Raw genomic sequence first — 72,089 nt, forward strand, 5'->3', positions numbered from 1 at the left:
TGGTCTATCCAGACGCTCTTGCACAGGGCGCCAATTCCTCCATAAAATTGGGAAGGCTGATTCAGAGTACTGTATACTTTGCGCAACTGTGGAGGACACTGAGCACGTTCTCCTGCACTGTTCCAGATACTCACCTCAACAGGCTACTATGAAATTTGCTCTCGACCGACTGGACAACCGCAACTTTGACCTCTTAAAAGTGCTGGGTCCTTGGCGATCTGACAATAGGGACGCTGCCTTGTCAGCGCTTGTGACATTTATTCAGAGGTGTGCGTTGAAGTCAGTCTATTAGGACCGTGTGATTCATTGTGCGTTACGTTAACCCGCGATTTGGCCTTTGGCCGATAGTTCTCGCGAAAGCAGGGGGTTTCTCTTTTCTATTTTCCCCCATTCTTTTGGTGGTGGTGGTGGGGGGGGGGGGGAGTCTTTTTATGGGAGTAGCCGAATTTGTCGTGTGACGAATTCAATCTCTCCCTATTACTTTTTTTCATCAACATCAACATCAACGGTTCAAATAGCCCACGCAAAGGCACCATGCACACGGCAGAATCTTCACCTTTCCCCTAGCCTCATGACTGCTGGATTCTCGTTCTCGTGGCAAATAATGAAGAGCGTGCGTTCCAAACTCTCCATCGAGTGCATATGTCGATTAATTGGTTAATGGATCCCTCCCTCGTTGTCTTAACTGTCGGAACTTTCTCGTGAGTTTATGCATCGCAAAGAATCAAACGCGAGCGCAAGGAGCTTTTCATCGAACACTTACCTCGAGTCGAGTGTCATAGGAAAATTGATTAAACACCATAAACCAACAATTGGACCTAGTCCTCATTGACTTTGAATGTCCAAAAGAGTCACAGTTTGGTGACAAAGACTGTCTACGTGAGTGTTTACGATTACCTTTCCAGTGAGCATTGCGTGTGACACTCTTAAAAGAGCTAACGATTTATTTCCCACCTATAACAACAGACAGGCATCATCATTACATTTTAAGTTGTTCGAGAAGGTCCTTCAAGCTCCCGCATAATATTAATAATGAGAATATTGTTTGCCATATTTCATTGATGCACCAAAGGTGGAGGATCCACCCATACCGAGCATCCGGTTGGGTTCAGCGCAGTTGTCCCCAGCAGTGTATAGTGCGGAGACGTTGTTCACTGCAATTGAACAGAACAATTGATTAAGGGACGCAAATTACGAGAAGCAAAGTGACTAGAAAACAAAACAACAAAACAAAAACAAAAACTGCTATCGCTGTATAACAGACACCCAACTGTAGAAACCCAAGTGTAAGAATACTCCAAGTATTCTAGATCTCAGCCCCACGCAAGAGCTCGTTCTCAGTCTGTGATAGTGATGTCTGTGAGAAGTCACATGACCTGTGGTGTGAGACCTGTGAGAAGTCACATGTGAGAAGACCTGTGAGACATGTGTAAGACCTGTAACACATGTGACCTGTGAGAAGTCACGCGACACTGTGGTGTCGCTCGTCATCACAGTTGTCACGCGACGTAAAGTCATGAATTGTTATTATCGTAATAACTAAAACTTTTCCACTACTTTCCGGGCTGGAGAAAACCTCGAGTGTGAAGGAAGGTGTGTGAATGTCATGAAATACGCATTGAATCAACTCCACAGTCATCTTTTCCCGTCTATAAACGACTAACAGATGCCGTAAAAAGCGGTGGCTCAAGTGCACTTTACTCCAATTACGTCATCCAGGGGAAATTCTACATTTTGTTGTGCGAGAAAAAAAAAAATGACACAGTGAAATGCCTTCATACCTGCTTTTACGAGAACAATTGAGTGTAGAAATTACCCGCCTAACGTCTCTCAGTGCATGCATATCGTTGCGCTTTCTTGTATTCTAGAGTTCGAGTTACTTCAGCACGTAAATCTCCATTATAGGTCTCCTGTAAGACTTGTTTTTTTTTCTATTATTATAGGTGCTGAAATATAAATGAGGAGTTGACAAGATATGGTTTCCAGCTTACCGCTATTATAGTAGTCCGTAACGGTGACCGGAGCAGGTTGCAAATTGCCGACCACAGCGATCCGGTACTGGCGGAAGCGGAAACAGCTGCCTATCGGAATCACCTATTCAAAGAATCGAAACTCAATAACATGTACACAAATATTTCACAAGGTCTATAGATCCAGCAGCTAAGCTCTGACTCGCTCCAATCAGCTAAATCGTTCCACAGCACGTGACCGTCGCACATCCAATGTGATTTCTCCTGCTGCCTAAACAGCGGCGCATGTTTCAGTTAAATCTCACGGAGGCTGCACAAAGTACCTAAGATTGTTTCGAATGTATTTTTATGGGGCCGACATTATTGCACACGCTATAGCTTGCATGATCGCGCCCGCGGAGATTAAAATAGTAACGTCACAAATTTGTCGTTTCCGGTGTGTAGTTTTCCATGTTCTCTAGTTGCTAGAACCCTGCCGCGTAGACAGAACTGGTAACCCAATGATAGTGAACTTGTTATCACCCTATGTGCTACACGTATTTTTTTTTATCGCATAGTCGTAGTTTATTGGTACCATAGTTTTATAATCTTCGCCAGCGCAGTGCGATATTCACTCCGCAGAAAAATGTATATGTCCCGACAAAAGTTAACGCGCAAACAGTGTACTCAAGTTAGATTTAGCTAGTAGCGAAAGCGGGGAAAAAAAAAACAAATCTGACCCGACAACACTGTCGTCTCCATGACTCGAGCGATCCTGGGTGTTGGTAGCACAGGTGCGATAGTAAACAAAAAAATATTTACGACGCGCGCATGGGTCTTGTATGTACTAATAGTTTATTCATAATTCTAGTATAGGAAACGCTATCTGATGCCCCACTACTACACATATACGAAATCATCTACCACCTGAGTACGTTTCCGTATCCCGCTCCACTGCGCGTGTATAACAGTAGGCCCGTTTGTCCGTGCATCCTTGTATCCGTGCCGTGTGTCCGTGCATGGTAATGCGGAGTTCGTACACATTTTGGATTAAACAGGAAGCGACGTTTACATCTCGAAGCTGTAGACCAAGATTAACACGTGTGAACAGATGAGTGCGGTCTATCCCCTGTTGCTGGCCCCGCGAAAAAAAAAAAAAAGGTTTCGTATTGGCGAGACCGACCGGCCAGCATAATTCCAAAACACTACCCTGTACAACGCATCGCGCTGTGACTAGCTTTAGCAGGCGATAGCTGATCGTCTGGCAACCTGCGTTACCATGGCAACACCGAGACGCTACTACATTTCCACCGGTTTCAAATATCGATGGAGGAGATTGTGTTGTCTTCTGTTTTTCGTCCGTGTCTCGCGTTTCACTGTTGTAATTATGTATACCAGCTCGCCCTTGCCCTTGTCCTTCTGCCATCGATGGAGGAAAAAAATGCAGATATCTTTTCCAGTTGATGTCTCGTCAGCGATACTTTTTGAGTCTGTTTTGTTTTTCTTCTTGTTTTGTTTTTTATTCATTCCGTACAATTACATCAATAACATCAGCAACATAAAGCGGAGCACCCAGTTGGAAAAATTTCATTATATTTGTAATTTCATGGCTCGACTTCCTGTTGAACGATATATTGAACTGTAAGCATTGACAATGTGTCAGTGTGTCTATTCCTTTCCAAACGAAGGAGTTTCGCATAATGTTCTTCGGAGGAATGACCATGGAAGATATCGGCTGAGACATTGTATCAAGAGAGGTAGTGGTGGTGTCGTGAAAATGGCGCACAATGGTCCACAGCTTCTGGCTTAGAGCTTCGGAACTGTTATGGTACCTTTCGTCAGCGGGAAAAATCGGCTTCCGGCTTTCGGTGTTTATAATTTTTGAGACCTCTCGAAACACGGTAAAAATGAACGCCAAACCAAATTACAGTAGTACAAGATTGAATTGACTTACAACATAAAAAAAGTAACAAGATAACTTCTCTTTGTCACTTATTCCTGTCTCGTAATACCTCGGAAAATATAAACATACGGAAAAAAAACGAAAAAAAAAGAAACCTTAGCTGATTGCAGTTTTTTCTTGTTCCAATTAAGTACAAAATAGATTGGATGCTATCTGTAGGCTACTGAACATATTCGCTGACCGAATTCCAGCTTGCGATGCTTACAAATATGTGATGCGCAGTGTGGGAGCAGAGAGGCGTCGTAGACATAATTATACCTGCGACATACCCAGCAACTATAGTTGCTAGAGCAATACTGAAACATTCTTGGCGCTTTTCACGGAGAGACTAGAGATATTTATATGGTACACCAACCTCAACTGGAAATTAAGTCGTCTGCCACATATGTGCCCTTTGTGTGATATGAAATTATTTTCATAACTAAAGAAAACATCTCCTTTGCGTTCTGATCCCATGCGTGTACCTCCCATTAACGCTGGGGGTTTGCCTGAATGATATCACAGTCTGATGTGCATTTCACGCTTATAACATAGAGAAAAGTATTCACGATTCCCGAAATGTTGCTATCACCTCACTTCGATGCAAATCATCACACTACAAGCATCACGAGTATTGGCAGATCTGCGAGCGTCCCAAACGCATGACAACTTTCTCTCACAGTTCAATTCAATTCAAGTATCGATGAACATGAAAAGACTACCTTCGTCGAGGGCCTATGCATGGCTTGTATCCTACCTTAAGAGCACCAAGCCATTCAAATTGGCAGACCACTCCCTCCCCATACCAAGAAGAAGTATCCTTCTTTTCATCGTGAATCACAGGTCCTGACTGAACACACTCAGTCTATTTGGAAAGTATCACATAGCCAACGTCTGCAATTTAACACAGCTTAGAGAAAGTTCCGCCACAGAAGTGAAAAGGTACGCTGAAGAAAGAGCCCTGCATTCTTTTCTCCGACGATATTTGAAACCACACGGAAGGCTGTGGCGTCTCGGCGTCGCCACGGCAACATAGGTTGCCAGAGCATCACCTATCATACGCTAAGAGAAGAGAAAGCGCGATCTGTTGTACTGGGTAGTGGCCATGATAGCGTGAGTGTTAGCGAACCAGCTGTGCACCAACGCAACGATGCCATGTTTTTTGCAAAAAACCCATTACGACCACTCATTGAAGCTAACAAACAAGCAACAAACGGCTAATCACTACGTGTACGTTTAGCTCTGGGTGAGAAATTGACCTTAAGTGAAATTTCCTGTTCGTTTGTGTTTATAACGTGCCCTTCGTCAAAATCTGTGATAACTGTGAGTTTCGAACTGATGTGTGTCATTAAACCTGATATGATTTATTTTTCTCTGTTCTCGTCTGGTATTGTTGCCCTGGGTGATTATGGTTCGATCAGGAAAAGGGGAAAGGAACAGAACGCAAACGTAGTACGCGAATGCAAACGCGCCATGGCTAATTATGCACTGCTTATTATTCATACTGCTGACGCCATATCTGACGTTATTTATTTACAATCGTAGTAGTCCGCGCAAAGGATGGATGGCGCTGACGGTCTCTATCGTGGCGTCATCCTGAAAACGCAGGGCCCTATGGGAGTTTCGCTACCTGTCTATATATACCTTGGTGTACTTTTAAATGCGACAGCATTTGTGAGCGAACCCACTGCGTTTTCTTGAGGCAGGGTATCTCGCAGCGTAAGGGTACATTTATGCTGCAGCATCGCTGCTCGCTGCTCGCTGCAGCTTCAAGCACATCGCTGCTCGCATAACCGCTAGGGTGCGTTTACCCTGCAGATTGCTCAAGATGCTGCTCGCTTTCGCTATATCAGTCGCCTAGCAGCGTTCACTGTGGAAGGATGGAAACGAGGAAAAGTGGGAAGGAGGAAACCGACTTCATCACAACCAATCGCAGGTCGGATTTCAAGACGCCAGTCATCAATGATACCAGGAAGACAAACATGTTTACATTCCTAGGTGCAACGAGCAGAGCGGCAAGCAGCGGCGAGGATAAGCGAGCAGCCAGGCTGCAGGGTAAATGCACCAACAGAAAGCTCTGTGTTTGACCTGTCATCGCCAGAAGTCAGGTAGTCCCCGGGCATGTTCAAATATGTTTGGCAGCATTGTTGTGGCGATGATCATGGCGTGCATCTTTGGCAAGCAGCGATGCTGCAGCATGAACGCGCCCACAGAGATACATGTGTTTGTTTCGTCATCGCCAAACAGCGATGTGCCATGTGCCAGCAGCGATGCTGCAGCATAAATGTACCCTAAGACCTGCGCGCATTGGCTGCTTGGAGATCACGTGTGTGGTGATAACGCCGAAATGTTCCCAGGCGATAACAAAGGTGGGCTCGAAACGTGGGAAAACTCGCAGGGACGTGGCGCCAACAGCGCGAAGCAGAGAGACAAAGAAGAGACAAGACGCAGTTGCAGGAGTGGCACATTCACAACAGCAGCATTGCACAGAGCAGACAGAGGACAGTGCACAGCTCAAGCACGGCAGAATTGCATGTATGCAAATAAACATATTTGCTGTTTGTTAACTTGTACGCTGCTGTATTCCTGGGGCAGCAGCTGTGGTCAGACAGGTCGGAGTGTGATTTTGGTGTGGAAATTTCCATACATGTTCAAGCGCGGATACAAACCGCCATGAGAGAGGGCGCGCTTTCAGATGTCACACTGTCACGAGCCTCGGGGCAAACACAGCCACAGGTGTAACTCATTTTCTGTCCCGTTGTGTCTCCCCGGATTGAGTTCGCCTTGGACGGCCCTGAAATTGTAAGCTTAACTTGTAGTGCCAGTAAGCTGCCCCTTTGGATATACCGCTCGTCGGAACGCAGGCCCTTTGTGATCGCAGACAAACCGGCGTCATAGGCTCCGGACTATGTTTGTTCGGCGTCTCAAACCCGACAACCTGTTAGTTGGTTCCGGGCCATCTCAATGACAAGCCGCACACCTCATATGTGGCGTATCGGGCGCCTCGGGGTTGCGCATCAGTATTGGGCTGATGAAGTGTCTTTTATAACCCGTGCGCGTCTGAGTCCAATTTAATCTTCACCCCGTGTGAACTCCGGATCCATCGTTTGCGTTGTGTGGACAATCTCCGACACGGTCATCTCTTCACCACGACGAGGGACACCCTGCCACCACCATCTCAAGATTGAACACTCCGTTAATCGGAAGTTCGACGTCTATTTGTTTATGTTTCTCACCGCCACATTGTTTGAGTTTTCATAATTTTTTATCTTTATAATCAAGTGTCATAGTGTCATTTATACTACAGCGGAGGACGCACCGCTTTCCGTGGCGTATTGGGCGCTTCGTGATTCCGTCAGGTGAAGTGTGTCCGTCATGTGTGTTGTGTGCCTCCATGGACCTCACTCTGGTTTGCAATTCGTCAACGGTGCTCCGAGTACTGACTCGGATTCTACGGATCCCGGATCTTCGCAGCTCCATCCGACGAGGGACCCCACGGTTGAACTTCTGGACAATGGGACTCCCCAATCGAAAGTTTCATTTGTTTTCACCGCAAGTTCTATTTCATTCCACAGTTTATCCAAGCCCAGTCCGTTGTAATATTTTATATTCCCGCATAGCTCGTCGAGTGTTTTATAAATTATGTTACCGAAACAAGTGTGTGATTGGATTGCTCAATGATCGGGTGACCAGCCGGTCCCTTCCCAGCGTAATTCGAACGTCATGTACCTCTTGATCTCACGGGGTCTAGACCTCATTCCTGCACGTGTGTGCCATCTATTGGCGTCCGCGAGAGGACCCTGATGATCATGATCAAGAAGCAGTTTATTTGGAATTGTTCCAATCCGGTGGCACTGTTTTAAAGGAAAATAAGCTGAAATCCTTAGAAGACATCGCTGAAGCGGCTGACGATTTTATGGAAGCACATGGGATTCGGAACCTCGGACACAAACACGGGGAGACTCAGAAAACGGGAAGGCCGGGCGCCGAGCTAACGAAGGGCGGAGACCACAACGCAGGGAAATTAACGCCTGGGGACCAGAAGGACAAACCCGGTGTAAGCAAATTGCTGCAACTTGAAAAGGCTCCGCCTAGGTGTTACCTCTGCAGTAGGACGGACCACATTGCAAACCATTGCAGAAGTGCGTGGCCCGAAAGGAGCGACAGCCTCATATGCCATAACTGCGGGAGTATCGGTCATAAAGCCGAGATGTGCAAAAACAAAGCAGACACCCCAGGATATAAGACGAGTAAGGCACAAAGCTCATGCTTCGTAGCCAGAGCACCGAAAAGTTTGCAAAGGGACGTAGGCGAAGGCTGTGTAGAACTAAAGCTTGGTGATAAGGTTCCGGTGGTAAACGCCGTATTGTCAAACAGAGTGAAGGTCCTCGTCAAGCATTTGCCGGTCGTGGAAGGCAAGATTGAAACCAAGATAGTTTCCGTGTTGAGGGATACCGGAAGTAACACGGTGGTCATTCGGAAGGACCTAGTACGCGATAACCAGCTCACCGGCGAGTTCGGGCTCGTATATCTGGTGGATGGCACCACGAGGAGATTGCCGAAGGCGGTCGTGAGCCTAAGCACGCCCTATTTTGCTGGCGAAGTGACAGCCAAGGTAATGGACGCTCCACTTTAAGACGTCATACTCGGCAATGCTCCGGGAATGAGGGCGGCAGATGACGAGGACGAAGAATGAGAGGGTATCGTTGAAGTGGACCGAAGTGATTCGGCATCGGTTGAGGAAGACATAGGCAAGCAAACCAGCACGACTAACCCGGAAGATTCCCAAGCACGAGTCCATGAGGAGCAGATCCACGTTGAAGAACGAGCCGCGGCTACTGATGACCCGGGAGTTACCGAGGAGGCTACAGTTGGAGTAGTCAAAGCAAGGCGGCGAGAGGCCCCTTCCAAACTTGGGAGTACCCCAAATTGACGGTGGACCAACAGACGTGGCATCCCTGCGGGAAGCACAGGAAGAGGACGCCGCGTTGGAGCCCTGTCGTCTAAAATTGGGGCAGCTGCAGCCATGCCACAACACACAGAACGAATTTGAGCTTGTAAGGGAAGACGGGAAGATGCTGCGAATGGGCATCATTGAGCCATCGGAATCGACATATAACGCCCCCATTGTCATAGTGAAGAAGGCCGACAAGACCAACCGTCTTTGTATCGATTTCCGCCGCGTTAACGACGCGCTGGTGCGGAGACCATTCCAAATGCCGACGAAATCTTCACATCTCTCGCCAAAGAGCGTTTGTTTTCCAAGCTCGACCTGTGGAAGGGACATTGGCAGGTGCCCATGGACGAAGCATCACGGCTGAAAACAGCATTCTCAACACCGACCAGGGCCGGTGCTAGGGGTGTGCGGGGCCTGAGGCAAAGGCACATCGCGGGGCATGTTTCACACGATTAAGTGCATACTTGACATTTAAAAAAAAGGTTGAAGACTTCGTGCGCTGGGCCTATGCAAGCGCGGGGCTTAAGGCGGTCGCCTTACTCGTCGCCCTCCCCCTATCGCCGGCCCTGACACCGACAGGCCATTATCAATTCCACTACATGCCCTTCGGACTCAAAATCGCTCCTGCTGTTTTCACACAACTACGTAATGCAACGAGTCCTCGCGGGGTACGGGACGTCGTCCACTACCATGATGACGTGTTGGTGGCGTCTGAAACATGGTACCAACACATCAAATCACTTGAAGCGTTTTCAACCGCCTACGCGAAGCAGGCCTGACAGCTCGCCCAACGAAATGCGAGCTAGGCTTCAGCAGAATCTCCTTCCTGGGACACGAAATCGGCAACGGAACTAAGGTCCCAATAGTGAAGACCTTGAACAGGATTCAACAAGCAGCGCAGCCAACGACCAAGAAACAAATCCGTTCGGTTCTCCGGTTGTCAGGATATTACCGCGAATTTATTCCGGGGTATGCTGCGATGGCGAAGTCGCTAACCGACGCAACGAAGAAGGGGGCGCAAAATTATGTGACCCGGAAGGAAGCTTTGGAGCATATGTTTTCTCAGCCCTCAAGGACGCGCTCTCCAACCCTCCTGTCTTCCGTTTGCCCGACCTGCAACGGCCGTTTACCCTTCGGACCGACGTGTCCGACACGAGCTTGGGCGCTATGCTCTTGCAGGAGCACACCCAGTCTCCTTCGCAAGCAGCAAGTTAACACCTGCCGAGGCTGCATACGCCACGATAGAAAAGGAAGGGTTAGCCCTTGTGTGGGGAATGAATAAGTTTAGGCGCTACCTAACGGGCGTCCATTTGAAGGTTCAAACGGACCACCGGTAACCTCCAGTATCCCAACAAATGCAAACACGTGATTCAGAGAGTGCTGAGATGGAGCCTAAAACTCCAGGTGTATGATTTCATGGTGGAGTACATTCGGGGCAGCGACAATGTGGGGAAGGACTACCTCAGTCGCGTCTGACCATGACTATGTATCCACAATAGTGCTTGAGTTCCAGTTTCTTCATTGTAGCATGGTGTGACTTATTGTTACTTTTGATTAACTATTGCCCTGATTTTTGTTGTTTGTTGTCTCATGTGATTTGTATGCGCTGCTATCTACGTTACTGAAATATGAAATGTCACCTTGTTGCTCACGCATTTATATTGTATTTTGAATTTGTCTACGCTGTGACGCTTGTCGTTACATTTCTCAGACAACATTTAGATTCTAACAGCCATAAGCTTGCAGTCCTGTTTCGTTGTATTGTACGTTTCTCTGTGCATTTCTATGTCTATGTGGACAACCATGCGGTATCTGGAATGTGTACGATGTTTCCCACTACCTAACGGGAGTTGTTGTAAATTGGTTTATGTTGAGTTATACCGTCGCTTTACATATTATAACTGTATAGGCGTAACCGCCGTGGAGCTCCGCACGCAATGCCATAGGACTCGCGACTGTTCATTAACGTGTATCGTACCGGAAACACGTCTGAAGTGGAGGCAGATTCTTACGAGACTCGGGTCAAACACATCCCCAGGTGCAATTGTAAGCTTAACTTGTAGTGCCGATAAGCTGCCCCCTTGGATACACCGCTCGTCGGAACGCAGGTCCTTTGTGATCGCAGACAAGCCGGTATCATAGGCTCAGGACTATGTTTGTTCGGGATCTGAAACCCGACAACCTGTTATTTGGTATCGGGCCGGTTACAGCGGAGGACGCACCGCTTTCCGTGGTGTATTGGGCGCTTCGTGATCGCGTCAGGTGAAGTGTGTCTGTCATATGTGTTGTGTGCCTCCATTGACCCCACTCTGATTTGCAATTCGTCAACGGTGCCCCGAGTACTGACTCGGACTCTTTGATCTACGCTTCGATGCTCCATCCGACGAGGAACCCCACGGTTGAACTTCTGGACAATGGGACTCCCCAATCGCAAGTTTCATTTGTTTTGACTGCAAGTTGTATTTCATTCCACGGTTTATGCAAGCCCAGTCTGTTGTAATATTTTATGTTCCCACATAGCCGGTCGAGTTTTATAAATGATGCTATCGAAACAAGTGTGTGACTGGATTGCTCAGTGATCTGGTGACCGGCCGGTCCCGTCCTAGCATTATTCGAACGTCGGGTACCTCTTGCTCTCACGTAGTCTAGACCTCACTCCTGCACGTGTGTGACACACACCGTGGACGTCCAGACGCCACGCACACCGGCGCAAGCAGTTGTCGGCGAAGGAACTTCTCCAGTTCAAGTGTCAGTCTGTGCGCAGCGGCATCTGTGTACGACTTCCGACCAGCGTAAAGCGCATTTGCGCAAAATGCGACAAGCTATGCGGGCGACGCGGGACGGATGCAAGATGCAGGCTGAAGCTAGCTATGCAAGCCACCAGCACATGCGAACCAGAACTCCAGGAGATTGTGCTTACCAGCAAATAAGTTAACGGTCCTCCCCTTCCTCTCCCCCACACTGCCCTCCCCCCAGAGCAACGTGCCGCTAGCCTCGGCAGGCAGACCGCTTCACTGCCAAACGTTACCCCCCTCCCTTTTTAGCGGGCGAGAGTGTCTCACGAAAACGACAAACAGCACCAACTTTATCTGCAATGCAAGGGGGCTGCGTGGTAGACAAAAACAAACAAACAAAAATCTACCTACATGTCTCGAGATTTACGAAAAGATGGTGCGGCGGGTCAATGAGAAGGACAAACATGGAGGCCGTTAACATGCAGAAGCCCAATGCGCATGCAACCGACATAGCGACTGACCCGGTACTGGCGAACTGCGACGTCCTCGCCCTCTCGAAGACCTGGACCAACCTACCACGACATTGGAAGGCTTGTAGCGTGTTTCCCTTCCCAAAGAGAGGACAACCGAAGTGTCGGTGCCGCCACCTACTCGACAAATGACGAAACTATCTTAGCAACCAAGATAGTAACGCTCAAAGTAGACGACGCCCTAGCTGCTGCAGATGAAGTTGGTGACGTATGTGTCGTAGAGACGGGGGAATGATCTTTGAGGGAGGTGCGGTCAGCCTGCTTGTGGCTGGCGGCTCGGTGCAGCCAGGCAGGAGTAGAGGGAAATGTGTTGGTGGTGGTACAGGAGAGGGGGGGGGTGCAGTCCCTCGTGATCTGGGAATAGGGTAGTCGCGAAATACCTACCGCAGCAAACACACGAGTATCCCTCAGTAGCCTTCATTGGGATGCTCTCTGTGCCACGGTAACAGCCAATATGGTTGACGAAGTTACCCCACCTATTTGTCTTGAAGTGGACTGTGCATGGACGCCCCCCGCCCTCATTGTGCTGGTATACACTACGCCGGGAACTCCTAAAGCCAAGATCAAGAAGTTCCTTCTAGCCAAACTCTTGAATTACTTTGCAGGCAACACGTTCGCAGAAAACTTGAAGGAACACAGCATGCCCATGTTTCTCATGGGAGACTTCAATACGGATACTGAGAAGCCTCAGAACAACTCGTTCGCGGACTTTATGAAGGAAAGCTTCGACTAGTCAGTGACGACAAATTACCACAACCCGTACTGAAAGTGTTATAGATTGTGTCTTCGTCAGGAGCATAGACAATCTAGTGGTGGCCAAGCACGTCAGCTACTTCATTCCTCACAGGCCTCTACTCGTCGCACACACAGGCCAATCGTCGGAGAATGCCCTCGATGAGCTCTTAAATGCTGCCGCATCTCAATGTCGATCTGCACAGCGAGTTCTGCCGTAATTTTTTATGACGGCCTAGTGGCAGGCGGAAGCTGGCGCGTTCATTCGTTCAGAGTTTTGGACAGTTCTCTGGAAGCGACATGCCGCTGTGGTTCCAGTTGCACCTTCACTTGAATGAAAACTACCGCACTGTGTCGTTACCAACGCCGCACATGTTCACCCCTCTGAACGAGTGAACGAGCCTGCTTTCGGCCTCCGCTAGGGTGTCGCACCGAAGAAACAGCACAACGCTCGCGCGTTCCCTAAAGTTTTGTCGGACCTGTGAAAGAGCACTTTAGAAAGCTTACCTCTAGCAGTATCAGTAGTGAATTGGCACCAACTGCGTACGCTTGGACGGCTCCACTACAGAGAAGCTGCGAAGAAAAGCCGGTTGAAATCTCATAAATTGGACCCGTGTCATATTCAAAGAATGATAATTATACATACGCCCTGCAGGGAAGCAACGTCAACAGCATATCCAGACAGGAGTGTGATATCAATGACGACCGTCTTGGCGTAGTAATACTTCGTATTCCTAAAGGACAGCGAGGGCTTAGTGATCCCGCACAGGGCACTCATAATGCGCCAAAACAGCAAACTCTTCCAGAAAGCGCGAAATCGAATGCCCACATTCGACCTTGACAATGTTGGAATGTGGCATTATCTCATGAACAGGGCCCGAAATTTTACTCATTTGCCTATAAATGCCTATAAACGCCTAAATGCGACGTTTTCCGGAACGTCTGTCTTTTTGTCGATTATTGAACGATTATTGAAGACGATTTTACAAAGATGCCTGCGCCTCCAAGCACGCGGCGCAAAGCAGCATGGGAACTTTGAGCGACACTGCTCCGTCGTCTGCTTCGGATATGGTTTACCCCGGCTGACGCCGCTGCTGCGCACACCGAGAATGTTGTTGTTGTTCTTCTACCTCCGCCTCTGGCTGTCTCGTAAAGGCGCTGTAACTTCCCATGAGCCCTTGCATGCCACAGGTGGCGCTTGCTTTTCTAAAACAAGTCTATTGTAGCCTTCTTTAGCATTTTTAGAAGCCATAACAGCGTTTTAAGATGCCGCATTAGTTCATCGAATATGCCTCGAAGTGGCTTTTACAGCTCAGTGGCGTTACCGCTTGAGGCAAGTTGACTCTCCCCAATGCATTCACGTGCTGTAGAAGATCTTTATTTTTTTTATTGCGTGTTAGCGCCGCGAAGCAACTGTGGCTATGTGCGGCGTACAGATGTGGACGTACTCTCCGAATCCCTTAACGAGCTGAACTCTCGCCCCCTCTCTCTCACACACAAAATTGCTTGGTCCCTGGCCACATCCAGCCCACCAACGCTCTGCCCTCAAAGCTCTGTTCACCTTTCTGGACACCATAGGACTTCGATTCTTAGTGTGAAGGGGCTCATTATTTCATTCCCCGTATCACCACAAGCAATGGGGTAGAGTATCGTCACTGGCGATGAAACTCCCCATTCATCATCTTACAACTTGTTTTTAAAGTTGTTGTTTTTGAGGTGAAAGTGCGAGTGCGCCTTTCAGGATCGTTTGCTGTACTTTGCTTTTCGTTTCTGCGTGTTTGCGCCTTTCGTTCTTTTTTTTTTTCTTTTTGTCGCGTCTGGTTTCCTTCAATACCTTGGTTTACTAGAAGTTGTTCGTGCACCTTTGATCAAGAGATTTGCCCTTTCTTGTCCTTTGAACAACATCGAGGGCGGAGCACTAAAAGTATTATTCAATGTACCTTGTTTCTAGGCCCCCTTCAGCATTCATGCTGTTCTGTAGCCTTTAAATGAGCACGTTTTCCTGCATAGAACACTCTGAAACACTTACAAAGCCAAAGAGCGTACCAGATAAACGTGCGTTTATCTTTTGCATTTTATTGGCCTAAATGGCTGCCTATTTCCATCGTTTTTAGTGCCTAAATTTGCGGGTCCTTCTCATCAGTATACACTCTAACGAAAAAATGAAATAAAAGAAGGCGTGTACTGTGAAGTTTGCTATGTGGTTTAACTTAACAATATCTTTGAATCAATTCATAAAGTTTGTTTAGCAATTTGCGTCCAGCTTACCAGACACAGATGGCAACATCTGCCGCAGAACAATCGCTTGGTGAAACTGTCGTTGCGTTCACTTGAAAGGTGTTCGATGATGGCAAGCTGTTCACGTTGAGGCTGTACTTGAGCTGAGGGAAATTATTTAGTTTTCTTCGGTTTCCTAGACCTTGAGTGTAGCAGTAACCATAAAAAGTAAAAAAAAAAAAAGAACATCCATGCATAGGGAACAGGAATATTAAACAGAGAATAGCCCTAAACATGATCAATTAAATTCGCTTTTTATTGCTCGAGGCAGTTTCTCCTTCACATAAACATAAATCTCCATATGCCAGGGGCCTCCGTACGTAAATGTATGGACTACGCTCTTTACTTTTTCTTTAGTAACGCGAACTTATAATCTAGTACCCCTGCCACACGGGCGTTTCGATGGTCATCGAAAGCGATGACCATCCGACATTCCGATGTTTATTGATGCTTGACCGCTGCTACACGGGCGATTCGATGTGCGCGTGGAGAAACTGACACGTCACACGTCAGATGGCACCACGCGTGGTAAGCGAGTTCAGCGCGTAAGTTTTTGTAGGATAAAACATGTCCACATAGAAGCACTGAGTGCAAAAGATTATTTTGGATCTTAAGCACCGTTTTTAATATTCATTTGTCTAGATTTTGCTTCTTTTCGTTGGTGTCATGGAAGGAGACGGCGGGTGTTTTGGGCATGCGTGACGTTGCGGGCGCAGTGGTGAAGAGTAGACAAGTAAATATACAGGGTGTGCGAGAAAACGTGTCACTGAATTTTAATAAAAAAAAACTATGCCACATAGAATCATGCGTTCAATGGCATTTGTTCTTACTAGGTTTTTGGCACCTCCTGATGTGCATGTCATGTAACCAAAGCTTCATTATGTAAATTTTGGGAACTGAACTCGGAAATTTGCCAAGTAAAGGTCACTGTTTCACCCCACCAATGTGAAGAGCGTGTCGAATTTACTCAAACTATTGACAATTGACAGGAATATTAAGGAGCTAGCGTGTCGGAAAAAATTGCCGAAAACCATGCTCTACGGAGCTCCCAGAGGATAGCGCGCGACGAATTTTTCAGCGAAATCATTGCAGTCCGACGAAAGGAGGTTGAAAACACAGCCTACACCAGCATGGTAGAAAGACATAACACAGACATAGCTTATCGCGTCAGGCTTCGGCTGGGACCATACCTTCCCTCTCCGAATTTCAGGAACTGTGACTTTTTCTGCTATCACTCTGTGGGCTGGGTTTCCAACCTCCTTTCGTCGAACTGACAGCGATTGCGCTCAAGAAGTCCTCGCGCGTTATGCTCAAGTGCCCGGAGAAGCATGACGTTCGGCTATTTTTCCCGATAGGATAGGTCCTGAATATCACTGTCAATTATCATGAATTTGAGTAAATTCTGCACAAATTTCTGCATGTTGGTGGGTTACGAAAGTAACCTTTACTTGGCAAATTTTAGAGTTCACTTCGCAAACATTTACAAAATTAAACCCACGTTACATGACATGCAGAGCAGGAGGTGGCAAAAACCTAGTAAGAACAAATGCCGTTGACCGCATGATTCTAGGTGGCGTAATTTTTTTAATTAGAGTTCAATGACACGTTTTCTGGGCAACCCTGTATGCTTCTCATTCCCTTGACCGCTCAGATTACACATACTTCTGTACTTTATTAATTGTGTTTACTAACTTTGTCGCTTTATTGCAAATTTTTCCTTACCGCTTGCTTGCTCGCTAGGTACGAGAGTGCCACCTGCAGTTTTCCATGATCATCGACAGCTGCAATCATGTATCTGGAGTCACCACCGAGTTGTTGACCATCCAGTTTAATGGCAATCAAAAGTGACCGCGCAGCAGCGTCCGGTTATCGATTATCATCGCTTTCAACTGCCATCGAAACGTACGTGTTGCAGGGGTATAAATCAGTAATGTGGATTTGACGACATAAATCGGATTCAAACCAAATCCTCGTTTTACCGATAACAGTAAATCCAATCCAAATCAAGTCCGGATTTCAATTTGCGTCGGCAAAACGAATCATTTTGAATCCCGTTTTCTATTTTCCATGTTAAATCATACCTCATGTTAAATCTGGATTTAACAAATCCGCCTCCAGATCCGGAAAGTTGGCTCCCTGAAATACTTCAACTGAAAAACCTAGGAGTGGCTTCGTCGTGTAAAAATCGCTCGGGATCCGCTACTCTTCTAAATATCTCGGTGTAGCAGGCGTCTCACATCAAGACTAACGAACGATGAATAATTGTATATTTGACCAACAGAGAGAGGTGGAGGACACAATGTCATGCACACCTATACAAAGGTGTAACATAACATGAAATTATACCTGGAAAATGGAATGACCTGAGTGGAACCTGTCGAATAATAATTTATTGTTTTGACCGCGCTTCGGAGTACAGCTGTCTTTACGTCTCGTCTCATTACATGAATACTCGTATGCGGGGCGTTTGTTTTTGTGCGTTTTTTTTTTCTTGTTGTAAGCGATGTTTTTAGAATTGTGCTTTTTTACCAAGATCTATGAGAGTGCAGCACACATGCTGTTTCTGCAAGTGGGTTATACAGTCCTATGAAGTAATTGTCAGAAGTGAGTATGACCGCTTGACTCGAATTAAGTGTCTTAAAAAGGTGGATTTTTATGCTTTTCCCTAGGGTCACCGAATACGAGTGGAAACAGGTTAATACTACTGGGAAAATATTGTCATGCCCTCGCTGTTGCTGCAAACAGCTTTTAAGTCGGAACGAGACGCAGTCGCGGCTGAAATATCAATATGTATTCGCAACAGCTATTCGCGCATCGTCGCCGTCCGTTCGTAACCTGAGAGCTTTGTTAGTTACACAACAGGTTCTAAGTTACACTTACAGTTACATGACTGGAAAGCAGTTAAGGTACTGAAACTAAAATGTAACTCAGTCACAGTTACGGGCACCCATCCAATATAATTGAGAGAGTTTTTGATTTGCTACATGTTATCTGCATTTAGAGTGGAACAACGTTTCCCACAAAATAATTTGAAGGGACGGCCGCATCTGTTTCAGTCGATTTTTAAAATATAGTGTGATTTCATTCCTCGTGGACCACTGACCACAGTACCGAAAATCCCAGGCGAAAGAGTGACGTGGTTTCACTGTTATTCGACGGAACACACGACAAGAGGACACGCCGGATGTTGAGGGTATGCCGGAATTCCCTCTCTGGAAAAACGAGAAAACGTCACTCCCTAAGAACCAATGACGGTGCGACCTTGAGGAAAGGAATGCCGCGACCGGGCGGGCGTCTCATAGAGTAACGGGGCGTCTGGACGGCACCTTTCGTCCTGTGATCGCCGCACTCTCACTGTCCGCTTCGGGCGCATTCACACATGCCAACTTTCTGTATGACACTCAGAATCTTGCCTTGGCTTGGCTTTACATAAGCTGATGCGTCATCAATTTCTTTACAGGGATTTTGCACGAGCGTTAGTGCCAGATGACAGGTGTGGCACATATTACAAGCTCTGACGCTAAGAAATGTCGCGTTTCCATACTGCTAAGCACATATTAAGTGCAATCTCGAGCGAAAATATCGCAACCAGGCGCAGTTAAAGTTAGCAGGCTGCGGCTTGACAAAGTAAGCGAGCGGCAGGGAGGGTCCATGAAGGACCCAAACCGCCTTGAGGGAGGACAGGTCTTGGCGCCAACTTCAGTCAACAAGTCAAGATGCGGCTTGCTTATTTCGCCAAAAGATCATCATTATCTTAAAAAAAATGCTTATTGGTATGTTTGTGTGTGTGGGAGGGGTGGAATAACATAAAATTATTTCTCCGCTACGCATGCAGGATTTGAACCCGTGTTAGGTAGTACGGCACGAACGAAATCACATCACGCAATCGGTAGTCACGTGGCAATACCCCTCTCGTTCATTGGCTAGAGCACCACCAACTTTCTGAAGTTTTCGGTCGGCGATTGATTCGGAGCAACTTGAGTTGGTCGCGGTCGTTGTTGTTGGCCGAATCGGACCAACTCCAAAGTTGGTCACAGTTAGTGGAGAAAGTTGGCCCGTGTGAAGGCAGTCTATATGGCAGGGCATTCCTTTTGAGAACGAGCTAAGCTCGCACCATGTGGAGCACGGCGGTGCAGGACTTCTTCGTCCTTTGTAGCGTGTAACTACAGGTTCAATCCAAATCCCTCTAAAAAAACGTGATTCAACCCAAATCCTACCCATTAATTGGCCGCCAATTAAATCCCAATCAAATCCACACGCGTCTAGTGTGGATCTAAATCAAATCTAGCAGTCGTAGAATCATATCCACAACACTGATCTAAACGCGCATTCAGAATATGATGTTAATTAATGGATGACAATGATGACATGATGACAATTCAACACAACGTGGGCGTAGCTGGCATTTTTTGAGGATGTATCAGGATAACATTTGTTTTGAATGGTATAGCCTGATCCTGTGGAAGCACGCAACACGTGATGCACCACAAAAAACCACACGAAAATTTCTTGAGGTGTATTCATAACACGCCTTATTTTCATGCCAACTATCATGGCGACGCTCGTAGAGTTCGACGCAACACGATACAGGCATTGCGAGAAGCTTCAAAGCGCATGCGCCAACACCGGCAAAGAGAAAGATGTAGGGGACGGATAGCTTGACACGTGGGTTCTTCGTCGCCATCCACACGAAACGACCTTTCTTTATGCGCCCAACGGCGCGAATGCAAAGCTCCCGCTTCATTCGGTGATACTTTTACGGTGGGAAACGGAAGAACCATACACCGACATTTATGCCTTTCATGTTTCGGCAGTTGACACATTATACGCATTGCGAGAAAAAACTTCGCCAACTCGCATCACACCCTACAGCTTACTTTTATGTCAACAAACATGGCGTCAACAGAAGTGGCTGGGCATGCGCGTACGCGTACCCAGAAATGGTCCATTAATAATTCGGGGCTTTACGTCGCGACTCGCGAGATAGCTGTGAGCGCGAGCGATGCCGTAGTGGTCGGGTCTGTGGATTAATTTTGTTCCCCTGAGGGTTCTTTGTCGTGCGCCGAAATCTCGACACACAGCGCACCTTATTTAGCGTCCCTCGCGGAAGACGGCGTGTCCTTATACCCTTTCACCAAGTTGCCACTGTCCTCGGCTGGGTTTCAACCCTGGATCTTGGGATCAGCTGACGGGCACGCTACTGACTGAGCCAGCAAGGCCGGCGAGAGTATGGTGTGTGAGATGTGTCTTTAGATAAAATCAGTGCAAACCTTACAAATCGCGCCGCAGAAATAAGTCCGTGACGTTCATGCGAGTGAGTCTGCGGACATGATAAATGACCTCTCAACAGCAGGAAAGTCATCACGCAGATTCGAGCAAAACAAGCAACATCGAGTACAATCGACTACAAAGGTACGCTCACAAAGTTAACAGCACAGCCAATCCCTCCTGGACGAATCGTGGTTAGAAACCCAGTGGCAGTTGAGTTTTCGAGGACTCGGTGCTACATGGGAATAAAAAGAAAAATATACCATGTAAGAAACATTTGGCGGATCCTCGGCGCCATTTGGCTTTTATCACTTACCTGGTACTCGAACTTGTTTTCGTCAGTTATGATGAAGTCAACCGAACGAGGGGTGCTATAGCCGTTTGTAGTGGATAGGGTGAGCATCATCGAGACGTGAGGTCTGTACGTGGTCTCAAGGACATAGTGGTACAGTGCATGGATGCCAACAGCATACGCCTACAACGGTTCACTATATCCGTCATTCAAAAAATAAAAACGTAACCGGCTATAAAGTCTCTACAAGCTACAAGACAGAGTGTTGCAGCACGACACACTAACGGTGAGCAATATAGAGACATGTCTCTAGGGGTCCATCGGCTATTCTTCACTTTGAACCGTCTTTCCATGCTTCAGCACGTCTGAAGGGATTTTTCAAATAACTACGAGGTTATACACATTGTTTAGGGCTACCATGAACTATGCCTGGCTACCAGTAGACCGCTTATTGATGAGTGGTTATAGAGCTTGTGAGCAAATAATGACAGCAAATTGTGACAGAAAACAGACGCAGCTCTCGGCGCGACGAAGCTCCGACCCTGAAGAGGGCACCAATTAGAGTTGCCAGATGGCAAAGGCTACATGTAGCCAATCTCGCGTAGGCAAATTGTAGCCAACTAAGCAAGGCTCTCTGTAGCCGAAAAGTGAGCCAACACTTCATAATACGTGTTCTTACCTACTACTTACCAACATCTAAAGCTCACAAAAACAACACTGGTCAGTACCGCATACTGATCAAGCACCTGCCAGTACTGAACTTCAGCAATGATTTACCTAACCATTGATAGGATCGACTCAATTGTAATCGGATCATTGTAATCAAAATAGAGGTATATTGTTCCCGACAGGAAATATACAGGGTTTCTCAGTTAAATCCCCCGGCTAAATAATTCGCGAACCGATGCACCAGTCGAAGAACTTTCTTTTTTACAAGTATCTGTCCGATACAGCTTACAACCTGGGCACCGTCTGAATGAGTGGGAGGCGCTCATTATTTAAATAAAAATTCAAATGAGTTTCGTAAAAAAACGTAACTTCTAAAGCAGGGCGCCGTCGGCATTAAGATGAGTACTGCCCCTTTTGGGACCTTCAGTGGACACCTTTTAGAGAAAAATCTGCCACCAAAGCTGGTCATTTGTTGCAGTAATTAATTGGTTTCGGTTTACATATTTTTGTCGCGGCTGGTCACGGTGAAGCGCAAAAGGACGCTCTTCCACTCCCATGTCCACCAATGAATTACGTCCTTACACCAATGAATTACACCAATGAATTACGTCCTTTTGCACTTCGCCGCGACCAGCCGCGACAAAAATATGTAATCCGAAACCAATTAATTACTGCAACAAATGACCCGCTTTGGTGGCAGATTTTTCTCCAAAAGGTGTTCACTGAAGGTCCCCAAAGGGATAATACCCATTTTAATGGCGACGGCGCCCTGCTTTAGAAGTTACGTTTTTTCACGAAACTCATTTTAATTTAAATAATGAGCGCCTCCCACTCATTCACACGGTGCGCAGGTTGTAGGCGGTATCCGACAGATACTTGTAAAAAAGAAAGTTCTTCGACTGGTGCACCGGTTCGCAAATTATTTAGCCCGGGGATTTAAGTGAGACACCCTGTATATGTGTGAGGTGTTTAGTTTCACTGTAATGCACAAACCATGCCACATGCGGAAAGAGATTACCCACGTTATATTGCTGAAACACTGAGGGACGAGACACTTTTAGTTGGTTCTTATCGTCTTCAAAGCACTGCATGCCAGCCCCTTCTCGGTACGGTATGTCACCATAGTTGAGCAAAAGACAAACCCCCGCTTGAAAAAACAAAAAAAAAATCATTTTCTTTCTGTTTCGCAGTATTTCTCAGTATTCCGAATAGCAAACTTCGATATTACAGCGCCAGCTGAAACCGAAAGTAGCGAAAGTTGACTACTTATAGCCAAATCTGGCAACCGTTGGCACAACTTGAAGAGCGGGTCGTGCAGGTCTATTCCTCGTGAGCGTGTAGCTTCGAGACATATCCCCGAATTCCACTTTTCGTGACTGCCTTTGTCACTATGTGTGCGTGTGCACCGCCTGCAGTGCCAATATGGATTGCATCCAACCGAGTGATACTACGGTGCCCCGCAAAAGGACAAGGCCAGCTACGAGGAGCTCACCAACCTCTCCCAATGGTGTGAAGGCAGACATGATTTCCCTCTATTGCGTGGTAGCCACCTGTGCAGTTGTAAACAAGACTGCTTGTCAGCCGCTGAACATGACTGTGATAAAGGCTAACATACGTAAGAGTCTGCAGGCTGACGTGCGTTCCCGGGTAAGGTAAGGTGTGATAGCAAAACAGGCTCAACAGAGACGCATATTTTAAGAACAGTTAGGTTTCTTATTTTTTCCCATGGCTAATGTTGGGCTCCGGTTTGTAATCTTCAACATGCTACACTTGCCCTTTGCCAACACGTTACACATTTGTCGCCCAATCGATGCATGCTAAAAATCAACGGTACACATCTTAACGATATTCAATGGAACCGTATCGGCGCTGCTGCATGTAAGAGAAGCAACCGTCCGCTGGGGACTGATAGGATGCACTCTCATACCTCTGTGTAAGGCGTTACTCCACCGACGTTCAACTGTTCAATCAAGTACTCCGACACTGGTGCTGCGGGTGTCATGTCCTGGCCAATCTGGAACATGGCATGTAGGACGTATCCAGCAGTTTCCACTTGTTCGTTGTATGTACTGGCAGACCAGTAGGTGTAGTAATCTGACAGAGCGGAAATATTACGAAGCTGTATCCGATAACTGTTTCCGATTATAAAGAAATAAAACGTAATGGAATCAAACTTACAATAATGGTCAGCATTAGCAAGGAGTGTGCCGATGAGTTCAGAGGCCTTGGCTTCTTCTCCTATTCTTGCAGACAGGAAGGCGTACATTGCCAACGAGTGATTGTTGAGCGTGGGTTGTGCTTCCACACATTGCGCGACGCTCTTGTAGAAGTCGTAGTCCTTTTCTCTCACTCTGATAACCGACAGCCCCACGTACAGAGTCAAATGCGCCGGACTCTATGGATTTGGAAGATATTTGGAATCAGTAATCCAATGCACACATCCGCCTTCCTTTATGCACACGTTGTTAAGCCGATTAAAAATATCACTGAAAGACGACACAATCAATATGATGTCCTCTTACGTACGTTTTTTTTATTTCGTTAACTTCCCCACGTGTACATGTCTAAAGTTTTCTCTTTGCCCTATATCTGTCGTCTAGTGTAACTTTGAACAATCTGAATGTAAATGCTGAACAGCATTCACAGAAGATTAAAAAAGAAGCAACACTCCCTTCGCTTCGCTCAGCATCTGTTCGTCAGGTATTTATGTGCAGTGCGCAAGGGATCAGGCTAAAGGTGGGGTCCCATAGCCTCGATTTGAGCAGCAGCAGCAGAGCAACAGCAGCGGAGCAGCAGTGCTGCAGCGACACGAGCGGTCCCATAGCACTGGGCGAGAGCAGCAGCGCTGCCGAGCTGCAGAAATTCCCTGCTGCTCTCGTATCCGAATTTTTTGTTGCTGTGCTGGTGGTGGTGGTGGTGGTGGTGATAGGGCTTGCCGTTGTCGGCCTCACGGCCGTTGCTGTGCTGCCCTGTTGCTCTGCAGCCTGAGCAGCCGGTCTCGAAAGCCAATCAGGAGGCTGGTTGGTATTGTTCTCGTTCGACGGTGTTTAGGGTTAGCAGGGCGGTGAGTGAGGCAGAAGGTTTGTTTCTGGTTGTTCTGCGATTTGATTCTGAAGACCTGGATACGCTTGTGATTGCCAGTAGTTTGCAGCGAGTGTTCAATCATCGGGACTGCGTGAAGTGCGCTTTCAGGACATAATTCAGTTCATAAAGTTCAATAAAGTGTTCGACCGAACCTACGTGATACATATGTTGTGTACCAGTTGTAGCTACATGTTCGCTTGTTTTCTGGAAAGTACTTCAAAACCCGTGACGTGATAACGTGCAAGCACTGAAAATCCATGCCGTGTGAAAACCAAACCGAACAAATTTCTTGTGGTCGGTATTCCAAGATCTTGCTAGGCGGTTGTAAATGAAACTGACCCTTGAAAAGGGTTAGATGGAGATAGACAACGTTCAGACAACAAAAAAAAGTTCGATAGAGATAGATAATGAACCCATTCCTTGTGAAAGCAGGCAGAAAGCAGTGAGTACTAGCAGAAGGGGCCTTTGTTTTCGTTAGACAGTTTTATTTCACTAAGAGCAACGTACGCATTTGACCACCGTAAATCAAAATGTCGAATACTATAGTAACGAGGCAATATTTATACGACAAAATCCCGTAGAAGAATCTCCACACAACACAGCTAGGACTGTTCTGCACAGCAGTAGGACGAACCTACGTTGAATGTCATGAAACTGACTACACATGAGCGAAGAGTCAATCAGGTAATACGAGGCTCAGACCACCACCACACTCATCTTAAAGTTCACTTATGAGCTCCAAATCCACAATATATCTTTCACACAAACGCCTTTCACCTAGGATTGCGTTCCTAGGTGTGTGCACTAAAAGGCTTAGCCGCTGCGTACGCCTTCGGAATGTACGAAATGTAAACAATGACACAGTTGCCAACACGTTTTGTGTTTCCTAAGCCGCTGCTGCCACTAATTCAAAACGAAGCTATGGGACGCCTCCAGCAGCAGAGCAGCGGCAGCAGAAAGCTGCTCTGCTACCATGTTGCCGTGTTGCTGCTGCCGCACCGCTGCTGCTGCTCGCATAAAGCTATGGGACCCGGTCCTAACGTCATTGCGAAAAAAAAAAAAAAACAGAAGAAATTTCACATGTTATCTCATGATGTTGCAATAGATAATGGCACTGTGGTGGCCACAGGTACACCAGTGAATGGATTTCATACGTCTGCATAAAGGGTGGTTAACGCAACTTAAACGAAGCTATTAAGAAAATGCAATTTACGAGACGACAGTCTCAGGTGTGTCAGATTATTTTCGCGCGTGGTATTTAAAATTCCACCTACTATAGGCACTTAGCGAGCAACGAATTTGTTGCTTTTCTCTGCCTTAAAATGTATATTAAAATAATGTAGTCAATCTTAACTTTTAGTAATTAGGGACGATGCAAATTATAGTCCGACTTCCACAGGACGACTGCCAATTAAATTCCGTTGCTCTCTCCTTCGCATTATGCACCCTGTATATAGTTTGGTCACGGCCTCTTTGCCAGAAGCATGGCCACGAACTGCTCTCTCCACAATCCGAGGTACAGCCATACAAACCATAAATGCAGGATTTCCTTGACCCGTTTCCCTGTAGCAACCTGTGGAAGGATCCTGCAGGGATTTCAAATACTGTATGCTTTGAGCGATTTCGGCGTCGCTGATACCAGTGGGGTCATTCATGACGCTTGACGCATCTGCCAGAGCCTGTACGGCGAACGCTGTCAGAAAGACACTCCGTTCGTTGTCGGCACCACTATAGCTTCCATAGGAACCGTCTCTGGCCCTGAATGCCTTCTGCCTTTCATATGCTACGAGGAAGGAGATTGCATGGCGTTACTCTTAGCGTGATAACTACAGTACAACATTGTTGGGGTAAAAGGCTAGACACAGACCTGACGAAACGCGTTCGACTTTCATGTTGCACCCCTCAGCATGGCCAATACCCAATAGATGACGGGGACAGATCATTGAACTTATTTTTTTTTTACTAATTTTCACTAGCAAACATCCCCGTACACAGCATATTTGTAAGTGTCTCGATAAATAAGCCATGAGATGATTTTAATTCACTAGTTACTTTTATATTATTCATTAACTTTTCAGTAAAGTCTTTCAGGGAAACGTTAGATAGCAGGGTTTGAGCCAATCTCTATTTAAAGCCACCCTCTTTTTAAAATGTCCTGAAATGAACACGTGCTCAGAGATATCGATCACGACATTTTTCTGTACAAGTAAGCGGAAAGCAAGCGCGTCAAGACCGCAAGAAGGACACGGCCTTTGGAGTCCATTGTGGTGGTGGTTGTGATGAAACTACTTGCCGTATTCGGTCACGCTCAGACGTGCAACGGCACGACTATCGCATAGAAGAGGGTGACGGATATAGTACATACTCCCTCAAGACTTTTGCTAAAGAAGGTGGGATTTTAAATAATGAATTTAATTCTGCTATCTCACACTTTCCCGAAAGTCTCTACTTAAAAAAAGTTCAGTCTTGATTTCTTTGGTAATCAGTCATCTAGTATTTACATGCTCTCTTCGACAGAATGCATGCCTACAGAAAACTCATAAACTCATCTCTGCTGCTCTCGCAAGTTTTTATTTAAAACCTGTATCGGACAAAAAAAAAAATCCCTGTATGTATCAGCTGTTGCAACTAATCGCGTTCTTGATTCCGTGCAGATATACTTTCGATTTTCGGTATACTTTCGGTATACTTGTAAATTTTGGTGTGTAATGTACCGGATGTTTTTTTTATTTATTTTCGACACAATTTTTTTATAAAAGGCTATTAGAGCTGCATAAATTTAGTTTTAGCAGGTGGCTTATGCAGCCAGGCGGACATCCTGTAGAACAGCTATTGGAACTATACTGGACGACTAACTAGCTAAGCATAGTTAATTAACTTAGTATTATTAATTTGACGCTTTCTGGGAAATGCGACATAGCAGAATTGGAGCCAGTTTTAATTCAAATCAATCGTCCATATTAAACACCCTGAGAAGCGAACGTACCTCGTAAATTCCGAGTTTTGCTATGGAAATGAACCGAAAACCAGAACTACGAACTGCTCGAGCGCAGAAAGAGCGACGGTCATACCACGTGAGAGGGTCACATGCTTTGGAACGATTGAGCTGATTGGAGTACGCGCTCATCTCTTGGACAAAAAAATAATAATGGTGCCGTGACGTTACACGTAAGGTTTGACTGCCTATCGTATGGCGACATGTTGCCCGTGCGGCAGGGTAGGACTGCGGATGATATCCATCACCTGGAGTTCTTTTGACATGCGCACGAAATCTCCGACACACCGTGCTGGAAGCAATGTTTACCTTCCTCGCATGGCTACCGTCGTCGCCCGGGTTTGAACCCGCGATCTTGAGCTAAGCAACCGAACACGTTACCGACTAAGCTACAGAGGAGGACATCCGTTGGACAGATAGACGACCGGGCCCAGATAAGGACAAGGTCGTGTCTTTTCTGCGCTAGAGAAGTTCGTAGTTCTGGTTTCAGCTCATTTGAATAGCAACATTTGGAAATCTATATCTCAAGATACGATCGCTTCTTTAGGTGTTTAATAAGGGCGATGGATTTGAATACAGACTGGCTTCAATTCTGCCATCTCGCATTTCCCAGAAAATATCTAAATAATAACTCAATTAATGAAATGTAGCTAATTAGTTGTCCAGTAGTTGCATACGCTGTCCTACAGGCCGTCAGCCTGGCCGTGTAACGCAACTGCGAAACGAAATTTATGCACCTCTAATAGTATTTTTATAGAAAAAAACAGTGCCGAATAAAAAAAAAAGAAACACTCTCTGCATCAATGTATGTTAAATATATTCTGAACAGATATACTCTTCAAACAGATGTCACGTGGTACAGAGCTTTGACAGCTGGCTCTAACTTTGTTATGCATTATATGCTTTTTTTGTTCATCACGCCAAGAACCCGACACAGGGGGACGACATGGGTTCTTACCGTGATGAATTCCAGTTATCAGCTCGCTTGCTTTCTAGCAATTATTGCACTTTCTTTGTGCTCCTTTTCCCTAACTTTATTTCGTCTGCGCAATGTGCATACTGCACTTAACTTGTCTCCAATTTTCCATAATCTTTCATCGCAGCATTCCTTTGGGTTGAAAGTCAAATTCCGGTTCACAAATCAATCTCTCATAATTTCAAATTACAATCAGATCAGATTGTAACAACAGGGCGGGTGAAGTTCATTTGAAATAGGATTCGCGAAATTCATCTTGCATTAATACGAAAGAGAAGCGTGGCCTGTCAGTTCGTATTTATCAAACTTGTTTTCTGCTGTTTTAGCAGCACGTTCCTCGTTCAGGAACATAACTTCAACCGCGAACTTTGCTCCTTACTGACATTTAATCAGTTAGTTATAATGGTATAATAAGTTATAATGGTGAAGGTTGACGGCCGAGGACTGGACAATCATTCCCTTCCTCACCCTTTTTTGCCCCCTTACACTTCTGATACACTCATTCGGGGAACTTGGACTCGTTTCACTCTTATTTAGCGTACCGTTTAGAGATGTTTGTCTACTCTACTGGTGCCGCCGACTATTTCTTACAGTGTGGTATTCACTTAACTAAATTCTTGGGGTGAAACAGTCAGAATGAAATAGATTTTTAGTCGAAAATGTATATGAGCAGCCACCACTTGCACAGATAAGCAAACTTGGGCATGGCAGCAAAGCCCACTTCGTTTGCATTTGAGGACATTTGAGGGTTTCGAGGACATATTTTCTGGCACAGAAATCAGGAAGCCTTCAAATGAGGAATAGTGCACGCCGCACCCCAAGTCCTCGTCGGGCACTTACATATTGCAAGGACAGTTGGCATATAAAAAATGACCTACGTGTAACATTTTACGCTGCCAGAGCATTATACTGTATGCGTCAGCCCTTATCGAAAGTGGCATCATGACTGAGAGGTGACTCGGTCTCGAATCCGTGCAGCGGCTCTGTTAACTTTCTCAGATATTTTCTCAGACGTCTTAAGACGTGTGTCGGTGCAGTTCTCTGCGCAGTCGGCCCAGGACGCACGATCGCTCTCCATGCAGCATACCGCCCCACGGCAAACATGCAGAGCCCTCGATGTGTGTGGTAAATAGAGAGAGTGAAGCTGTATGTACTTGCCTGCAATAAGGTTTTCTTTGAACTGGTAGCTGTCTTGTCCTGTGGCTTGGGTGTAATTGTAAAGGTACGCATTAACTGTCAAGTATGCCAATGTTGCCTCAGCGTAGGAAAACATCAGACTAGTCAGAGCAGGTTCAACATCGATATAGCCCCTTCTCGGCATACGATCACCTAGAAGAACATGCAACGATTGAGTTGAGTTTGAGTTTCAGTGTTACAAAAAAAAAAAAAAAAGGAAGGAACCAAGGATCGACATTCTTCCACAGTATACCGCTACCGGAAGCCCGGAAGGCTACAGCGTCTACCGCACCCAATCAACAGATTAGAATCTGAGCCACGCACGCTGTCATTGGTTCCGGTAGGCACGGTAACTTTACGGCGACGATACCAACGGTATACTAAAACCAGTGTGGTACGTAGAGCCTTACTAGTGGCGGCGCTACCGTATCCGTTACTTTTTTTCGGTAGCGGAGTAGAGATCGCGCTACGTTTTTAGATTGGTAACGAAAGAAGCACTTCTGTTACAAATTTGCTGTAGCGCAGTCTTTGAGCGCTACCGCTACCGCTACTTCCCGAGCTCAGGTTCGCGACAACTCGACTTCGACCTACATCAAGCCTCCACTCTGCCTGCCTTCGAACAAGCTGCCCAATATCACGGCCCATTCAACGAAGACCCGGCAAAAAGCCGGAAAGGAGGGCACAGAGGTCATTATCTTACAAAGAGGCTGTGCCCCCATGTGTTCCCTATTTGGGATTAACCTTCTTGGAGAATCGGTGTATGGTTGGAGTTGTCCGCAAACTGAGGTCACTCCTAGTGCATTGTGGAGCCGTCCCCGCTAGCTATGAATCATGAAGCTGCTACTTTTAACACAGGGTTGGGTCCACATGGCATTGCCCCACGTACGCTTAGGTGCTTGAGCGCTGCCATTTCCTGTCCGCTGCAATGGAGGGAACGGTAGCGTGGTGTTGAGATGTCTACTATGCGTCTCGGTACGAAAGCTTATCTCTGCGTCAAAGAAGTCAACGTCCAATTTGAAAATGCACACCAAGGAATGTTTACTAACTTTTCGTTCCGGGCAAGCTCAGTTCTTTTTGTAACAAAGCTGTAGAGCTTTTAGCGGTAGGTTTGCTTTGTGCTTTGTTTGCTTTAGGCGAGGAGAAAAAGATATGCGGGATATCGACGAAAGCGGGTTTTAGTAAATCTGTAAAAATGGTTTTCCAAATTATAGCCTTCAGGCGACCTACGTGTAACCTGCATTGCACGTCGATTTATTATTTTATTTTATTATTTATTATTTTGAGGCGTTTGAAGTACGTAATCAACGATGCTGTTCGTTTCTTTCCTAAGAAGTATCGCATGAAGTATCGCGTTACTTTTCGGTATTACGCTACTTTTTTCGCGTAGCGGATACAATACTGACTTAAACACACTATTGTTCCGTACGTACATCAGACGGGTGTTTACGAACCAGTGTTCGATTCGCTGCCCCATGGTCGTCCTTCTCTTATTTCTATTCAAGTGAACCTCTGCATGCAATACGGGGATAAGCCCTTTCCAATGTTGGTGCTGCAACGGCATCGAAGCGTCAGTATGTACTTACCAGAGAAAATTTACGACCGTATAGCAATTCATTGGCCTACTACGGGACGGTAAGAAACGGGAAACGCGTATGTGTCAATGAGACGGACAGTCATACGGGTCTCTTTTCTACACGTGTAGCTTAGTGGTTGATTACTATGCGGACGTAAACTTCGACCTCCGCTCGAGAGACATGTTCTTCCAACCTTACATGACTGTGTTGTCAGAGTTAGCGGGCGTTGCAACCGGGAAAACGTATGCATTCATACCTCATGATGGTATGTCATACTATCATGGTCATATATAGGACATTATTTCCAAGAGCGTGCTCATTTTACAGCACAATGAGCCTGGTCATAGCTGCTCCACTACACAAAGGTGACTTCATCAGATTACCATAGCTGAGCCAACAAGTTTGACTCGTAGAATTTTCCTTTTTAATGCGTTAGCATTAGAACCCTCAAGTTGGAAAATCGTGACCGTCTGTCTGTCGGTTGTGTGAAGCGTCTGTCTGTCGGATGGTTGTGTGAAGCCTCGAGTTGAGACATAAGGAGTTGGATATGAGAAGAGAAGTATATAGTTTGATTTAGATAGTGGGTGGTTGCTGGGATGTGGTGGTGTTGGTGTAATGTGGTTGTGTGTGGCGGTGGTGGTGTTGTAGTGGTGATAAGAGGAACATATGACAAGAAAACGTATAGAACGCAAAAAATAAAATACATAAGAGAATACGTCTAATGCTATCGCATTTCGGCAGCATTAATTATATTAATCGCCGTTCAAATTTTTGTGCCACCAAAACCCTGTGTACGCGGCGTTATATCGAAAATGGGAATAAGTCACGCTCCTAGATTTTCTTCTCCTTCTACTATAGATCGCAGACCTTACGTGAAACAATGTCAACAGGTCATGCATGTAGAGTAGAGTATACAGGAAAAAATCTTTCCAGGAGCAGTATTGCAAGCCATGCTGCCCCGCGACCGTTCGGCCATATTCCACGACACGGTCCACCAAGGCAGACTGCGTTAACAAACGTGCTGACACCCTAGGAAGAAGAGCAGGCTCCCTTTTGCCCCCCCCCCCCCACCCCATCCACCGCATACGCGGATTTGAAGAGAGTCCTGGACATCGGGGTAGATGCGCACGTGAAGAGATCCCCACAAAAGTTTACGTAACGCGCGAGCAGTGTACTTTTTCTTCAGCGCGATACCCTAGTGGCGGGCGGAAGCAGGCCAGTTCACTCCTTCAGAAGGTTGGCCAAGTGCGGCGTTGGTAGCGACACAGCGCGGTAGTTTTCCTTGAAGTGATGATGCAACCGGAACTACAGCGGTGTGTCGCTAACAGGGACACTCGTCGACCAGAGGGAACGAGTGAACGAGCCTGTTTCCGCCCGCCGCTAGGGCGTTGCGCTTAAGAAAAATCACACCGCTCGCGCTTTCCGTAAACTTTTGTCAGGACCTCTACGCTACACGTTTCATTGGCGTTATTGGAGTAATACAAGCGGCAATCACCTTACCAAATGTTCACTTGGAGTTTTCTCGGTTTGGGGTTTTTCGGCGGATCCTCTTATTGCATACAGAGGTTCAATTATTGTGCAGAAATCTGTCTAATCGCTCACGGCCAGGATATGCGAAGCATGTAAGACCCTGATGGATGAAATCGAGAGCCGGGATCACCCGCTATTCAGAAGATAGGCTGTTCTTCTACTGGGTCCCATCGTCATCATTACCATTCCGCTTGGAGTCTGGCAAACACGTGTTAAAGAAGTTTTGAAGTATTGTATATCAAACTCTTCCGTGGCAGGAATTTCGATTGTTCCGTCCACGAGGGCGTTAACTCACAATACTCGAAACTTCTTTAATGCGTAATCCCCGACCCTTTAAATACAATAATACTTTTCCAGATTTACATTTGGATTGACATACCTGTGGAGTACACGTGACCGGTTGCTGGGAAGCCAGGAAGCGTTGTCGTATCGCCGAGGGACCTCCGTGTGCCTGTTCAGCAACACCGCGGAAAGCGGTCAGAATGGATATCACGCAAGACACTTGACGGATAGCAAACGCTAAATCTGCCATTAACAGACATGACTGAGCACCACAACTACTTGTGCTGTGTTCGTCCTTCGTTTTTCCTCTGTCATGTCTGTTAATGTATGCACCCAACTTGCTCGCATTAGTGCTCTTTCGGACCTAAATCTGACACTGCAGACGTGAACTACGGAATCTTCAAGAGATGGTTCTAGAGATATCTTATCTTTCACCGTGTTCTAGACTAAACTTTTTGTCGCTCTTTGTCCTTTACTTCTCGGTGACAGATAAGATGCATGACAATGGTGATTAATGGATATGATTGACGAAGCAGGCGCTGCAGAGTTTAGCTTTCAGTGTTCTTCTCATTAGCACTAAAGTATTCGCCTGGAGATCGAACTGTAGATGGCGCTGCAGCGGGGCTCTAGTGGGGATACGGCATGATTCGGCACAGCAGGCTCTTCTACGCGGGTATCGCAGTGTGTTTGGATTAAATGCCGCTGTCAGTGCCTCACATATTGCGGACGTGTTGAACCGCGCTAGTTAGAACACTGATAAGGTGTGAAAGTTGACAAAAAGTGTTACACTGCGAAACGTTGAAGTCGCGAAGTTGTGAAAAGAATATCTCCTGTGTGATTTCGAAGGGAAACAATGCCATGTCACTCCTGTGTTCCAAGCCAGGTTTTGGATTTGTCTATTGTTGCTCTCACTCGAATATTTATTCGTCGCCAGTATAGCTGTCTTTCCCTCTACCTTTTTATCTTACATCGAGACAACAAGGATTAAAAAAACACTGGTCCCCTCCCGTCTCCACTGGTCTAGGCAATCTGAATGTGCAAGTGTGCAAGAATACAACACAAGGTCAGAATAGTCCAATAAGTATTGAAGCCCTTCGCTATAATTTTTGCGTCGTATAACAGCGGTGGTTATTCAGTTCGTGCGAGTCTGGGAGAGGTTCCAGGTTTGATTTGTCTCCTGTGCAGGCACTCATTAAACGGTGCTAAAATATGTTATTAAATGACCACACCTGTGTAGTGTACTTGACCTTGTGTGGAGTGCTACTGGTCAGGTAATAGCTGCATATAAACTAAGTTTTTGGTTCCAGCGGCATGTATATTTGAAACACGCTGTTGCACACGTGCTTCATACCCTACAGAACACACGTGTTTTACAAGGAACGTTGGGGATGGTGACAGCATTTTACCTTGAATGCGTGTGTTCCAATGATCACGTATGTGAAATATAAGCAAAACGTGCCACCGAAGCGGGTCATTTGTGTGATGTTCCTAGGAAGTGAGGTTCCTAGAATAACTAAATGGGCTCTCCAGATGTGCCCATCGAGCAGGCCAGTCGTATACTTCTACGAGCATCTTCTTTGTGTGTGTATGAGCACCCCTGGAGTGACAGCAGCCGTTTGGAAGAATGGACAGCACGACATTGTTTGAAAGCCCCCACCCAGAGCTAAGTCAACTGTTGAGGAACCAACGTCTAGCACGAAGATATAGTGCGGAGAAAACTCTCTTTTTAGCAATTTCCCTGTTTTCCCGACTCTTCCCAAAGCAGGGAGTAGCCGTGGCCTGCGGAAGCTAGCAGGGTACGTAAACTGAAGAGACAGATGGGAAGAGGGAAGGCGATCACGACTTCACACGAAACCGCCGATTCCAGGAAGCCGTTTCATTACTTGGCCGGCTTTTCCCTAAGCAAGGGATGTGAGTGGGAACGGTGACCGAAGAGTCCATAAAAGGGGAGCAGCTCCATAACCAGGGGGAAAGGGAAGTGAGGGCGGACGACCAAGACTCGTCACAGAACCGCCTGCAGGGAGAAGTCATCGCTCGGACGGGGGAACCCGGAACAACTGGTGTCGCAGGGCCCGACACGGACTTCAGACTGTGCAACATCTCAACAAGCAGCTCGACAGCGTCCATCAACACTGTGCCGTCACAGATTGTGCCCCAAGGACAACGTCCAATTGTGGTGAGCCGACAGCCTGTGCACAGATCTCTTGTGTTAGATTAAATTGTGTGCCCATTATTTACTGGTGTTGGCCTCGTTCCTTCCACAAACTACCCCAAAGGTACCCCTATCTCGTGTGCTGTCGTTCCTACCGGGGGCGGTCATCACATTGGTGGCAGCGGTGGGATACCATTGCTTTGGGGCATTAACGGAGACCCTTACATAAGGACCCCTCCGTTAAAGTGCGTGGAAGGAGAGCGGCAAATATCGGGATATCTGGTACGTTCAGCCGGTCACAATGTCCTTAGAGGTGTCATCCAAAGGTCCGACAATGGGTCCTAGTATTCTTGCTTTCAGCCATCTCATTTCTAACTTCTCGGGAGATGGATCGGGCGTTAGAGATTTTCTGAATATGTTAGAGCAGGTTGCAAAGATGGGAGTCTGGAGCGATGAGCAAATTATTTGCATGTGCAAGTGTAAGATGACCGAATCAGCTAGGGAATTCATATGGAATGATGAGAAAGCTAAAACGGCCAAAACGTTCGAAGAGCTCAAAACTGTCTTGATTGAACGGTTCGACACGGAACCGTACAGTGTGCGCCTCCAAAAGTTCATGTGTGCCGCACAGCAGGTTGGAGAGGACGTTCGATCATTCGCTACACGCATTCAGGTTTTAGGCCATGCAACACTTAGTAAAGGAAGTGGTGTCACAAATGACACAGCGAGCGTCGCGAATCTATTGCTGAAGGAACAGATGCGGACACAGTTCGTCAGCGGGTTGAGGGAACCAGTACGCCGATTCGTCCTTTCTCGAAATCCAACAGATCTCAACGAGGCAGTCGATGTCGCGGCCCAAGAAGAGGCCAACGAAGTTCTGAGTAGTGGCGTAGCTCGCATTCGGGTAGTACAGGAGAGCACCAACAAGGACAAGGAGATCACAGAGCTGAAGGAAAGACTAGCGACTCTAGAGAAACTGTTAGTCGCCCAACAACAAAGTTCCCAGACGTCCTCCCGTCCCTTCCGGCGTTCATATCCCAGGCGATGCTACAACTGTGGCGAGGCGGGTCATCTGATGCGGAATTGTCCGCATAACTCGCGAAGTGTGCCCGCGGTTCAAAAAAACGAGTAGAATCCCCCTTGGCAAACTGTTGCAAGGGGGGAAATGAAGAAAACGTAGTTGTATGCGGTGGAAAGAGTAGCGCAAGGAAAACTAGCGGGTACCGAAGACGCAAACGACGCCGCAAACAAATCGCAGTAGTCAGATATTCAGAGGAGACCAGCCCGATTGTTGAATGCACGGTACACGGATGTCGTCTCAGATTTGTTGTAGATACAGGGTCTCGAATAACGCTGATTAGCGAACGCACCTTGGAAAAACTGAAAGAAGAAAACGGGAGCGAATCAATTCCGGCGAGCAAATTTCGTCATAGTAGATTTATGGGGATATCGGGAGGGAGGGTGGACGTGAAGGGTTGCTACACGCTAAAATTCACTCTAGGTAAGTCTACGTTCTCCCATCCGTGTTACGTCATTGGAGACAGCGCAGCGGTACCCGTAGATGGAATACTGGGACAGGATGTAGTAGCCGCCCAGAATATCGATGTGCTAACCACCAGAAAAGCTATCCGACTGGCAGACACGGAGATCCCTATAGTTAACTGGCAGAAGCCCTTTGACTTAATTGCACCACCATATGCCTCAAGTGGGAATTGTACTCCCTTGTCAGTTCGACTGTGTAGCATTAGCAAGATACCGCCAATGTCTAAAATCATCTGCTGGGCGAAAATTGCAAAAAATGTGCCAGAGGGAGAGTTGGGCGTTCTGGAGATGACGAACATGTACACTCACGGCGTACAGGGGACTGACGCTTTAGTTCAGGTTTCTAAAAACTCCCGCGTTCCAGTATGCCTTGCTAATTTCACCCTCGCCGAACTCTCGCTGCCCAGAAACAAAACCGTCGGGTTGTTTCATAGCGCTACCGAAGATACACAGTACAGCGACATTAACATTGTGCAGGGAGAGAGAGAGGTACTATCTGACGAGGTCATAGATTCGCAGTTTGAGATCTCGCACGTGACCGAGGCCGAGCGCGCAACTCTTAGAGACGTCATACGCCGCCACGCGGAGGCATTTTCGCAAGATAATCTTGACCTGGGAAAGTGTGGCGTTATAAAGCATAGAATCAACACTGGAGATGCGTCACCGGTTTATCAACGCGCTTACCGAATTCCCTACTCTCAGAGGGAGGAGATGGCTCGACAGGTAAATGAGATGTTGAAGAAGGGGATAATAGAACATTCAAAGTCTCCCTGGGGATCTCCTGCCCTGCTGGTTGAAAAGTCAGATGGCACGTTTAGGTTCGTGGTTGATTATAGAAAGCTAAATAGTGTAACTAAAGTCGATCCCTACCCACTACCAAACATCCAAGAAACACTAGACCAATTGGGTTCCGCTAAGTACTTCTCAGTTGTTGACATGGCATCAGGATTCTGGCAAATTGAAATGGATCCCAATGATAAAGAAAAGACATCTTTCAATACGCCAAACGGACACTATCAGTGGAATCGTATGCCCATGGGTTTGGTTAACAGTCCAGCCGTGTGGCAACGCACCGCAGATGTGGTTTTAGATGGACTAGCAGGTAAAACATGCCACGTCTATATGGATGACATCATCATCTATAGTTCTACATTCGAAGATCACATTAGGAACATCGAGACCGTTCTAAAGAGGCTTAGTGGGGCAGGGCTAAAGTTGAAACCGAAAAAGTGTCAGTTCCTGATGTCCGAAGTCAAGTATTTAGGCCATATCGTGTCCGCCGAGGGTGTGCGACCTGATCCTGCGAAGGAAGAGGCCGTTAGAAATTTTCCCAGACCAACGAATGTGCGCGGTGTCCGGGAATTCTTAGGTCTGGTTGGGTACTATCGTAGACATATGGCAGACTTTGCGAAAACGGCAAAACCACTGACACTCCTGACTTCAAAATACACTAAGTTCCAATGGTCTGAGGATGCAGAAAGAGCATTTCAATGCCTGAAAGACACGTTGGTAACAGCACCCCTTTTAAGGTATCCTGACTTCGCGAAACCTTTCACATTATCCACAGACGCATCTCAATACGCCGTCGGAGCAGTGCTATCTCAAAAATACGGAAATCGCGAATACCCTGTTGCTTTTGCAAGCCGACAACTTAACAAGGCAGAACAGAACTATAGTGCAACAGAAAAAGAATGCCTAGCGGTAATATGGGCCGTCCGTCATTTTCGGTGTTACCTTTATGGCCGAAAATTCACGATTGTAACTGATTGTCGGCCACTTAAATGGTTAATGAACATTAGAGATCCAAATTGTCGACTGGCCAGATGGAACCTGCAGTTGCAAGAGTACGAGTTTGATATAGAGCATAAGGCTGGACGAGCACATACGAACGCCGACGCACTCAGTCGTTCCGCCTCGGCACAGATAAACATGATCACCGCGTACGTGCCAACTATTGACGGGGAGAAAATCAGGAAGGAGCAGCTCGATGACACGGAGGTGGCAGGCATTATAAGCGAAATCAGGGAATCAGGCTCCGCCACGGGGTATATTTTAAATGAGGCCGGCTTACTATGTAGACTTACGCGACACTCGGGTCGCAGTCGACAGGCAGTGGAAACCGGACGGGTGGTGATTCCGAAAACACTCGTGCAGGATGTCTTGAGGGCCTTTCATGACGCTCCTTATTCGGGCCACTATGGGACAAAGAAAACCCGCCAGAGGATTGAAAAGCGATACTTTTGGATAGGCATGAAAAAACAAATCGCCGAGTATTGTGAGCGTTGCAACTCTTGCCAACTTAGAAAAACCGCGAAGCATAAGAAGCGGGCACCTCTGCAGATATTCGACGAGGTGAGCCACCCGTTCGAAAGGACCGCAATGGATATTGTAGGGCCGTTACCGGTTACCACTGAGGGGAACAAGTATGTACTTGTCTTTGCGGATCACCTCAGCAAATATGCCGAAGCAATTCCCATTCGAGATCAGAACGCAGAGACAGTTGCTAGAAGTTTCGTAGAAACAATAGCATTAAAGCACGGTATTCCAGAGCAGCTTCTCACAGATCAAGGCTCGAATTTCACCTCTAAAGTCATGTCAGAGGTATGTAGGTTGTTGGGCATAAAAAAGTTGTGAACTACACCGTATCACCCGGAAGCAAACGGAAGCGTAGAGCGGCTGAATCAGACCATCAAAGGACTTCTGTCGCATTTTGTATCGCGAAATCAACGGGATTGGGACCAATGGATCCCGTACGTAATGTTCGCGTACAACTCGGCTACGCATGAGAGTACAAACGAGACTCCGCTCTATCTGCTATACGGGAGGGATCCCAACTTGCCACAGGAGGTTTTCGCATCGCCCCGGGTTGTGAACTATGGCACACTGGACGACTACAAAGCAGAACTGACACAGCGTTTGCAGGTAGCACATGATATCGCGAAGGAGACGTTGGCAAGGGCCGCGGACAATCGAAAGAAAATTCATGACGCAAAAGCCGAGGACCCAGAATTCAATATTGGAGAGCGAGTTTACCTTCAAGTAGGTCATGTTGAAAGGGGCACCTCACGTAAACTACAGCCTAAGTGGGAGGGCCCCTACCGGGTCATGGAGGTCGTAACACCCGTCGTCTATCGGCTGCAAAGGGCGGGAAGGAGACAATCATCATTTACGGTGCATGCAAATCGGCTAAAGAGGGCTCACGGAGATGGTCCCTATCCCGATGACGAACTGCAAATGATATCGAATACGGCCGCCAATTCCGAGCAAAATGATAAAGCGGCTGATTCTACAGAAGCGTGTAAACTCCAAAATGCTGACACGTCCGAAACGTGTGACATACTCCCGTCAGGTGTGGCATGGCCGGATCACTTTGCGGCGCTCGAATTGTGTGAGCGTATCTCTCAAACCGAGCAAGTGACAACAGATGTAGATATGCCGCTCCCGACGCCCAGAATCACAGAATGTAGATATCCCCTCCGAAGTCGGGGCATACAAGTTGTAAATATTTAACGAATCCAAGATAGTTGGAATAATGTACATAGTTTCCCAAGTATCTAAGACTGTGCTGACCATGCCAGGTATCAGAAAGGGGCATGTAGTTGTGGACATCTGTGTACAGCTGTCCGGCACTTTTGTGAAAGACCGACTTTCAAATTACAAGACGCCAAGTGTGATGTAAGGACAAACAGACTGTATCGTTTGTCTTCAAAAAAAAAAGAAGGGGCGAATGTGATGTTCCTAGGAAGTGAGGTTCCTAGAATAACTAAATGGGCTCTCCAGATGTGCCCATCGAGCAGGCCAGTCGTATACTTCTACGAGCATCTTCTTTGTGTGTGTATGAGCACCCCTGGAGTGACAGCGGCCGTTTGAAAGAATGGACAGCACGACATTGTTTGAAAGCCCCCACCCAGAGCTAAGTCAACTGTTGAGGAACCAACGTCTAGCACGAAGATATAGTGCGGAGAAAACTCTCTTTTTAGCAATTTCCCTGTTTTCCCGACTCTTCCCAAAGGAGGGGTAGCCGTGGCCTGCGGAAGCTAGCAGGGCACGTAAACTGAAGCGACAGATGGGAAGAGGGAAGGCGATCACGACTTCACACGAAACCGCCGATTCCAGGAAGCCGTTTCATTACTTGGCCGGCTTTTCCCTAAGCAAGGGATGTGAGTGGGAACGGTGACCGAAGAGTCCATAAAAGGGGAGCAGCTCCATAACCAGGGGGAAAGAGAAGTGAGGGCGGACGACCAAGACTCGTCACAGAACCGCCTGCAGGGAGAAGTCATCGCTCGGACGGGGGAACCCGGAACAACTGGTGTCGCAGGGCCCGACACGGACTTCAGACTGTGCAACATCTCAACAAGCAGCTCGACAGCGTCCATCAACACTGTGCCGTCACAGATTGTGCCCCAAGGACAACGTCCAATTGTGGTGAGCCGACAGCCTGTGCACAGATCTCTTGTGTTAGATTAAATTGTGTGCCCATTATTTACTGGTGTTGGCCTCGTTCCTTCCACAAACTACCCCAAAGGTACCCCTATCTCGTGTGCTGTCGTTCCTACCGGGGGCGGTCATCACATTTGTTGCAGTAACTAATTGGTTTCGGTTTACACATTTTTGTCGCGGCTGGTCACGGTGAAGCGCAAAAGTGCTATGTGATTAAATGTTTCCGTCCGTGCGATCATAGCATAGAGGGGGCGCATATCAGTCAGATAAGCCGCGTGGGGGGCTGGCAAAGCCTGTCTAAAGGCTGGTTTACAGTCCGACGTAGTCTTCGCCTTTCGCCGACCGCGTTGCGCCCCGATAGCCAGCGTTCCCTGTGACACGCTTCCTCATCCTACCGGGATCATAGTCTGACGCGATTCGGCGCAGCGCAACGAAAACACTTCTGGAGATTTTCACATTTCGTAGTGGGAAAGTAGTCATATCTGGCAACTGTACCCGCGTGTTGGAATCCGACTAAAGACAATCCGTGTTCCCATCGTATGTTTGTACTACTGTAATACGGTTGGTATCCCCCAAAATGGACATTGAATTGAAGAAGAAAGTCGCACGTCTTCCCAGATGTGCTCGTTCTTTTGCTTGTCTCTATAATCCATCCGTCGTGTATTATATAGGCACGCATGTTCCTTAACAGCTTCGATCAAAGGCTCAATGGACGACGCCATGTTTGGAAATGCGAGTCCACCGGAGCCCGCGCCGTACACAGCTCGCTGGCCACCGACAGATGTAGAACATTGCTCTACTCCCCCGACGGCGGCTGACGTAACGCGCGTTGCTGCAACGCCGCGCTTCGCCGAGTGTCGTTGAACTATGAACTCACCGACGGTGGCTCGCGATGCGCGGCCGTGCGCTGCGCGTCGTTAGGCCCCGCACCGCCGGACTCTAAACCAGCCTTGTTGCTGTTAGTTTTTCTTCGGCACACCCCGTTGCGAAGTAAGCTCAAGAACACGAAGGGAGTGGAAGAGCGTCCTTTTGCGCATCACCGCGACCAGACGCGACAACAATATGTAAACCGAAACCAATTAATTACTGCAGCAAATGACCCGCTTCAGTGGCAGATTTTGCTCGAAAAGGTGTCCACCGAAGGCACCAAAAGGGGTAGTACCCATTTTAATGACAACGGCGCCCTACTTTAGGAGTTATGTTTTTCACGAAACTCATTTAAATTTTTATTTAATTAATGAGGCCTCCCACACATTCACACTGTGCGCAGCTTGTAGATGGCATCGGGCAGATACTTGTAGAAAAGAAAGTTCTTCGATTGGTCCTCCCGTCCGCGAATTATTTAGCCCGGGGATTTAACTGAAACACCCTGTATTCATGCACTCGTATATTCCACGCGTTCCATACATTCATACATTAGATACAACTTGTGTTTAGCGCGCGTAGAATATCATAATTGAGCATTATGAAGTAACTTCGAACTGCTAGCAAGGAAACGATTCTATAAATAACTGTGACATCGTTATACTTATGATAAAAAACCTGTTACAAATTGACCTTAGCTCTTGGTACATTTTCTTTGACACACAGAACCGCAGTGATAAAATATGATAACGACCGGGTGGAATCCGCATACTGGAATATATGCACGTTCTGTAGTTTTCTTCCCTGCTAAGCACGCTGGTGCAGGCAACTAGACAAGTTCAAAAAAGTTATCCACTAATTCATTTTCACTCATTTTGAAGCGATTTGAAAAGCTCAGATGTTCAGAAACGCAGGCTTCCAAGCGCGTTTTCGAGTATGATTACCAAAGCGAAAGCACCAGCTCAAGCCGCGCTCCCCATTAACGGCAGTTCACGGAGCAGCCGCATGGTGGCGACTCTGTTCGATCTCGAGGCGAATAGTCCCGTTTTTAGTTTCCTCTGTACCGTTATAGTACGTCCAGCGAAAGCAGAAAAAGTTCACACCAGCAGTATTCTTCCCGTGCAGGATTTTCTTCAGCACAGATTTCACAAATAAGCTAGGGGGTATAATATATCCTAGCTCCTTCTTTTATCCCTTTTATCTTTCCTTTTCCTTTTTCTTCTGCCAATAAATCCCCCCCCCCCCAACTCCTTTACGTCTTCGGGGGCCGGAGTCATCTGATTCGCCAAGTCAGAAAGTAAGTAAGGATTTTTTGTTCCTTTAAATCACGATTTTTCAATCAAACAGTTGCCTCGACAACGCTTGAAGTAAAGTAGACGCAGTAAAAGCTACACGAAATCTTTATTTTTTTTTTCTTCTTAAATGGTAGGTGTGTTTGTGTAAAATTTCGACTTGCAGTACATTCTAAACGTCTCAGGCAGCTATTTCTATTCTCACAAGTAAAAAATGATGGAAGACTCAACATGAGGAAGTCACACGGGACAATATGTTAATTTTTACGCTGCAAAAGAAAGCCTACAAGTTCCGGTAGTATAGAGGGAGAAAATCCAGCGAACCAGTGGTTAAATGAGGGAAGACCCTCATGAGGAGAGCTGACGATATTTATATTTTATTTTATTTTTATTGATTAAATTTGAAAAATAGTTTACGATATCTACTTGATTAGAAGGAATAGCAGATACAGATTTCGACTTACGCACACCTCCAGGCAGTCCACGAATAAATTCGTACGATTATCGTTATCCAGGAAGGAATCAGTCGTTATCCAGGAAGGAAATTGAGAGACAGGTTAATAAGCAATCGTCTTTAGTATTCATCACCGTGACTGTTTCACTTGTGTATCGATATGAGTGGATTGCTGAAGAGCATAGAACAGGTGAGGACAATCCTGGGCGCATCTGTCTTCAGCAGATGCCTGAGGATGAGAGCCGCCGATATTTCGAACAGAAACTGTCGTTCTCTGGGTGTACATTCCCTCTCGAAACAGTCTCAAGAACATTCTCTCTTCGAAATATCGGCAGCTTTCGTCCTGAGGTTCTTCACTTAATGTACAGGTTGCGGTAGACGTTAAAAGTGTTAAGACCAAGAGGGTAAAATAATACACAGTTCAGGTTGTTGAAATGTCGTCAAGAAAAATAAAAACGAAAGAATGAAGCACGAAGTCAGGTTAACTATTTTATACGTGAGCTTTTAATCGTGAGCCTGAAAGCTCACGTATTAAACATAGTTACTCTGACTTCGTGCTTCATTCCTTCGTGATTATCTTTGTTAAAAGTGTTACTCAGAAAATCATGCGAAATTTGAGGATGCAGGAGAGAAGTTGAGGACTTTACGATATCTACCTGATTAGACGGAACAGCAGAGATTGATTTCGAGTTCTACTTACCGATAGACGTTCCAACTGTAACTGAACCGACAAGCCCGCCGAAACCAACAGATACCCCTACTCCAATCAGTCGTTCTTCAGGAAGGAAAATGAGAAAGAGATTAAGAAGCAATCGTCTTTAGTATTCGTCACTGTGACTGTTAGTGTGTCTATCGATATGAGTGGGATTGCTGAAGAGCATAGAACAGGTGAGGACAATGATGCGCGCACTTGACTTCAGCAGAAGAGCCTTACGATGCGGCTCAGGTCATTTTCAAAGGCTAAAAAAGTGCCACTTTTTTAGCCCTTTAAAATGACCTACGGGCGTCAGTAGGCCCTAAACATTTGCGGTAACTGTAGGCTCGTAGTGGACGTCGTCTCTGTAGTTTCAGCCATGTCACTGCTTGAATCAATAAGAAATTTATTAGCGTAAAATTTCAGTTAGATAGCAAATTAGAACTCTTATGTTTCCCGCATGTGTGCCCTATACAGGGACAAGTTGTTTTGGTACGCGATGTCTGAGAATTCTTTTAATTGGTATTTATCAATTTAATTCGTTCGATTAACAAAATTTTGGACTGCGTTTCATTAGAAAATGCATATGTTACGTAAAAACGTGCAAAACTGCCGGAAGCAATAGACCAGAAGGTTTTAGGATAAGGTACGTAAGGTAAGGGGACCCAAAACGCAAGTGCTACAATGCACGCAGCAATGCCCAGCGTGCCGCTCATATAGGGTACGGTTTTCACGGTGCAGAGTGGTGCGCTTGTGTCCCTCCTCTACAACGCGACTACGAATAACAACCAAGACTTACAAAAGAAAAAGGAATCACGGAATTAAAAAAAATCCTTTGTAAATATATTGTGCCGCTATAGCAAAAATAACTGGCACCGTAAAACAAAATACTTTTGTTGTTGCTGTCAATACTTTCAGCCGTTTGCAGACGACACACACACGCGGATTCTCGCAAGTCGCGAGAGTGACGCAAGCCAACTTTGGCGCCCCCACGCTATTACGTATTAAAAAAATAGCGAGCGGTCCCAAATACTACAGCACGGCTTGGGTTCTGAACATCCGCATTAGCGACAACGTTATGGTGCCATCTTTCGGGGCACAAAGCGCTTGGGTTTCCTAATCTAAAACTCTTACTGTTATTCGACGTTTGTCATGTACATACTTACTAGACTATTATTAAAATTTTACCCACAATAAAATAATTATTCTACACTATTACTTCAATATTGTCCGTCTCGACGGAATACTCTCAACCGTCTTTTTTCTTACTTACCTTCAGCGCAGAATGGGTACGTAATGGTCACGGGCACCACCACTCCTCCTGGCTGAAATGCAAGCAGCCATTATCAGCGTCATAGCAGGTGTCATCAACTATACGTCTCACAGTTGCCACTAAAGCAGTGCACCGCTTCGTCCTAACAATTGTTATAATTTCCTTGATATCCTACGCGCAGTGAAAAGAAAATGCTAGGTGCTGATTTGCCTCTTGCGAAAAACGTTGCTATTTGCGTAGGTACACTTAGTATGAATTGAATAGAAAAGTGCAGTGTTTACACCATGTGTAACAGTTGTCTGAAATCTGCCTCCCGTTGAAAGTGATTTCGTTTACGCCGTTGTAATAACCCGTTCAGGTTTTCGTTTACTGATTCGGGGAGTACCACATAGACTACACCTGAAGGGCGATAGTCATCCGAGTCAATATTCGCCACGTCGGCGATAAGACCAGCACAGACGTGGCATACGATGAATGAGACTATAAATACCGCCTAATACGTAAGGACACATAGAGATTAGCGAAAAAGACAAAGAAGCACGTCATGCTGGTGCTTGCGAACTTCAATACTGGAGACCCTGAGACTGACAAGAATTAGACGACTACATCAAAAACCTTATCGTGGTAGCCTAGTTTTTTCCCCAATGTTAGGGTTTCAAGTGTAGACATACAAATAAGCCGCGATCTATTTATTACACTGATTTTATTTTCTCTCACCGTCACCTTCAGTATAGTCGAGACCCGGTATACCTACCCTAATACTCAGAGACACAGTAGCCCTGTCTACACCCGTGTGAGGATACACATTGCTGCCCGGAGCGTACGAAGCAAATTCGGGATCGTATTCCATGGTAGCAGTGAGCATGCCGATTCCAGCAGCAAATGGGACTACGTTGAAGACGAACGATGCGGTGCCCGAGAGTCGACATACCGAAGCATAGATGTCGCAAGGTGCCGAGACTATATTCAAGTTCTGTGTGGCTTGTAGACCTGCTTTGACCTGAAATAGCATCCGTATTATGCAAATGGTCAAATACGCCATTTTTACCGGTATCTGCATACCCGAAACAGGCAGTGCCCAAACTTACCACAATGCATTGATCGACGTTGCTTGTTGCCGTAACAATGACGCTGGCTTTCTCTCCCAACGCAATGTACGGAGTGAATGTAACATTGAGAGAAACCGGTTGAGGTCCTTTGTGTTCTCTGACGTCACAGTCACAGTTTGTACTTCCACTACGCAGAATTTTTAGGGCGGGACATATCCGTTAGTTATAGACATTAGTATAACGTACGCCGTCGCCTTTGCGTACGCCTTGCGTACACCGTCGCGTTTGCGTAAGGGATACCGTCATGGTTCTGCGCAATGCGTAAAGCTCTGCTTGTGTCTTGCGCGTGCCTAGAACCGCCTACCCTATCCCTTACGTACGCAAAGGCGATAGCGTACGATATCCTGAAGCTCACTATTAACCACTTGTGACGTACATGTCGGGAAAAGGACTAGGCCTATAGAAATGAAATATCGCAGTTATCTAGCGTGTATCCTAAAACCACTCTACCTTACCTAGTCACCGATGCAGATGTCATTCGAAAAAACGCAAGGGAAATCGCTAGCACTACGACGTGTGCCATTGCAAGCGGACCAGCAGTGACTTAACAACTTCGAAACCACTATATATGGTGGGACGCGGAGCTCGCGTTGCTAGACAGGGACCACCTGCACTGTCGCATGACTGCCCTCTTTACAGTTCATGCGCATGGAAAGATACTGACAGGTCGGTGAACTATTTCATCTACATTACTTTCACGTTTCTCGTTTGTTTTACATTACTTCTGGCGAACTGGAACGGGTTACACCAGTTTCCATCAGTTTGCTCGTAAGTCGACAGCTGGCATCATTGTTTACTCAGATATGAACGATAACATTGCGGAGCGTGTAGCGAAAATACTGCCGTGTTTGAGTTGAACGACTCTTTGTAAGCAGTGATGGGCGAACTACCTCAAAATTTTACTTGAAGTAAAGTACCAAGTACATAGCACCTGTTGTGCTTTAAGTACAGTACAAAGTGCCATATCACAAATGTACTTAAAGTAAAGTACAAAGTCCTTTAAAGTATTCATCCAGTAGATTACAAGTTTAGATCGTATCGCTGGACGTTTCAACACTAGGTAGTGATAAAACTTGAGGTAGCTATGTTTCGACTGTTATCTTTACAAAGCTTTTTGCTAGCATTTTTGCCAAGTGCTAATTAGAAAACAAGGCTAGGTTACAGCTGACTCATTAATATCAACCGGAATAAATGATTTTGCCTCCAAGTTTTGCGTTTGTATTGCCAACTGGGTACTTGAGTACTTGAAAGGAAAGTACCGAAGAAAAGTAGTTATAGTACAGTACAAAAGTAGACAAATTGAAATGTACTTGAAGTAAGGTAAAGGTACTGAGAAATGTACATAAAGTAGTACTTGAGTACTTGGTACTTTAAGTACATCCCATCACTGTTTGTGGGCCCCTAGTAGAAGTGCCCTGTCAGTACAGCGTGTCGGGTGCAGTACGGGAATAGCATGGCACGATCGGCTTTCTGTCGCACGAGTTGCCCAACCGGTTCCCCGTCTCGTGTGTGAGGACGAAACACAGTGGCGAGGAAGATGGGATCGCGCCCCGACCTGCCACTAACCGATTGCCGATAAATGGTCATGTGACAAGGAGACGGCAGTTCAGCCCAGTCGTTCTTAACTTATGTTATTCGACGGAACCCCTGATCCCGCCAGCATGACCTCATGGAACCTACTACACTGGGGCAACTGTCTATAGCAGTGAGTGAGGCGAACTTGATGCCGTACAAGTAGCAAGTAATTATTCTGTCTAACTCATTTTATAAACGTTTAATTATAATTTATTTATTTATTTATTGCTTGAGGTTTGCTGGCTTCATTAAACTGGATACTTCTTCGCAGATAACGTGTTGTGGGTTGCCACTGATGCTTGCAAATCCCAAGTTCACGTGGGCAGGAGAGTCTCTCCGAAGTTTCACCGAAGTAGCTATGGCTTTCCAAAACACACTAACTTTATTAGGAGATATATGATGAATGGGGAGTTTCATCGCCAGGGGCGATAGTCTACACCATTGCTGGTGGGGATGCGGGGAATGAAATAATGAGCCCCTTCACAATAAGGATCGCAGTCCTATGGTATCCAGAAAGGGAGCTTTGAGGGCAGAACGTTGGTGGGCTGGATGTGGCCGGGAACCACAGCTTTTGAAGCACAGACCAATGCTTTTGAAGCACAGGAGAAAAGCAAAAGCGTGGAGCGGAGAAACTGTTGGGTTGACTTGTGGGATGAGCCAACCCATGAAGATCACAGCTGGTGGTTGTTTGCAATTACCGTCAGTCGTGACTACCTGGTCCTGCGATCTCGACGTCAATTCCAATGCCAACGATCAAATGTCGAGCACTGTTCAATATAACCAGGCTGTTCGAGAGCGAGCCTTGGTAGGCGGTCAAGTTACACTCGCTGGTGCTGAACAGCATCCTCTTCGCGGAACCTCACGACAAGGCTCGCGGAAGCCCTGAGTTCCGCGGCACCCCGGTTGAGATACACTGGTCTAGCCTGAAGAAAATAATTGTTCGCCGATGATGTTACGACATAATACCGACCGCCGTGGTGAGCAATGCGAAGTTGCGACTTTTGCTGAGTCGTGACTTTGCTGAGTCGGCGTGCCCCGTCGCACTCAGTCGACTGAGTCGTGAGTGCGTCAGGTCCAATCGACTCGACTGTACCCGAACAGGAACGAACGGCAGCAAATCTGCATGGACCACCGCTATGTTTGAAGAGTTTAAGATACTACGCTAAGGTACGTACTGTTTTGCTCTGATAAAGTGACGGCAGAGTTAAAGATTACAAGTGCAAAGTGCACACCATGATTGGTAACGCCTTAATTTCGAGTGGTAGGGTGATTTTCGATCGCACCACGTGGTCTCGATTTGACACAAGTGTCAGCTTTGCAGCATTATACCGGGGTGTTTCACAGTGCTGTTCGGGTGGAAGCAGGGCGTTATGGGGGCACAACGCGTATAACTTTATCACTTTTATTACCTTTTGTGTAACTATCAGTACTGAAACTCAGTGAATCTGTTGGTAACGGTCGTTGAGGTACATCTGCAGGGCCTGATTTCACACAATGGTGCGGTGCCTCCCCCCGGTCAGTACCTAAGTAGCGTCGTAATTCAAAAACAAAATGTGTGACTACAATGGGTCGAACGTAAGCTTTAAGAATTGGACTAGGATCGAATTGCCTTCGGTGCTGACGTTTTTTGTTTTTTGTTTGAAACTGATTTTAAAGGAGCATTAAAGTGGTATCTAACATGGCCCAAAACTGCTGTCATCTTGTAAAGCAGTATGTGAGAAGCATTCCCACAAAATATTTCTGTCCAAAGTTGTATCACCACGGTGCAATTAATTTGGAAAATCGCTGCCGCGGTGACAGGCCGGAGCGCTCCAACTGCAGACCACACCCACTCTAGTGTGACGTTCGTGGTAGAGAGCCCCTCATTCGTTCTTAGGAAAAACCGTCTGCTACGAACATTGCTAGCTGCTTCTTGTTGACTTCTATTATTTATATGATTTATATCACGTTTTCTTTAAAAGAAGAAGCCTATACGCAGCCTGAGAAAATAAGATTACGATGACAAGAGTAATATATCCGTGGCTTCTGTGCAATCTTAGAATTCACCGCAGCAGAAAGCTATTGCGAAGCGGTATTGTGGAAGCGGTATTGTGGCGCCACCTGTTAGCCACTGAACCAACTGCGCGGTGAAAACTGTCGGGCAGGCTGCACACTGTCGAGAAGCACGGGGTTTTTGCTGTACAAACGCAGTTAATTTCGGGCTGCACCACTCGTTCTTCCCGTGGTGCCTGCGGTCCCAAAAAAATCGTGGTTGTGTCGTTGACAGGCTTCAAACCCTCCGTTTCGGACATCACGAAGCCGGAGAACGCATGGCGTCTCCCAAGCGGTAGCAGACGCTCCGGCCTGGGCGATGTTGCTCACCTCGATCATGTGATCCCAAGTCCAATGAGGAGCGTCCTCACCACTTGCGTCACATAGTGACGTGTGTGGTGGCGCTCATCACGTGCCTATCGTGAAGGCGAAGGAGGGTGTTTCGCGCGCGGGAGGTTCGGGGAGCTGAGGCATGCACTTGTACGTACAACATATTTCCATGTGACCCATTTGTTCGCATTTTTTCTGAAAAATGATGATTTGTTGAAGGCAATCAAAGCAAGTGAACAAGTATGTCGAAAAGGGGAAAAAAAATAAAACACTGTCAAGGAGCCCGCGAGGAGGGAATCACACACGTAACATGAAAAACGGTTAGGAGCAACTAATATTTATTCGAACAAGAACTTTCGTGCAAGAGACTGCACTTCTTCAGGTTACACAACTAAGTGCGACACGAGTATATATACCAACTGAGCAGATACAATAAAACAGGTTTCCAGAACTAATTAAACACAAAACAACCAGACAGTAATACACTGCATCACGTGAGCAACAGTCACATAAGAATCAGGAAAGAGAAGGTGTACGGGTAAATGAGACATTCGGAGAATTGGGGTTCAAAAGATTTGGTGGTGAAGAAACGGGGGCACAGGTGGATGTCTAGCCGTGTACGAGGGGAACACAGCTTTTGTTGAACTGCGTGGGAAGGTACGGGTGACCTTATGGGCTGAAGGGAAAATGGAGCTAAGAATGCTAAGAACAGAAGGTGAATGGAGCAGCTTAGCTGGATGATGGGTTGAACAACTGCAGAGGACCGCCATGAACGTTTAGTCCCCGTGGTTTTAAAGAAGAAAATTTAGAAATGAAGAAGGACTCGCGATTTTTGCGTTTGCAATCGGTGGTGTAGCCAGATTCCAGAATTGCAATGGACAGGTGTGTATCCATGTAGTGCCCGGGAAGATTAAAATGTATAGCAACGGGAGTGGGTCGATTATTGACAATGTCGGATTTATGACCGTAAAACCTCTGACGCATGGTGTTGGAGGTTTCACCAATGTACTGAACATTGCATTTCATACATGTTATTAGATAACAAATGTTAAAGGAGTTACAGTGCAAAGATTGTTTAATTTGAAAGGTGTAGTTGTTTATGGTACTGGAGACCGAGGTGCAGGTAGAAATAAGATTACAAATTTGGCAGCGTGTGCCATTGCAGGGACCCGAACCAGGTGTTGTAGTACGGCGCAAACGCGAAGAAGTAAGGATATTCCGGATATTCCTTGACCTGCGGAATGTAACAATGGGGGCAGAAGGAAATAGTTCTTTCAATTTTTCGTCACTGTGTAGAATGTTAAGATGGCGCTGGAAAATAGTTTTCGTGTTACGAAGGGCTTTGTTGTAGGTGGTCACGAAAGTAATATTTCTGTGTTCCTCGTTAGGTTGGCTGGAAAGAAGTAACTCTCTGTCCAGCGAGCATGATTTGGTGAAAGCATTTTAATAATAATAATAATATTCCTTTATTCACAAAGATGTGAAAAGGAGCGAGCAAAAAGCTTCACTTGAAGCTTGACGAGGCTCGTCTCCTACAACAGTACAGCAGCAAAGGCATACACATTAACAAGGTAAAGAATTTCATCGATGAATAGTATTTACAAACACAAAAGGACGGTAACGCCCTTTTCATAGCACAAATCACCACACCGTTCGCACATGTTCAATCACTTATGAAATATTCCAGAACATCTTTTTTCGTACCATAAACAATATCAATCTTATTTTCGGTGCAATTTAACAGTCGGGAGAGTGTAAGATCTAAAGTCTGTATGCCATAATTTGTACGTACGCGAGGCGTAACCCAGCTAGGACCAGGCCGGAGCGGATAGTGAGGCGCTGAAGGTAAAAGTTTGAATAGTGACAAGAACGTCTTATTATTTTCTTTAACGGCTATTCGATATGTAGTAGACAGCTTATAGTCATGTAGCATAGAGATATTGATAATCCTATGCTTCTTAAACAGTCCCCTGGTAGTATGACAATAAGGAAGGTTTTCCATGATGCGAAGTATCTTTTTCTGTGCACGCAATAAACTATTTAGATTACTACCAGTTCCCCAAACCAAGTGACAATAATAGTTGAGAATGTATAAGTGAGTTGTATATTGTTCGAACTATACCTGGATTAAATATATGTTTACTTCTATACAGTGCTCCAATAGTTTTTGATATTTTCAACCTGGTTTGTTCAACGTGATATGTCCACGACATCGATTCAGTGAAATACACGCCTAGACTCTTTACCACACTGCATACCTCAATAACATCATTTCCTAGTTGGACACTGCCTGGATAGGGCAACTTTCTTATTTCTAGGCTTAAACAATACAACCTTTGTTTTCTTGGCATTGATTTTTAAACAGTTCAGTTCCGTCCACATAGTTATCTTCCTCAGAACTGCATTTGCTTCATTTAAAAGAGCATCGCCATCAGTGCCAGTAAGTAAGATAGTAGTGTCATCCGCATAGATAACAAAATCTGCATCCGGGGCACAGTTGACAATATCGTTAATATAGACATTAAAAGGCAAGGGTCCCAATATACTTCCTTGTGGAACTCCAGTTTCCAATTTCATGGCGCTAGATATTTTGCCATTAAGCGTAACGTGTTGATATCGATATCCGAGATAAGAAGCGAATAACGATAGCGCTGTACCTCTTATACCATAACAATGTAATTTGTATTTAAGTACATCATAATTTATAGAGTCGAAGGCCTTTGAGAGATCAATAAAGAGCCCCAATGTAAGCTGCCTATTCTCAAAATTATTTAGTATTACATGTTTTTGCTTAAGTAAAGCGATTTCTACTGAACGTTGTTTCCGAAAACCAAACTGTGAATCGGTGAGAATGGAATGCGCATTTAAAAAGGATAATAAGCGATCGTGCATTATTTTCTCAAATCCCTTCGAAAATACTGGTAGAATTGATATCGGGCGGTAGTTTGAGACTTGGTTTATATCTCCCTCTTTATACAAAACTGTTACCTTGGCTACTTGAAGGCTCTTTGGAAAAGAGCCAGCTAAAAAACACTGATTCAATATATATGTTATGGGGCGCAATATAAAACGAAGGACTCGTTTTATAGGAAGAATCTGCATGTCGTATATATCTAGACTCCTTGTATTCTTAACGTTAAACATTGCGGAAAATACTTCATTTTCACTTAGAAGTGCTAAAAATATTGTGCCCCGTACACTTCCTGGCATATTTTTGTCCAACATTGCAATGTCTGGCGTAAAGTTTGTGCGACAGACATTTACAAGGTATTTATTAAAATGCTCTGCTAGATCATGACCACTTATGATTTTATCGTCGATGTTAATGGATTGAATTGTGGGACCCGTTATTTTCCTGTTTAGAACATCATTTAAGTTTTTCCAAACTAATTTTGAGTTTCGTTGGATATCAACACTGGACAAGTTGTTGTAATATGCCTTCCTTGCTCGCTTTAGAATGTTCGATACTTGATTTCGAACGCGCTTATAACTCGCTAGATCTTCTATACTTCCAGAATTTATGAATTTTCTATACATTTTGTTTCTCTTTTGCACCAGTCTCAATAATTCTCTCGTCATCCAAGGCCGTCGACTCTTACATGATAACTTGCGTGTCTTCATAGGAAAATGAAATTGATATATTTTCGAAAAGGTGTGAAAGAAACAGTCATACGCTTTGTCGGGGTCGTCATACAAAAATACACGATCCCACTTTGTATTTGCTACATCCCTTTCAAAAGCATCTAAAGCTTTATCAGAGATAACATGATATACAATAGATTGTTTTTGTTGACTTTCCCCACGGTTAAAAAGTGCAAAAATCGGCAGGTGGTCACTAATGTCGGTTTGTAAGACAACCGTTATTGTATCTACAGGTCGATGGTTTGTAATGATTACATCTAATAATGTTGCAGATGACGACGTCACTCGTGTGGGCACCTGAATAAGATTTGAGAAACCATAGTCTCCCAAGAGAGTATTCAGGTCATTTGACAGTGTTGAGTTTAACAACATATCTATGTTAAAATCCACGCCAATGATCGCCCATAGGTTTTCGTCAGACGCAAACGCAAGAAGACCTTCCAAGAACTGAAAGAAACTTGATGTATTCGAACCAGGAGGACGATATATAACACAGTATATATACCGACCAGATGTTAGAGTCAATGCTTCATAGTTGCTGGTAACAACAGAGTATTGCGTTAGGATACTGCAACCCTGATCTTTTACAAGCACACTTACACCGCCTCCCCTTTTTTCTGTGCGATTTAAATAATAGGTTTGATAGCCTTCTATATGAAAAAGATCATGTTCATTTTTGCACCAAGTCTCTGAAAACATGATCACATCACAAAGATAGTTCATGTCATGAAACAAAACTTCCAATTCCGCTCTTTTATTTACAACCGAACGAGCATTAATGTGCATAACTGACAAAGGCTTGTGTGTGACATATTGCGAGATATCATTTGGGCAACATGACACGTTATGCATTGCATGTACTCAATTCTAACGCAGTCGACAGTACATGGATTATTTAATCTTATCGAGATCCGAAAGATTGTCCACGCGAATTACTTGGTCTCCAGTTTTCTTTCTTGCGTATGACACTCCGTACTTGAGCCAAACATACTGATAACCCATTTCTCTTGCTTTCATTCTTAGTTGATAGTGCAAGTTTCGATTTACAGCAGTTAGGTTTTCATTCAAGTATATTTGTTGACCTTGAAACTTTATTGCAGATAGCTGTTTCCTTTTCGCCATCCAAGAGTCTCTTGTCCTCCGATTTAAAAATTTCACAACAATAGGTGGTACTCTATTTGGTTTGGATGGGAGCCTATGTACGGCTTCTACGTCATCGGCTGTTGGCCTAGGCAGCTGGAGAATGTCAGCAATATCCGCGACTTTGACTTCCAAATTTTCTTTATCTTCTGCGGGAATTCCATGTATTTCAATAATGTTGCGTCTTCCGTACTGGTCAAGGTCATTTAATTGCTTTTGAACAGCAGATAAATCGTCTGAATTTACTTTCCTATGCTCAAGATCACGTACCTTCCTTTTCAATTCTTTTATATCAGTGTTTTGTTCAGCCAGACGTGCCAAAAGATCGTCGTATTTATCCGACATCATTTGGACCGATTGTTCAAGGCTTTGTACAGTAGTCTTGATTGTAAGTAGGTCGTCAATTTTCGATTGAATTGACATCAGGCCAGTGAGCATATTGGCTATTGCATCTACTTTTGTCCTCAGACTCTCATCCCTTGTATTTTCGGAAACCGCGCCTTGATCATCAGTTTTTCCATCTCCACGTAATTGTCCTGTTCTTTGGATGTGTAGTTTACATGTCGAGCATTTCCAGTTTGACCTTTTGGTGCGGATACCAGAGCAGTCGCCGAGGTGGTACGAGTTGTTACATTCAGTGCAAGATATCACATTGCCATCATGAGAAAGTTCCCCGTGACACGATAAACACATATCATCCATGCTAAACACAGGGGTGGCAGTCAGCAGCGGACGTTATACAAAAGCAAGTTTATGTTTGTTGTTCTTACCTGCATGAACAGAGTAGGGTTTTAGCAACAGTCATGAAAAGGCTTTCGCCGCTGACTGCCGAGGCTTTCCCTTGCGACGATGATCTTTACAGCTGGAGGCCTCAAACAGTGGCGTCGCTGTCGAGGTGATAAGCTGCTACAGTGTCCCGAGACAAGAAGGTTCAGGCGATGCACGTGTTGAAACGCAACGGAGGTCACAGGATAGCACAAGTCGTCCTCGCTCAAAGATAGATTAATCTGCATGAACAGAGTAGGGTTTTAGCAACAGTCATGAAAAGGCTTTCGCCGCTGACTGCCATGTTCAATTAGATTGCTGGGATAGTTAAGCTTCCTGAAATCAGCAGACATTTCGTGGGCGCGTCTGTGGAAATCGTCGGTATTGGAACATATGCGCTTGAGTCGTGTGAACTGCCCAAAAGGAATATTTCTTTTCTGGACATTGGGGTGATAACTACTAAAATGAAGATACTGGCGTCTATCGGTTGGTTTCTTATAAAGGTCGGTGACTAGTTTTCCAGACCGAATGGAGACAGTGACATCAAGAAAATTGATTGAAACATTGGAATAGTTGCAGGTGAATTGGATAGTGCTATGCAAGGAGTTGAAGTGTTCAAAAAAAGACAGTAAGGAAGAGTTGTCACCTGGCCACACAACAAAAATGTCGTCGATGTATCTCAGGAAAATGAGCGGCTGTACGGGGAAGGATTCAAGGGCCCTCTTTTCAAATTGACCCATGAAGAGGTTTGCATAGTTAGGTGACACGCGGGATCCCATCGCTGCGCCATGTACTTGGACAAAATGTCTGCCATTAAACTCGAAGTTATTATACTTTAGGACCAATTCAAGTAGTGGGATGACCGCAGAAGTGTGGAGGATGTCGGAGGGAAAAGAAAGGATAAAGGATTCCAGTGCATTCAGGCTCTCATCGTGGGGGATGTTAGTATACAGTGATTTTACGTCCATGGTTACCAGTGTCATATTGGTCAGATCTGAGAACTGGTTGTTGATAGAATTAATTTTAAGGAGAAAATCATTTGTGTCTTTGACGTATGAAGGAAGTAGAGGAGGTACATGTTTTATACAATGGTCTATCAGAAGGGAAATCTTTTCTGTTGGTGTGTGAATGCCTGATATTATAGGTCTGCCAGGGTTATTTTCCTTGTGGACTTTTATAAGGAGATAAAATGAACCAGCATTAACGTTTTTAGGCTTGATGAATTCTGCTATGTGGCGTGGAATTAAATTGTCATTAGCGAGTGCGGAAATCTTTTTGTTGATTATCTGACAAAACAAGGGTGTAGGATCATTATCAAGAACCCTGTAGAAAGTAGCGTCGTTGAGATGTTTATTGGCCTCATTAATATAGTCGGAAGTGTCCATGACCACAATTCCCCCTCCTTTATCCGCAGGCCTGATTACTATGTCATCCCGTGTTTTAAGATTACGTAAAGCAATCCTCTCAGCTCTGGATAAGTTAGGATTTTTAACGTTAACTGACTCGCCGACTAGCTTATTGATATCGTTATAGACCGCCTTGATGTAGTTGTCGATCATGGGACTAGTTTGTGATGCGCCAGGGGTCCAAATGGAGGGCTTCTTAAAAGGGTTCGTGTTGGTAATTGCACTGCCATGAAAAAATGTCTGCAAATGCATCCTCCTACCTACGCTTTGTAAATCATTCAGTATGTCGAACTCATCAACAGAAGGTGGGGTGGGGACAAAGCTAAGACCCTTAGACAAAACACTAATATCAGCTTGATTTAGCGTAGCACTGGACAAATTAAAAACTATGTCATTTGAGCATGCCGTGGGATATGTAATATCAACTAAAATATTGCAGATATTGAGATCATTAACGGGTGTGAGGTCTAGCTTGTCACGTTTAGCTTTCTTGGATTTTACAGATTGTAGTTTTGAGAGCTTATCAGACGCAAAGATTCTTAGTTCCGTCACTTCGTTGGGCCGTAGTGTTAGTGCTAGTTGCCGTAGTGGTGCCTCGGAGATTCAGGTGGTGGCCGTCGATAGCTAAAAAGTCCCAAGACTTTTTAGCTATCGACGGCCACCACCTGAATCTCCGAGGCGCTAGAGTGCTGGCTTCCCATTACCGAAGCTGTATCAGGCTTCATTTCTGCCCAACCACCCGCTCCGTACGACAAGAGATTGTCGTTTTTCCACATCCTGATGATTTCCCACCTCTGCCCCCTCCAATGGCTTTAACCCCTCAGCCCATAGGACCAAACACGGCCCCTGCTGCTGTTCCTGACCTACACCCGCACACTCCGCACCTTCCATCAGTTCCCCCCGCGAGCTGTACCCAACGCTCCTCGTCTGCCTCACCTGTGCTCCCCTCACCCCGGTTCTCCCCACCTAACCAAGTACCTCATCCTTCGTCATGTCCTGCGCTTCTCGTTTGTGGTCACAGTGACCGCCTCAGTCCCACCAGCTCACCTGGAACGCCCAGTTCCCCCGAATAACATCAACATGATCACAGACACCAATCCGTGGACGACAGTGCTACAGTGCCGCAAAACAGTGTGAACGCTCCAGTGAACTTAGTTGAGTCCACCATCCCCTCCAGAACCACATCTGCTCTAAGTGCGCGTAGACAACCCACCAAGAAACTTCGGAACGTCACTAGGAGGTATAACACCAGGAGCTCTCGGTGACTGGACATGGACAATAACAGGTCTGCTTCCTTCCTCAAAGCACGTAAATTAGTCGATAAGAAAGCTAGATTTGTGTCTCATCTTCATTACTATTGCGACTGCATAGCACAGAATATTGTTCCCAAAGGTTTGCTTGTTCATGCCGTCCCCAGCATTTACATTCCACTCTCCTCGAAGCTCTAGAAGATGGTCTAGCTCATTAAAACATGCATCCATAGAATTGTTAAAAATTTTGCGTACTGAGAGTTCGTACCGGATTAAGGACATTGACAACCAACTACGGCAACTAGCACTAACACTAGTGCCCAACGAAGTGAATGAACTAAGAATCTTTGCGTCTGATAAGCTCTCAAAACTACAATCTGTAAAATCCAAGAAAGCTAAACGTGACAAGCTAGACCTCACACCCGTTAATGATCTCAATATCTGCAATATTTTAGTTGATATTACATATCCCACGGCATGCTCAAATGACATAGTTTTTAATTTGTCCAGTGCTACACTAAATCAAGCTGATATTAGTGTTTTGTCTAAGGGTCTTAGCTTTGTCCCCACCCCACCTTCTGTTGATGAGTTCGACATACTGAATGATTTACAAAGCGTAGGTAGGAGGATGCATTTGCAGACATTTTTTCATGGCAGTGAAATTACCAACACGAACCCTTTTAAGAAGCCCTCCATTTGGACCCCTGACGCATCACAAACTAGTCCCATGATCGACAACTACATCAAGGCGGTCTACAACGATATCAATAAGCTAGTCGGCAAGTCAGTTAACGTTAAAAATCCTAACTTATCCAAAGCTGAGAGGATTGCTTTACGTAACCTTAAAACACGGGATGACATAGTAATCAGGCCTGCGGATAAAGGAGGGGGAATTGTGGTCATGGACACTTCCGACTATATTAATGAGGCCAATAAACATCTCAACGACACTACTTTCTACAGGGTTCTTGATAATGATCCTACACCCTTGTTTTGTCAGATAATCAACAAAAAGATTTCCCCACTCGCTAATGACAATTTAATTCCACGCCACATAGCAGAATTCATCAAGCCTAAAAACGTTAATGCTGGTTCATTTGATCTCCTTATAAAAGTCCACAAGGAAAATAACCCTGGCAGACCTATAATATCAGGCATTCACACACCAACAGAAAAGATTTCCCTTCTGATAGACCATTGTATAAAACATGTACCTCCGCTACTTCCTTCATACGTCAAAGACAGATGATTTTCTCCTTAACATTAATTCTATCAACAACCAGTTCTCAGACCTGACCAATATGACACTGGTAACCATGGACGTAAAATCACTGTATACTAACATCCCCCACGATGAGGGCCTGAATGCAGTGGAATCCTTTCTCCTTTCTTTTCCCTCCGACATCCTCCACACTTCTGCGGTCATCCCACTACTTGAATTGGTCCTAAAGTATAATAAGTTTGAGTTTAATGGCAGACATTTTGTCCAAGTACATGGCGCAGCGATGGGATCCCGCGTGTCACCTAACTATACAAACCTCTTCATGGGTCAATTTGAAAAGAGGGCCCTTGAATCCTTCCCCCTACAGCCGCTCATTTTCCTGAGATACATCGACGACATTTTTGTTGTGTGGCCAGGTGACAACTCTTCCTTACTGTCTTTCTTTGAACACTTCAACTCCTTGCATAGCACTATCCAATTCACCTGCAACTATTCCAATGTTTCAATCAATTTTCTTGATGTCACTGTCTCCATTCGGTCTGGAAAACTAGTCACCGACCTTTATAAGAAACCAACCGATAGACGCCAGTATCTTCATTTTAGTAGTTATCACCCCAATGTCCAGAAAAGAAATATTCCTTTTGGGCAGTTCACACGACTCAAGCGCATATGTTCCAATACCGACGATTTCGACAGACGCGCCCACGAAATGTCTGCTGATTTCAGGAAGCGTAACTATCCCAGCAATCTAATTGAAAATGCTTTCACCAAATCATGCTCGCTGGACAGAGAGTTACTTCTTTCCAGCCAACCTAACGAGGAACACAGAAATATTACTTTCGTGACCACCTACAACAAAGCCTTTCGTAACACGAAAACTATTTTCCAGCGCCATCTTAACATTCTACACAGTGACGAAAAATTGAAAGAACTATTTCCTTCTGCCCCCATTGTTACATTCCGCAGGTCAAGGAATATCCGGAATATCCTTACTTCTTCGCGTTTGCGCCGTACTACAACACCTTGGTTCGGGTCCCTGCAATGGCACACGCTGCCAAATTTGTAATCTTATTTCTACCTGCACCTCGGTCTCCAGTACCATAAACAACTACACCTTTCAAATTAAACAATCTTTGCACTGTAACTCCTTTAACATTTGTTATCTAATAACATGTATGAAATGCAATGTTCAGTACATTGGTGAAACCTCCAACACCATGCGTCAGAGGTTTTACGGTCATAAATCCGACATTGTCAATAATCGCCCCACTCCCGTTGCTATACATTTTAATCTTCCCGGGCACGACATGGATACACACCTGTCCATTGCAATTCTGGAATGTGGCTACACCACCGATTGCAAACGCAAAAATCGCGAGTCCTTCTTCATTTCTAAATTTTCTTCTTTAAAACCACGGGGACTAAACGTTCATGGCGGTCCTCTGCAGTTGTTCAACCCATCATCCAGCTAAGCTGCTCCATTCACCTTCTGTTCTTAGCATTCTTAGCTCCATTTTCCCTTCAGCCCATAAGGTCACCCGTACCTTCCCACGCAGTTCAACAAAAGCTGTGTTCCCCTCGTACACGGCTAGACATCCACCTGTGCCCCCGTTTCTTCACCACCAAATCTTTTGAACCCCAATTCTCCGAATGTCTCATTTACCCGTACACCTTCTCTTTCCTGATTCTTGTGTGACGGTTGCTCACGTGATGCATTGTATTACTGTCTGGTTGTTCTGTGTTTACTTAGTTCTGGAAACCTGTTTTATTGTATCTGCTCACTTGGTATATATACTCGTGTCGCACTTAGTTGTGTAACCTGAAGAAGTGCAGTCTCTTGCACGAAAGTTCTTGTTCGAATAAATATTAGTTGCCCCTAACCGTTGTTCATGTTACAAGTGAACAAGCAACGGAAAGGTTTCATGAGAGTAATATTTGATGTTTCCTCAACTGCGTGTTTGCATAACGACCAGTTTAGCGAATATATTCATATCCACAAGACAGCCCAAACCTATACACAACACCTATAGCATATTCCTTGAATTTATTGATTTGATGTACCTGGCTCTCTACTCATCGGTGCATTTATCCTTTTTACAAATATGGGCGAAAAACAAAGCTGAGTTTCGATCGCAAGCCATAATCATGCCTATAGAGGAGCTTGCCGATAGAATGATGGTTGGCAACCATGCTGTAAAGCAAGAGAGAGAAGGAGAGACATTCCTCCAGCATCAACAAAGAGAAGATGGCCATGTTTAACAAAAATAGATTTTGCTTAAGAAAATTATGAAACTATTTTGAATTACATCAATACAGACTAGGTTGTGGTCATTTGCATTTGTGTCACGCTTTAATTAGGCTATAATTCAACTCCAAAAACTGCCAAGCGCAATGGCAGCATTTTTCTTCCTGAATTCGGAAGTTTATGGTCGTAGAACGCTATTCCAATCAAAATCACGTGTCTTTCAGAAGATTTCTATGAAAATTTGAAGGCCGAAAATCAGTCGCGCGACGAAGCATGCCCGGTGAAATTTGCGGTTGCGAAATTCTTGGCTCCACCAAACTTCTGGCTTCGGACGTATGTGGCCTGATATGGGATTAAACATGTGTAGCACTTGACATATCTGACCTGTATCAAATTTTGTATCGCTGCGGCAAGACAATGCCAGGCGGTGGTGCCCAATTTGTTGACCCGTGGTGACAGGGGGGCACTCTTGTCGGCGATGATACAACCAATGGCGGCGCAACAATGTCGCTGGGACATTACTTATAGGTCCTTGTTGTGCAAAGTAGATCCAACTTTGGCGTTTTCACTCCCAGGTCGTTTGCCCCACGGTCCTTCTTCCCTTCTGCATCGCCATTACCTCAATGTGGCTTTCATCCCACATTTCAGACACAGACTACCCAGTAAACCATTCATATCCACAGGACATCCCCATAAGGTCGTGAACGTCCTGAATATCTGGCCAACCATGCGATATCTACTGGACGTCTGAGAACGACATTCGTGTTTCGGTTTTACCCAGTAAATAACAGATGTCCTAGATAAGGTCCTGGTATATGTCCTGGATATTTGACTGGAAGAAGCAGACTGGAGATGCCTGGGATATCCATGTAAGATCCAGTACACGAGATATTGGGCACTGGTTTAACGTCGCAGGAACGTCGCCAGGACTTCGCAGGGAGATATACGGATAAATGTGAAGTTTATGACATCTTGTTCTGGCAGCCACATTTTTGTTGTGCTGAAAGCAAGCAAACATTTCTGTAAACGCTAACTGGATATGGGGGAGCGAGTAAAATCGTTATATATTTTTATCGTTCGCGAGCTGCTAGCCGTGAAAGTATTTATCTATGCGTAACGCTCGTCAAGCAACAGTGGAATTATTCACTGTTACATCAATCCAGGCTGGCATATGCAGGACTGCCAGAACAGAGGGTTTCGAGGCATCCATCTGACCCAAGAAGGCAGCGAGATCCTGGGCACATGGATGGCTCGCAAAGCGGGTTTTTTTTGGGGGGCCTGAGGCTCAACCTACAACCACGCCGACTAACTACCCGGAACACACGTGTCCCACCAACAAATCAAAAGGGACCTGATCGAGATAATTGGCCAAGCGTTGTACGAAATACAGAGGAGAGACCACAGAGGGATACACGATTTCCCTCAGAGAAGCTGGAGAAAGTACTAAGCAATAGACAAAAAAGACGACGCATTCAGCAGAGGACTCGACGGCGTACAAAAGGAAGGAGGAAAAACAAGCAACGTAACCACCTCAAAGCAGGCTTCCTCAACATGCAAGGTGGACGATCGGAAAAAAAGTGGATGGAGTTGAAAGATGTATTGGAATCGAAAAGTATGACAATGCTCATGCTCGCACAGACTCACCTAAGGGGTGAAGAACTCCCCCCGACTCTAGAAGGATATGTATGGGAAGGCTTAAATAGAGCAGAGGGCGAACGAAGAGGTGGAGGTTTAGGATTCCTCGGATCAGCAAAAAGGATGTGGCAACGGATTAAAAATGAATGCAAGGAGCACTTGTGGATGGAGACGACGCTGAACAACCGAAAATTGGCAGTTGGTGCTGTATACTGGTGGACAGGCAGACATGAGGATCAGAACACAGAAATGGCAAGATGCATAGAAATACTGAAAAGTACACATGATATTCTGATCCTTGGAGACTTCAATGCCCATATTGAGGAATTGGATGGCAGACTTGACAGTAATGGACGAAGGCTGTTGGAGCTGGCAGAGCGACATACCCTGATTATTGCGAACCTGTTGGACACCACGGAAGAAACATTCACATGGTCCCAGGGTGGAAAAGTATCCAATATAGATTACTGCCTGGTATCGGCAAGTTGTCTAGAGACCTTCCATAGTCTGCAGATTGACACCAGTGGAGACATAAGCCTTGGCAGTGACCATAGAGCACTTGTAGCCTCACTAGGAGGGACATACAAAACAAGCCCCAAGAATACACAGAGAAGTCCAAACCTATCAGAAGAAGACATGAAGGAACTGATGCAAAGATGGGACCAAGACCAGGCGCCTTTGCTTGAACATACAGATTGGATGGATGCAATGACGATGGCTATTGAAAATAAGAAAAAAACTAAGGATCCTCCAAAACCCCACCATAAGGCCTGGTGGGATGGAGAAGTAAAAGAGGCCCTGAAAGCCAGGAAGGAGGCATGCCGGGCACACCGATATTGTATTGGACAAAAAGAAGCCGAGGAGAAAATAGTACAAGCATGGAACCATTACAGAAACCTCAAACAAGAAGCTAGTGCTATCATCCAGAGAAAATTGACAGCAGTTAATGAAAAGCTTCTCAAAGATATTCGCTCCAGCGGTCGAGATGGCTCGAGGAAATTCTGGGAGTATGTTAAGAACAGTGGAAAGCAAATTCAGGGCAAACAGACAATCTATCACCCAGAAAATGGAAGACAGCTTACTGTGGAGGAGATACGCGACGTAACCTCACAGCACTTGATGTCACTGTACCCGACACTACTGCCAAGGCACCAGACACCAAGAAAAACATGAACATAATAAATGGGAGTCAATCAACAGTGAGTCAACCAATCTCAGTAGAGGAAGTACGAAGAGCAATCAAGGGCACACCATCAAACACGGCAGCAGGCATGAATGGCATCCCAGCAAGCGCAATAAAAAACCTCACAAGTAGAAGACTGGAGGAACTGACCCACCACTTCAATACGATATGGAAAACAAAAAGTGTACCAGGAAGATGAGTCGAGTCTCATTCGTGTACAAAGGGAAAGGGGATAGGAATAACCTGACATTCTACAGGCCGACAACAGTGACTTCAGTCATCTATAGACTGTTCATGAGGATAATGAAAGGCAGGATGGAAACATTGGTGGAAGAGCAGTGCCTGCTAGGTGAACTCCAACTCGGTTTCAGAAGGGACAGACGCATAGAGGATAACCTATTCATCCTGACGCAGTGCATAGAGATGGCAAGAAAGGAAAAGAGGGCTCTCTATGCTGGATTCTTAGACATCGAGAAAGCCTATGACAGTGTCTCACACACCTTACTCTGGAACCAACTGGAGGATATGAAAGTTGACAAGGACACCATACAGCTTCTCAGGAACATCTATTCTAACAACAGAGTTATTGGTCAGTGGCATGGAACTACGACAGGGGAAATACCAGTCAACAAAGGTCTACGACAAGGGTGCCCGCTGTCGCCTCTCCTGTTCATGTGTTATATATCGCATATGGAGAAAAGACTAGAGGAATCGCAATTGGGGTTCGATGCCTCCTACATGGACATGGGCCTACAAGTCCAGCAGCAGATACCAGGGGTGATCTATGCCGATGATGTGGTCCTACTAGCAAATGACCTGGAGGAGCTGCAGAAATTGACGAACATCTGCTCGGAGTGGGGCATAGATATGCGAATGAGGTTCAGCGCACAAAAGAGCGCCCTGATGAGAATAACGAAGAACACATGGAAAACGGAGATACTGATTTTAAGATACAAGGACAGACAGTACCACGTGTGCGCCAGGTTAAATATCTGGGGGTGACCATCTCGGCAGCACAGGACTACCTACAAGATCACGAAAAACAACTTCGTACAAAGGCAACCAAAGCGGTAGGGGTACTCCGGTCCAAAGCGTTGTGGTCTTTCAACAGATTTGTAGTGTTACGGGAGCTGTGGAAAGCAGTAGCTGTCCCTGGCTTGACCTACGCAATCGCGGTATTGTGCTTTACAGCCGCTACTATGAACTTTCTAGAAAGGAAACAGAAGGAAGCAGGCAGAGCCGCACTGGGGGCACATCGAACAGTCCCGAGCGCTGCGATACAGGGTGATGTTGGATGGTCGAGCTTCGCGGCCCGTGAAATTAAAGCCAAGACCACATACGAAGACCGAATTCGAACACTCCCCGATTCGGGGATAGTTAAGAGACTGTACAGAGCAATGGTCTTCAAAGATCTCAATTCGCAAGTGGAGAAGGAAATTCAAATGGTCGTTGAAGGAAATAGGCCTGACGGAGAGGACCCTAAACGAAGCCCCGTACCCGCTACGGGAGATCAAGGATGCGGTAAGCCGATGGGAAACCAGCAAATGGGTTGGAAGCCTTGGCGCTAAGCCTGCTCTCAGGATGTACGCGGAAGGGAAAGACGTCATCAGAATGGAACGATTCTACGATAACGCAATGGGCAGCAGCCTCCTCTTCGAAGCACGCGCGGGAGTACTTCGCACAAAGACATGGTGGGCAAGAATCAACAACTGGACGACGCACCAGGCAGGCACGACACACTGCGCCATCTGTGGTGAAGAGACGGAGACTATGGAACATGTTGTTCTGAAGTGCCGGAAAATTGTGCCACAATTCGTCTCAGAAACCCTGACCCAAGCACTGGGATTTGGAACTGGACTTGAAAGGAACATTGAAGTAACAAAAAGACGTCTAGAAAACGACCAACTTCTGACTGTCCACCTGTCCGTTGGCGGCAGGTTTCTTCCCTGTGCCTATATCCTTTTGCCCGGGAGGTCGACGGCGATCTACTCGTGCGCACTTTCTCTTCTGAAAGACGCTTGCATATCAGCAGGATACGCTAGTCCTACTCCAACGCTATTCTTCACCGACTTTGAACAGGGACTTATCCAAGCATTGAGAACAGTGTTCCCAAGCGCCGTGCATCGTGGATGTCACTTCCACTTTTCCCAAAGAGTGTGGGCCGCAGTGCAGCGACTTTCGTTGCAAACCACGTACCACGAGGTGCCCGCAGTCAAGTCGCTGGTCCGGAAAATGGTGTCCCTCGCTTTCCTCCCACCCCCTATGGTGCCGCGTGCGTGGGCAGTGCTTCGGTAAGATGGACAGGAAGCTGGAGAGCCCAACGTCGATCGACTAATCGACTACTTCGAAAGCACGTGGATGGATGGAAACTTCGAAGTTCATCAGTGGAATCACAACGGCAACCGTGGTCCGAGGACAAACAACCACCTTGAAGCGTGGCATCGAAAAATTAATGCACGGGTCAACAAAGCGCACCCAAATATATATTCGTTCGTCCATCTTATCAAGAAGGACGAAGCGCTGAACAGCATCCACCTGCTGCAACTATCTCACGGAGGCAGCCTTCGTGCCCGGGATCGAAAATGGGTGCATAAAGACAGAAAGCTGGAGCAACTCGAATCGGACCTCAACAACGAGAGGCTGACGATGCTCCAGTTTTTAAACGAAGCGAAGCAATTCTGTGGTCTGTAGCCCTTCTCAGAAAATTTTGTATGCGTCGTACAGCGGTTACAATAAAAACAAAATGAGCAGAAAAATAAATAAATAACAAAAGCTATGTTCCATTGCCTATATATATTCCATTGCCGCACGCAGAAAGCGCAAACTACCACCGTTGGGTTGAAATAAGCAGGGTAGTTATACGAGAGGGTTATTTTGAGAAAAACCAGTATGGTTAGTTTTGAGAAGAGCGTGCCGCGAAGGGAGTTTTGAGAACGGGTAGGGACGCGGAGGGTACAAACGAGAATGGGTTGTTTCAATATACAGCCTAGAAAACTGGTGGCAAGAAAGTGGCCAGGGCAACTTTTGAAAGGATAGGAACTCGGACCTTTGAGGATTTTAAGGCTAGGACGTGCAGCTTATGCTGTGCTCTCCACCCGCTACAAAGGGGCAGCCGCCATCATCATCATCATCATCATCATCATACAGCTCCACCACTGATCTCTATGTACAGTGGCGTCGGAACTATTTTTCCAGTGGGGGAGCGAAAAAAAGTGCTACCATAAACATCATCATCATCATCATCATCGTCACTTATTTTCTTTGAGGGCTCATGCTGGCGTTATACAGGGTTGCTACACAAACTGTAAACGTGCTCCAGGCAAACGACATCTGCATATTTGTACTGTAGATCTAAAATAGCATTGCAGAAGTATTGTAATGAAATAGCGCTTGGTGGTGGGCTAGTTGGTATGAGTTCAGTGCGTCCGACTTTTTTACTTCTGCGCAGTGCCTAGACCTCTATGTCAAGTAATGTGTAAGGAACTTCGGGGAGTCCCCGGGAACCGTCGTCGCGGCATGTACGCGTGCCGCGACTGGAAGCGAATATCGTCCGATCCGCAAGCCTCCTACGAAGAAACCACAATTTCCTGGGGCTGTCTGGAGCTCAGCAAGAATGTGTCCCTTTGACACCCAGCTCTTTGACTGGGTGTCACGCTGTCGTTATCAATCCAGGGCGACTCAATAGGAAAAGCCGGGTAAATGACAACAGCGGGTAGTTTTGGACATCAGTACGGTGGAAAGTGAGGAGCCAGCAATCCGGTTAACAGCTAGAATATTTTACTATGACAAGTGAACATATACATAATATGAAGACCGCAAACAAGCTGCGATACATATCTCTTACCAGAGGTGTGGGCTTCTCCGATGTCTATGGCGTTTGATAATCATGTAACGCTGCTTCAGGCGACAACTTGATGGCGCTCCCTCGACGTTGCCGTTGGAATGCGACACGTGAACTCAACACCGGTGCGACGTTTCGTCTCAGTCAATCGCACTTCTTGTTGTACTACAGGTCTCACACGCCAGCTCGAAGTGGGCACCCTGGCCACAACCGACTGAAATCTGTGGCTGCACCTGGCAAACCGCCTCTATAACAACCTTCAACCGGGCGGTATTATTGTATCCTTATTTCCCCCAGATGTCTTGTGCCTTGCGTGTCTTTCGCGATTCCCGTTTGCGCCTCTATCCCCCCCTCCCCCAACCCCCTCACCCCGTGGATGAGTCTGGTAATGCTCGCGCCTACCGGTACACACTTTCGGACTGATTTATTGCACTTCGAAACCTCGACAGTGCACTTCGTACCACAAACCTTGCCATGGTCAACTCCAGAACCCTGTGAACCTGACACCTTTGGTATGTAGCTCTTCTCAAACGGTCTCCGCACAGTGACAGCGGTAGGCTCTCTGTTTATTGCTCTATAAATTTATGGCTGCCGAAAGAACACATGCACGGGCCTTTCCGTTACACCGTAGAAGAATACGACGCTGGGCTGACACTGGGGGAGCCGTCGCTCCCCCTGCTCCCTCTGTTCCGGCGCCCCTGTCTATGTATAAAGGCTGGATCGCGCATGGGAGAGGGGCTCGTGGGGGAGAGGCGTGCCTTCGCGCCGCCATGTTGGTGGGCCCTAAAGTGCTGTGTGTGCCCATAGAAAACAATGGGAGGCAATAGAGATTGTGAGTATTTATTGCGCTACAGGCGTTGATCATTGTTTGTCGTCACGCGATTTTGTAAGGTGCCAGTATACTGATGTATCCTAACAGTGTTTCACAGGTGTCCTGCCATTCGATTCTTAATTACGTTATGTTTTGCATTCCGAAACTAGACCGTCACTGCAGTGCAGCGCTGGGGATTGTACTACAGCACGTTTCACAGCCCATATTTCAGTAAGGTGCGATGTCAGTTCCACAACAACCATGCATAATCTCTCATACTGGGATCTGGGCAAAAATTGTTTCCGAAATAGCGGTAACGAAAAACATTTTTCTACTGTCATGGGACAAAGGAAATGGTCCCATAGAATCGCAGGCTATATAGTACCTTTGCTTTAGAGACGTGTTTACGTTTGGAATGAGTTATCAACCATTGCAACAGAGAGTCGTTTTTGCAGCAGCGCAACCCAAATAATTAGTTAGGGTACGTCAGTTGGGTTAGGTTGGGCTACTTAGAAAGAGGTAACATTTTCTTGAATGTGATGAACACATAAGTCGATAACGACAACACAAGACCGTTTGAAGCTCAAGCAAATGTTACCTCTTTCTCTGCAGACAGCAGCTTGCTTACACCATGCGAGCTTGTTCATGATACGGATGTTACTTTGGTTACGTCAGGAGGTTTGGCTATTTATGTCAGTTTAGTTGGGTTAGGTCAGGTTAGGCGACACCAATTAGCAGTGTACCAGGGCATGGGCTGCACTGGGAGACCCCAGCATCAGACCATGCAAGAAACTAATAGCCTGGAATATATATCGATGTGTCACTTCTTACACACGTCTGATTTCCTGCAACGAGATGTCCTACTCCTGAAAAATTCAGTTGTCCGTAAAATGTAGCGCATGCCTTTTGGAACTCATAAAAACCCCAGTGCATGGACACCGGCAAGTGCAACCAACTTGTCATTGTGTCTGCCTTCTCATTGTCCTCTCACCGTTTTCTTTTTTTTTTCCTTATTTTATTTTAGCATGCGTCACCACACGCTTAATCCTAAACCACTTAAGGCACCGGAATTGTCCCCTAAGGCATGGGACAATTTTTTCTACCAGTGCAAGCTGGGACAATTATTTCTGGCCCCGTTTTTCGCTACATCTCCACAGAATAAGTTGCTCACACGTTGCTCACGACAATGCACTTGATTGCAGTGGGCACCAGCCCAGTGGCACAACGATGTGGGCAACCACACATGGTAGGCACGTGACAAATAACAATCCTTTGATATGACACAGCAAGACAGTCCCGCAATGTGATCTTGGCTTACCTTGTGCCACAAAATTTCAAATGCAGTGCTAGAAACCACGCACATGAAACATGAGGTAAACATTATTCTTAGAGCCCAAGGTTTTCGGGAAATATTTGGGGGGGGGGGTAAAAATTGGGGAAATGAATGTGTGCTTGAAATTAATATGAATTCAGATGAAAAAAACTTCCAAACAGCTAAATTGGGGAGGGGGGGAATTGGGCTCTATTACTGTAACGAACTGCGCACTGTTTGGTAGAAACTGTGATGTAATTGCGTTTACTGCCGAACAAGCTGGTGTGCATTGCTATAGACATTTCAGTAAGGGCAATTTGCTGGGTAAAAGTCAGACTTCACCCTCAAGAGGCAACTTTCAATTAAGGGGAACATTAGAATGAATCCCTAAACTTTGGGCTCTGATTTATTTTGCAGAAAGAGGTAGTATAGTGCTGAAGAGGGTTAACACTAGTTTATTAACAGTTGTCCCTCTTGAAAGTAATTACTACAGGAAAGTAACATGGTACAAGTAACGAAGATTGACACAAATGTGCCATATGTATACGAGGTGCTTCATAAAGGTCCTCCGGCTGAATAATTCATAAACAAGGTGGTGCTATCAAAAAGCTTTCATTTCACTGATCATTCCTGAGGTGTTGGCCAAGAACTCAGCAGTGGGAGAGTCATTTGCATGCTCTCATTGATTGAATAAAGCTCGTTTTAAACTTTTAAGCTTGTTAACTTTTTACTGTGGATGCCTTCAGTAATTCTGTTTTATTGATTTGAACTTTTCAGCAAAAACGGTTCCAGACAAAGAAACACTGCATTTATATTTTAATGATTTCTTGTTAATTGGTTTCGGCGTACATATTTCTTGGACGGAGCAGTGTATCGATGCGCTCTTACACTTAGCTATGAGGCCGCCAAAGAA

General features: G+C 45.8%; 1 protein-coding gene across 1 annotated transcript; it reads right to left on the reverse strand.

Annotated features, from left to right (window-relative positions):
- Positions 1-926: 926 nt before the first annotated feature.
- On the reverse strand, positions 927-46,902 carry LOC135387397 (pregnancy zone protein-like). The gene is made up of 16 exons (XM_064616610.1): positions 46,768-46,902; positions 46,434-46,679; positions 45,680-45,731; positions 44,413-44,487; positions 33,066-33,137; positions 29,565-29,735; positions 25,968-26,218; positions 23,530-23,746; positions 23,279-23,445; positions 20,707-20,865; positions 20,545-20,625; positions 15,114-15,226; positions 13,492-13,579; positions 13,353-13,418; positions 1,992-2,094; positions 927-1,154 (listed from the first exon to the last, which is right to left on the reverse strand). The coding sequence occupies exons 2-16, from the start codon at positions 46,542-46,544 to the stop codon at positions 1,027-1,029; spliced, it is 1,854 nt and encodes a 617-aa protein (XP_064472680.1). The 5' UTR covers positions 46,545-46,679; positions 46,768-46,902; the 3' UTR covers positions 927-1,026.
- Positions 46,903-72,089: the final 25,187 nt, after the last annotated feature.

Source organism: Ornithodoros turicata, chromosome 3, assembly GCF_037126465.1.
Source record: "Ornithodoros turicata isolate Travis chromosome 3, ASM3712646v1, whole genome shotgun sequence".
Taxonomy (NCBI): Eukaryota; Metazoa; Arthropoda; class Arachnida; order Ixodida; family Argasidae; genus Ornithodoros; species Ornithodoros turicata.

Excerpts from the sequence above, each read along its gene's own strand:
- LOC135387397 (XM_064616610.1), bottom strand. The coding sequence starts at position 46,544 with ATGCTCACTGCTACCATGGAATACGATCCCGAATTTGCTTCGTACGCT. Across the intron at positions 23,747-25,967 it reads AAGGAAATCCTGCATTTATG|AGTCCGGCGCATTTGACTCT; the intron begins GTTTGTATGGCT and ends CCAAATCCATAG. Across the intron at positions 23,446-23,529 it reads TGCTAATGCTGACCATTATT|ATTACTACACCTACTGGTCT; the intron begins GTAAGTTTGATT and ends CCGCTCTGTCAG.